The sequence below is a fragment of the Sinocyclocheilus grahami genome, unplaced genomic scaffold (assembly GCF_001515645.1).
Source record: "Sinocyclocheilus grahami isolate Dianchi unplaced genomic scaffold, SAMN03320097.WGS_v1.1 scaffold39.1, whole genome shotgun sequence".
NCBI classification, from domain to species: Eukaryota; Metazoa; Chordata; class Actinopteri; order Cypriniformes; family Cyprinidae; genus Sinocyclocheilus; species Sinocyclocheilus grahami.
The window spans coordinates 960,902-1,032,990 of record NW_015505218.1 but is presented as its reverse complement, the minus strand read 5'-3'; the positions used below and the strand labels follow the sequence as shown (position 1 = coordinate 1,032,990).

The window sequence follows — 72,089 nt, the reverse complement described above, 5'->3', positions numbered from 1 at the left end:
ATATACTTTCAACATATTAACCAAATCTCCAAATCAGATCATCTCAGGCCTCTTTTCCTAGATGCAGCTCAGAGTGTTGCAAAAATACGAATGCATCTCGCTGCTCTCGTTTGCCTTGAGGTTTCCCCTCCATTTCCTTTTTGGTAATTTGACTTTTTCACCACATCCACTTGGGTTTCTCGCTGGTGTCTTGGCTCAGAACGGCCATGGCTTTTTCTGGAACTTTCTACCCCCTACTAAGTCTCTCTTGTGTGGTTTTCCTCCAAAGCACATGGCTTGTGTCCCAGAGGGGGATGGAACAGCTTGTGGATCGGGGCAAACATGGTCAGGCCAGCTAAGGCCTCTCTTGCAAGGACATAAACAAGAGCCCGAGGGACTTTTTCATTGAGCAATTTGTTCTATTTTCAAATCTTTTCCAAGATCTTCGATTTTGGAATGGAAGGAAAAGGAACAAAAAACTGGAAAGACATGTGGCCAAACAGGTCATCCGTCCTTCTTGACACTCTATCCTTCCACTGCGAGTCAAGTACAGGCCAGAACTTTTCCTCTGGCAATAGCTGTGCTTTCAGAGCCAACATGAGAAAAATAAGACCGTAAAACTCAAGTGTGTTAATGAATAATTTCCGCAGTCAAATGTTGTCCCTGTAGATTGTTTTACTTTACATGCCGCAAAATGCTGTCCACAGATCCGGGGTTGGAATCATGATCCAGCAACACAAAAAACCTGAAGTGGAGTTCAGCTGTGAGATTCAGAAATAGATGAGGCATAAAGCGTGGTTTTGCATCAGGGCTAAAATGTACTCTATATTTGGTTAAACGAATATTGGACACAAACCCACTCAAAACCTATGCCTCCTTCAGAAAACATGCTTGCATGCAATATAGGGCATGCAATAGTGTTAAAATTGCTCATGTAAAAAAGTAAATACTGTTAATCTGTAACTACTGTTGGAATATTTTACCTATAGTTCATAGGGGATTATCAAGAATAAATATACCACTTTGCATACTTCTTTAAAAGATATAAAAGTATTCAAAAGATATAAGCTACAATTTTATTCCATGGAATACAAAATATGTTTAGTAGAATGTCCGTGCTGCTCTTTTCCATACAACAAAAGCATTCTGTGATTAAAACAAGGGGCTTGTGAATGTACACAAACTTTATTGTGCAACAAACCATTTGGGAAAACTTACCTAACCCTAAATTTAATGCCCTCAAAGAAGTTTGTGATTATTTAGTAATTGCGTTGATGAAGACTGAGCCAAGACTTTGCTGCACTAATTTCATTAAACAGTGATGGCAGCATTCATCTGGAGTCTGGAGTGTTTTATTGCTACCACAAGAGAAGCCCAAAACATTCGCTATCTTGCTTTAGGTAACACAGTTTACTGCCTTTTAAAGCATCTATTTTCATCCTGGCCCGAACACCTCTGCCCTTCCCTGCCGCCTTACTACCGGGGCTGGAAGGAGCTCATTTAGCAGACAGCGGGACAGCTTGCACTCACAGAGTCTCAATAATGCCTCCACACTGGGCCATGGGCGACGGAGGAGGAGCAGACAGCGTCACTTAGCACTTTATGGATCATACTTCCTTCACACTAATGCTCAGATTTACTGGCCCCGGCTGAGCAGCGCATGAATTCAGGGAGCGCCAGTCTCTGGTGGCGGCTGCCCTCTATGACTTGCTGTCTCTTTATCATACCCCAGCACAAGGAGGTATTATAAAAAAACACAGGAGTGACCCCTGCTCCTAGGAAAGAGGAGGTAAAATTAACATAGGGAAATAATTAACCCAATCCAGGTCCAGGCAGGCTAGTTTACGGTCACCCAGTAAAAGACAGCGGGATGTCTGGTTCTAAAAAGTGTATGGGGTAATGTTGCACTTTTCTGTTTGCTGTTTTTCAAGGGTCAGTATTCATTGCAAAATTGGGTTAGCTACAGACAGCAAAACATGTCAAATAAACTAATTAATCACCACAATAAATCATGATATCAATAAGGCTGTTAATGAATCAAAATATTTAGCAAGTAATTAATTCCATACTTTTTTTTTTTTTTAAAGAAAACTAAATTCTCCTTTGTGTAATTAATTAATAATGATACTCGAGTGAAATTTTATTCAACACTGTTTTATTCAACAATTTATTTGTCTCACACAAACAAGTTTCTGTATTTGATTACAACACAATTTGTAACCAAGGAACTTTATAAAAAGTCCTGCAACAATTCAATAATAAACAAACTCCACACACATTATGGACTTATAATTGCATGTGTAAAAATGGCACTGGTCTGCACATGATGGTGCTTTGTTAGGTTATATTTTGCTTGAGCTTCTGCAGCAATTATCCGGTATAAAAATCATTGCCAAATAAATATGTGGATGATCCACTGTGGTGACTCCTAATGGGAGCAGCCAAAAGTAAGAGAGAGAGAGAGAGAGCTTCAACAACAGTTTAACCACACAAAGAATGCAAATGACTTTACTTTTATTAAATGTTCCATCTGGGTTTGATTTATTAATAAATTATCCATTAAAAGGGTATTTTGGTGCATCACTAGAGACTCTATGTAGCCTATACATTAGACATTTTGAGCTGCGGCTCTTATCGGTTTCAAAAGGTCTGTTCTGTTATCATGTCAAATTAGATAAATGCATTGACAGCATTAGGAGAATAAAAACTCCTATTTAATTAATCACATACATTAACGTTAACAGCCCTAGTTTATTAAATTAAACTCTCACACAATGAAGAAAAGCAAATGATCTGCGAGATTCTGACTTTGCTATCCCATGAGGCCATGGGAGAAGATTTGTGAATAGCAGTGAAGCGATGCAACTGACGCTGATAGCTCACATGGTAATGACAGATATAAGCAGATTACATTCATACTTCATAGAAGATACTTTTTAAACATTCACAAAGTAATTAATTATTCCTCTGATTTTTTGTGGTATGTTGATCAATGATCAATTTAAAGGGATAGTTCACCCAAAAATAAAAATTACCCCATGATTTACTCACCCTCAAGACATCCTAGGTGTTTGTTTTACTTCTGTTAGATCTTACTGCGGCATTTGATACAGTTGATCATAATATTCTTATTGATTGTCTTAGGGACCAGGTTGGCATTCAGGTCTTAGCCCTGAAATGGTTTTCTTCTTATTTAAAAGATAGGACATTTTCAGTCAGTTTAGGGAATTATTCTTCTACTGTTGCCCGTCTTGTGTGTGGGGTTCCTCAGGGTTCTATTTTGGGACAAATTTTATTTTCCCTTTACATGCTCCCTCTAGGTTCTATTTTTGAGAAATTTGGGATTCACTATCATTTGTATGCGGGTAATTCTCAAATTTATTTACCACTGAAACATGGGCATAAATGTGCCATTCAGTCCCTATATGAAATGAATGCTTGACTGAGGTTAAGTGTTGGTTGGCAAATAACTTTCTTCAGTTGAATGAGGATAAGACAGAGATGATTTTATTTGGTAATATTGTGGGGTGTGTAGAGGGTGTTTATGATTGCCTAGGGATGTTTCCTGGGGGAAAAAAAAAATTGTCTAGCGTGAGAAACCTTGGTGTCATTTTTGACTCTGACCTTAAATTTGGCAGATTAATGCTGTTGTTAAGAATAGTTTTTTTCCATCTTAGATCAATATCTAAATTGAAGTCTATACTCTCTTTTGAAGATATGGAGAAGAATGTTCATGCCTTTGTGCCATCCTGTTTGGATTATTGTAATGTGTTGTATCTGGGTGTGAGTCAGGCCTCTCTCTCTCATTTGCAGCTTGTTCAGAATTCAGCTGCCAGACTTTTAACAGGTACTAAGAAGAGAGAGCATATTACTCCTGCATTAATCGAATTGCATTGGTTACCCATACAATACAGAATTCATTACAAAGTGCAGTTGTATGTTTTTAAGGCTCTGCATGGCCTAGCGCCTGAGTAAGTTTCTGACTTAATCAGTGTCTGCCAATCTAGTAGATCTCTGCGCTCAAATGATCAGTTGCTCCTTATGGTTCTGCGTTCTCGTTTAAAATGTAATGGCGATCGGGCATTCTCTGTTGCAGCTCCAAGGCTCTGGAATGACCTCCCTCTGTCTGTTAAATCTTCTCCTGCTTTGGGTGTATTTCAGAGTGTGCTTAAAAAGTATTTGTTTTCATTAGCATTTGAAAATGCTTTGTAAGCTGTGTATTCTTTGTCTCCATTGATTTTATGTTTTCTATTCTTCTTTTATTTTTTTCTCTTTTATCCTTCTCTGTACAGCACTTTGGTTCCACTTGTGGTGTTGAAAGTGCTCTATAAATAAAGTTTGAGTTGAGTAGGTGTATATGACTTTATTCTTTCAGATGACTACAATCAGAGTTACATTAAAAAATGTCCTGGCTCATCCAAGCTTTATAATGGCAGTGAATGGTGGTCGAGATTTTGAAGCCTAAAAAAGCGCATTCATCCATCGTTAAAAAGTACTCCACACAGCTCCAAGTGGTTAATAAAGGCCTTCTGAAGAGAATCAATGCATTTGTGTAAGAATAATATCCATATTTAAAACTTTATAAACAATAACCTCTAGCTTCTGCTGTCTAAAGCGTGTTCACGAGAGAGTGGCGTCCAGCGGATGACGTATGACGTAGGCAAAGTGTAAGCTCCTGTGGGAATATGCTAGTCTCGCGAGAACCAAGTTTTGTTTACAGCAAAGGAAAACCAGTCTCTTCTTGGCTTATATTAAAATCTTCTGATATTTTCCTTTACAAATCCTCGTTTTGTACTTAGAATTCATGACTGGTGTTTTGTTTGGCTCTCTCCTCTACGGCAGAATAAGTACTAATAAACAGCCAATATGTTAATAATAGGCATGCAAATAAGCAATTGTTCACTATACTAAAGTATTACCTCACAAAGTTATTGAATGCATTTAGAAAACACAAGTCAAATACAATTGTATTCTTCGTTTATATATATGTTTTCGTCTCGGTCACTATGACTTCTTGTTGTATAGTTAAAAAAAAAAAAAAAAACGAGGGTGAGATAATATTGACAGAAGTCTCATCATTTGCTCGAACTACTTCTTTAATCACTAGCTGATCTGTGAAAGTGTTGTATTTTTGCCTTTGAGAGTCTGCATCTGACCTTGTTTTGCCATGAACACTCTTTCTGTATCAGCCCCTCATCTCTTGATTGAGTGATGCATCTAGCTATGAAGTAAGAAGATGGAGCAAAAAGACCAGAGAGAACGAAAAGCTTTTGATCCAGGAAATACCCCATCAGCTGGCAAAGTCACGGCTGACCGTACTGCATTTAACTATACAGTTTTCCACTGATTTAAGATCAAACTTTTACTACAGCAGGCTGATGTGAACCACTGAAACACAAATCACACTCCTAGATCAGAGATAGGGAAAGGTTGGGTGAGCAGAAAAGGCTGCATCCTGTGATCTTTCTGGAGTTTTTGTGATTGGTGAACCACATGGCAATGTGATGCAATTAAGTTCCATTCAGAGCAATCCTCCTCTAGCTGCAATTTATTCCACAGAGTTACAAACCTCTGGTGTTTTAATACCTGCTATTTTAAATACTGCTACAATTTGTAATAAAGTACTCATCACTGGAATTGTTTAAATTTAGGAGGTTCCTGCCAAGTAATCTTTTTTTAAGAATTTTGGCAAACAGTTTTGATGCTTTTCAGTCAATTAGTAATCTTAATTAAAGGCACAGTTCACCCAAAAATGAAAATTCCCCCATGATTTACTCACCCTCAAGCCATCCTAGTGTATTTGTCTTTCTTCTTTCAGATGAATACAATCGGAGTTATATTAAAAAGTGCTCTTCCAAGCTTTATATTGGTAGCAAATGGTGGTTGAGATTTTGAAGCCCAATAAAGTGCATCCATCCATCATAAAACATACTCCACATGGCTCCGGGGGGTTAATAAAGGCCTTCTGAAGAGAATCAATGCATTTGTGTAAGAATAATATCCATATTTAAAACTTTATAAACAATAACCTCTAGCTTCTGCTGTCTAAAGCGTGTTCACGAGAGAGTGGCGTCCAGCGGATGACGTATGACGTAGGCAAAGTGTAAGCTCCTGTGGGAATATGCTAGTCTCGCGAGAACCAAGTTTTGTTTACAGCAAAGGAAAACCAGTCTCTTCTTGGCTTATATTAAAATCTTCTGATATTTTCCTTTACAAATCCTCGTTTTGTAATTAGAATTCATGACTGGTGTTTTGTTTGGCTCTCTCCTCTACGTTCGTCACTTCTCACCAGAGCTTACGCTACGCCTACATCATCCGCTGGAACGCCACTCTCTCTTGAATGTGCTTACAACAGTTAGCGGAAGCTAGAGATTACAGTCTATAAAGTTTTAAATATGGATATTTTCTTACACAACTGCATCGCTTCGCTTCAGCCCCTGAAGCCATGTGGAGCACTTTTCATGATGGATGGATGCACTTCTTTGGACTTCAAAACCTCGACCCCCATTTTCTGCCATTATAAAGCTTGGAAGAGCAAGGACATTTTTAAATATAACTCCAATTGTATTCATCTGAAAGTCATATACACCTAGGATGGCTTAATCATGGGGTAATTTTCATTTTTGGGTGAACTATCCCTTTAAGGCGGCTGCTTTAGTTATAGATTTTGGTTTAGATTTAAGTGACTGAGGCATCTGATGGGATGCAAATAGAAGAAAATAAGTACTTTTTAAATATTTTGACCACCCACATGTTAAAAAACCTGCAATCTCTGTTTTTAGGGTTAAGAAAGTGATATTTTCCAAAGCCCCCTCCTGACCCAGCTTGAGTACCTGCTGGTTTATTCCACTGTGGTGAATCTCTCGGAATGAACATGATGATAAAATGACGTCAGGCTGCTGCTTCGACTCTCAGACAGAATTCCTCACTGATGTGCTGTGCCAGGCTTAGAGAGTATAACATTCTTCCTGCAGAATAAATAACGTGTTAGCTGACGAGCGGCGGGAGACAAACGAATGGTTCTCGCCGAAGATGAGGTCAACGTGACGCGCACCACTCCTCCAGAGCTTGGTTCCGTGTGCTCAGCCACGTAGATAAATTATCTGTTTGTTTTTGTTAACTTGACAGCAGGAAAGAGTTGGGATTACCAAGTGCAGGGCTCGAAAGCAGCAAGCCTCAAAATGGTTGTGCAACCAGGCAAGTGCTACGACACACACACACACACACACACACCACTCCCTGAAATGTGACCATGCTGTTGTAGATGTATGGACAACAGTTTATGTAATAGCCCATTTAGCTGTAGCCCAATTGCCTGACCTAAATATTTTAGTTGACAAAGTACAACATATTTGGAATTTCAGTGAGCACATGTGTCTTTTTACAGGATTTAATACCTAGTGGCTTTCAAAAGCATTTTCTCAAGTTGCATTCTGTCATTTGAATAAATATATAACTAAATAAGAGAAAAAAATAAACTCTAATATTTGCATAAATCACCATGTTTTGTGGTAAATCACCACCTTTTGAGGGACGTACCGATTTTGTATATTGCTCAGGTGTAATTTCGGCCCATGACTCCAGGCAGATGCTGTCCAGTTGTTTAGTTTTCTTTGATGATGCTTGAGTACTGCGGTTTTCAAATAGTTCTGCAGATTCTCAGTTGGATCAAGATCTGAGCTTTGACTGGACCAGTGTAGGACACTCAACTTGTTGTTCTTGAACCACTCCAGTGTGTTTGAGATTGTTTTGCTGAAAGATAAACCGTCTCCTTTGAGCAGTTCCAATCTTGCAGCCGTTCCATTCTTCCTTCTGTTTTAACACAATGCTCAGTCCCGGCTGATGAAAAGCAGTCCCACAGCATGACGCTCACATGAACTCACTATAGCTGTTGTTTACTGAGAAGTGAACATTGTTAGATGTTGTATCGACCTTTGTAAATATATATCTTGGTCACATTTGACCACAAAATCTGTCTACATTGTAATCTTGTCTACATTGGGACTGGGTCAACATAACAATTATTCTGAAAGGCAGGCACATTTCCAAATGGTTATTTTAAATAATAGAATAAACTGTGCCACACACCCATATGGGTCATTTTTATGAAGTACTATTGATGTGGTTGACTGGCGCACCCTTAATCTGCAGTCATTTACTGCACTCATTAGCACCTTCAAAGTGATTTTTATTTTTTTTTCTCTTGGGACTTTCCTTTTTGGAAGGAGTACAAAATTAAATTTTCCAAATTTTAACACTTTTTTTTTTTTATATAGCTTTTTCTTTTCTTGTTTTAAGGAAAAACTAACAAAACCCTGATACAGTTTTCAGGAAACAATACTTAATATCAGAAGCAATTTTGCTTCTCAAGTAAATTTCTCTTGGGACTTTCCTTTTTGAAAGGAGTGCAAAATTAAATTTTGTACGCACTAATCCACAAATTACTTAAGTTATTCGGTTTATAAACGTGCCTGACACTCCCTCTGATGCGAAATAAACCAATATCCCGAGTTATTCAGTTACTCCTAACAGTACATTGACTGAACTGCTAAAAGAGAACCGATGATGGGATGTGCACAAGCAGAGCAGCTGGACTGAGTTTCGTCCTGCTGGGAGATGGCATCACAGTATGGTGAGGGGCGTAACATTTCCGTCACACGCTTGAGGTATTTGGCCAATCACAACGCACTGGATAGCTGGCCAATCAGAGCACACCGATGAGCTTTAAAAATCGACACGTTTCAGAAAGGCGGGGCATAGAGGAGAAACAATAATGTACAGTATGTGGAAAATAATGTTTTTTTTTTACCTTAAACCGCATAAACACATTGCATTACACTAAATGCACAACAATGTTCTTTTTAGCAGCATTATATGACCCCTTTAACACTTTTTATAGATTTATTAAAGAAGTTAAAAGGCCAAGAAAAACAAAACAAAAACAAAAACAAGAAAAATAGCTGCCAATGAGGTTAAAATAATAATCATGTTTTCCATTTGAATTAAGATTATGGGTGATATTTTTTTCTTGTTTTAAGGAAAAACTTACAAAATCTTGATGCATTTTTTCAGGAAACAATACTTAATATCATAAGTCATTTTGCTTCTCAAATAAATTTATCTTGATTCAAGAATGTTTATATATTTATACTAGAAAACAACAAAAATACCTAGTAAGAAAGTGATTTTTGCATGTGTGCTTATATTGCCACTGTAAATAATTTGCCTAGTAAAATAAGATGACAGTATTTGTATCCGATAGCAGAGGAACATCTGATCAAATGTTGCAATAGCCTATATCCTGCAGCACACATGCTAACATCTTCACCAGGTATAAGTTCTGCTATTTTATTTGCACTGAGCAGACACACTCAGCCTTGTGCTGAAATGTCCTCCCAGAGATTTATTGACCCAGAGGCCCTGTTCAGCACTAGAGAAACCCGCCAGGCAAGCCAAAGGAGGAGGAGGACACTTACAGTGCGATGAGGAGCACAAGGAACACAGCTGGTCCTGCTCATGAGCGAAGAATTTCCAAGAAGAATTCATTTTTATCAAGCAGGCTCATCCATTAGGATGAAATATTACCAAGCATCACTTCACGCTGAAAGTACGAGTTCATATGTATCAGCTCATAATGGAGAGGCACAGCTAGAAGGTTAAAGATACATGTTAGTGAGTAGCTAAGTAGCTGCCACTGTTCAGTTGTAAACAAAGCGCAGATCTGCCTGGAAACGTCTGGACAAAATCCAGTGAATCACTAACACGTTTCACAAAAGTTCACAGTAAAGGTGCAGTCACATTTACCATTGCTCAGTCATTCTAATAGGAATTTGTGCAATTGGAAGTTTTGCGCCAGGGCAAAAAAAAAAGATCCTCACAGAGATTTCGCTCATGTTTAAGTTGGTCATGCGAATTCGCAAGCTGTTTAGTTTGAAAAGAACTTCAGGGTGAGCAGTGCTTCTATGCTACTGACAATAGTGATGAGTCAATCATGAACGAATCATTCATTTTGAATGAATCCTTTATGTGACTCGGGAGTAACGAGTTGTATCAAGAGGATGATTTGTACATATTTTTATGACCGCACATGCACACCATCCTTTCATTCATGAACAAAATGACTCGGGAGGTGAACTAATCGATTATATTTCCTGTACATATGACTCAACGGTACAAAATTCTGGTACAGGAAACGGAATTGATTAGTTCACCTGGTCCGAGTCATTCATTTTTTCGTCACATGACAGCCAGGGCTCACAAAATTAAAAAATCCCTGGTAGCCACTTCGGGCAGGCATTCTTCAGATTTTGGTAGCCCAAAATTGAATTTAACTAGCCCGAATAAAAGGTATTGTATTTTTCTTCAAATAACAAGTCACGAGAGTAGAGTAGGGGTGCAACGGATCTGAGTCAATCATGAACGAATCATTCATTTTGAATGAATCCTTTATGTGACTCGGGAGTAACGAGTTGTATCAAGAGGATGATTTGTACATATTTTTATGACCGCACATGCACACCATCCTTTCATTCATGAACAAAATGACTCGGGAGGTGAACTAATCGATTATATTTCCTGTACATATGACTCAACGGTACAAAATTCTGGTACAGGAAACGGAATTGATTAGTTCACCTGGTCCGAGTCATTAATTTTTTCGTCACATGACAGCCAGGGCTCACAAAATTAAAAAATCCCTGGTAGCCACTTCGGGCAGGCATTCTTCAGATTTTGGTAGCCCAAAATTGAATTTAACTAGCCCGAATAAAAGGTATTGTATTTTTCTTCAAATAACAAGTCACGAGAGTAGAGTAGGGGTGCAACGGATTACATGATGAGCAAAAAAAGTATGGTTCTTTATTACTTAACACTTATTATTTAAAGAACAATTTACTACTTCGATACCACAGCAAAAACTAGTAGCATATAGGGATGTAACGATTCACTCAACTCACGATGTGAAATGATTCACGATACTGATTTCACAATACAATTTTCTCACAATTTCTTTTTTTAACAAAATGAGATTTAAGACAGATTTTAAAAAAGGTGTCCTTTTGTTATTTCTCAGAGCAAAAGGCTGCACATTACTTTGTGAAATAGAAAATGTCAAACAATATACTAACTTGAAATTTTAAAACAAATCCCAAATCAAAAATACAAATACAAGAAATTTCTCCATGCAAGTAAACTAAGGTTTTGCCTGTGTATTTGAATCACGATCCAAACAAAGATGCTGCACACGTTATTTAGATTGTAAAATTTTGAAACTTGAAACAAAAACAAAATAGTCTGACTTTAGCTTTGTGATACTACATAAAAAATCTGAATGAACAAAAACAGCAGACGGGCTGAATGAGATGCAAATGTCACTCTCTGACAGTAGGTGGCGCTTACACAGCAGGCCCCTTTAAGACCGAATGCACGGATCCAATATAATGGTGCACGTGCAATTTCTTTCTCCACTGTTTACATTCAAGACATGAAAATACTTGCCGAGATAGTTATTTTCAGATAATTTTGCGTGTATGTGTCCGTTCAAGCGAAAGAGGAATCAATTCTGTGTTCGTGCTCTGCCTGAAATGCCGCTCTGTATGTGCGCGCGAGCACCGAACTGAATTCTTCATGCGCATTAATGGTTTTCACCCCTACGAGCGAGTGAACAATGCGAATCAAGGAAGGGATTTTATATCACTATTCAAGATAGCCCGTCGGGCAGGGCAGTGATACATTTTGGTAGCCCGACTGGAAAACACAATAGCCCCCGGAAGTCGGGCTAGCGATTTTGCAAGCCTAGGCTATGTACACAATATAAATGATTAGCAATAATTTCCTGTGCAGTTATATAAGAACAAAGGACTCGGACCGGTGAAACAATCATTTCTTGTGTACAGCAAAATCAAGTACTTGAGTAAAAGTACAGATACCCTAATAAAATATTACTCCCATAAATCTATGAAGTATTCCTTTTGAGTTTTACGCGAGTAAAATCAGTGTACTTAAGTTATTAATGTACTTAAGTATTAAAAGTGAAAATTACTGATCGATAAATATACCTTTATATTTAATAATTTTATATGATCCTACTGCTCAAAATATCTGGGGGAGGGGGGTTTGTCATACAATATCATACACTTTTTTTGCCTCCAATTCATGAATTAATTGTTTAGCGCGATTATGCAAACCGATTTAACAGGTTCATTGAATAGAATCAGCTCGTTCACGAATCGCAGCTCGGAGTGAATGACGATTTCTCCAATTCAAAATAACGAGGAACGACATGTTTTTAAGGAATGTAGTGGAGTGAAAAGTATGATATTATGCTTTGGAATGTAGTGTAAAAGTAAAGGTCTCTCAAAATAAAAATACTCCGACAAAGTACAGATACTTGAAAAGTACACTCCGCCACTGGTTTCCAGTAAAAACAAGATGCCATTTTCTTTTGAAGAGAAATCAGTTTTAACACATTTTGATGGACACGTCTACATTGTTGCTCATGTTGCCAGAAACTGGCATTTTTATTATAACAATAACAACTCTTTTATTGCTACATTGTGTCATTAGCTATGTTTCCATCGTGCGCAAAACTGGATAAAACATTTTTGGTAACATTCCTGCCACAGCCGAACATAACTAAAGACTTCTGTTCACTTTGTCACGGCAAATCGCTTTCAGTGTGAACACCTCATAACGCATTGGAAGGAAGCCGAGGTTTAGTTTACTGGGGTTCCCTGTACAAGGTGCTGATGACCAGTCAAGCAGAAAAGACCCCCCAGTTAAGCTATGAACATACTGTGACCTCTGACCTCCCACCTCTGACCTGATAAAATGGAGTCTTAATGGAGGCCAGACACCAACGCAGGGCGACGGTGTGGCCCATGGGCGTCTTTCGATTTCAATCACCCACTGAAGAGGCCCAATGAAGAGGAGGAGGACAGGAGAGGAAGTTTATACAGCCAAATTTTGGAGGGCCGCAGGAGCGTTGCTATTTATAAAACTAGCAATCCTTTGCTAAAATTAATAAATATGCACAATTGAAGGCATCCTGTTATTTTGTGGCCAGGACTGAGGAAGTTATTTTGTGGTACACTGATAATTTTGGTTAGGACACCAGGCTATAAATACTGTCAGCACCGCTCCCTCCCAAACTCCAAATGAAAATCTGGTGTTTAGGAAAACAACTGCAGGGGGAAAAAAGAGAGAGAAAAAAAGATGGAGGTGGAACATTTTTGAAGCAGGAGATTTGAGGGAAGACTCTTGTGTTTGAGCACAGTTTACAGACTGTCCATAACCCCGTAGTCAGAGTCACAGATGATTGCAAAGGGAATTTTGGAAAACCGATACGGTCACAATGTAAATACTGTGATTGAAATGCTTTCCAACATACACTAACACAGTATTCAAAGCAGCAACAGGAAATTGGTCTGTCCACAGTAAATGTGAAACTGGTGCAGAGCATGACAAGATTCTATCCAGCAAGAGGGTTTTTTTTAAATGCTGTTTAAAAAAAAAATATATATATACTTCTGGTCCTCTGATTGGACAAGCAGCATTCCAAGATGCTGATATATGTGACATGCTTGAATTGTGTTATGTTATATTTGATAAAACAAAGTCTCAGCTTTCAAATTATAAAATTTTCTCATGAAATACAATAAACATTTTAGGAGCCTTGTTGCACATGTTACGTGTACTTATAGTTATAACAATAAATTATGAAAAATTACATGCAACTAACCCTACCCATATAGTAAATGCATGCTGTTAATTAATATTTCTCAGTATGTAATTGTACAACTACATCGTACAACTATCACAAGGACACCTAAAAATAAAGTGTAATCAAACATTTTGACATGAAAACAATGTCAGGGAGTGTGAGCAAAAGTCTCTCTCACTCTCTCTCTTGGATCATATTTACAAAGGGGTATGAATAATGTTAGTTTGAGCACTGAATTTATTTATTTACTGCTAGTTATAGCACAAAAATATCACTAAAACAGCTTGTGAACAACATTTACCTCAGGAGAGTCCTTTAATGTTGGATAGTAAAAAAAAATGTTTAAGGTGAGCCAATAACTAAAATGGTAAATATATGCATATGACCTATATTATAAATGTGGTACATATTTACTTAATCTGTTATAAATGTCTTAATTATTAAATTAATGTTTTAGTAAATCTAAGTTTGTCAGGAAATGATCTTCCCTAGTAAAAGAGTAATATATTTAAAATACATTTACTAAGTATAGTTCAAATCTATTAACATATTTCCTGACATATCGCTTGGGACTTATTGATATAAAATATTATAATTCAACTTTATTTGGAGTACTACTTGTGCACAATGCACATTTCTTAATATTGAGCCTAAAATGTGTTTTAATGTCACTATTGATGAGGATCGTATGTTCTTTGAATAATATCAGCCTTTAGATGCAATATATTCAAAATGTACTTGCAATAATTCCACTTTAGCACATTTAAATACACTTCAGTATATTTTTAGTTAGACTTCAGTACTACTTATGCACAATTAAAGTGCATTAAGTAAAATTAGTTAGTTCTAATTTAGCAGACTTTAAGTATACCAGTTTAGTACACCAAAAGTACAAATGCAGGGTATTTTTATTAAGTACATAAATATGTAAATGTATTTGTAGTATATTTTGCATGAAATAAATGTATTTTAAATACATTTTAGTATATATATTTTCACTACAGGCCATTTTCCCAATAGCAAGTTATTATAACAGCTAACATTTAAATGGATATGTAAATATGGGACCAGCTAAAAGTATAAAACATAATAATTATATCAAGCAGTGATTTTTTTTTTCAGTGCATAAAAAATAAATATGAGATTCTCAGTTTTTGTCTGTCTGTGCTAGGTCATTCCCAACCAAGCAACTGACCAAATGTTTTGGGAGGCTTTGGGCAACTTTGCAAAGAAGCCATGCAAAGCAATACTGCTGCAATGCTGGCCTGCTTTGTTCTGACAGCAGGAGCACAGGAGTGGCTGTTGAAATGAGCTCTTTTTTGCTGGGCTTGTTTGTTATTTGATGTAGCTCAGCCTACAGTCTTGTCAGTTGACCATAACTCAAGTGAACGTTGCTGGGGCACTCCAGTCAATTATATAGAGGCAGCAGACAGGGTTAGTTAGTGTTGGATAGGTGGGAGAAACTTGGGGTCAAGCCCCAATCAACACTTCCCCCCTACTGGTCTGTCAAGTGCCATTTTCTACTGACGCCAATGCCGTAAAACTCAGCCGAAGTTTAGGACACACAAAATGGCTTTTATGACTTAACAGAAATTGTTTTACAATAACACTCAGCACTCAACATAATGACATTCCCAGCTTCTGAGATTTTCAGGGGTGTGTGTGTGTGTGTGTGTGTGTGTGTGTGTGTTCTGGTATTCATATGTTACAGGGACCGAATGTCCCTACAAGAATAGTAATACCAGTAAATTTTGACCTTGTGGGGACATTTTTGTTTTTGGTCCCCACGAGTAAACAAGCTTATAAATAACATAGAATGAAGTTTTTTTTTTTTTTTGATCTAAAGGGGTAGGTTTAGGGTAAGGGGATATAAAATTCAGTTTGTACAGTATAAAAACCATTACACCTTTGAAATGTCCCCATAAAACTGAATGTGTGTGTGTGTGAACTAGGTATTTATGCAGTTCTTGACAAATGAAGATGACGAATAGTGAAAGCAAACAGAGTGAATCCATGACAGTGTTGGTATAAGCCATAAATTCAATTAATACTAAATAATTAATAAAATAATACTACATTTTCAGTTGTTGTGCATTTGTTTTTATATGCATTTTAAGAAATGTTTAGTTGCATGTAAGAAGTTAAAAAGTATGATGCAAGTTGTTTTTTTATGTGGTGCTCACATCTCTCCCAGGATTCGCTAGTCCAGGAACATGTTTATGTGACCGAATGGCCCTCATGTGACAGATAAGGGCAGGCAGGGTAAACAGGAGCTAAGATAGCATGCTGATAGAGTGTTCCTGTACTTCCGGTGCTGCATATTTGCCCTCTGATCAAGTGGGCAGTGAGTTGTATGAGTGTGTGGAACCAAGACTAGCAGACTTGTGTCATCTGTGCGAGGCTTCTCACCTGATAAACCACAGCACAAACACTGTCAGATTCCAGGGCTGTGAACCATACAGAACTGAACTGTTAAATACAAAATTCACTTCCTGAATGATTTCTGTCTTTCCGGTTTAAATTCGAATTCAAAATAGTGTAACTCACGTGGCCAATTTGATTCAAATTCCGTCTTAGAATTTGAAAAACTGCCATTTCCCAAATCCTGAAAAAGAGTCCAACTGCGACATTCCCTTTCCTCTACTCCTAAATGTGTGTTCTGGACAGTAATGTTTCCACATCCAGCTGGGTCATCAATCAAGCTAAAGAACAACAGTGCAAACTGATCTCAGATCTGCTATTTCACCATCAAAAGCTGTAATTATGTGCCTCAGGTTAAACTGTGGACTACAATCCTGACACTCCACCTGAACAAGCAGCAATAAACACCACAGCAACCGGATGTGGACCTTTAGGGCATGGGTGAGGGGAAATAGACGGTGAGAAAGAGCGAGAGAAAGGCGGTGACAAATAGTTGTCACATTCAATAGCCAAACTATTGTAGTAAAAAAAGCAGCAGAGTGACCATACCACTCAAACCTGAGTTCAGTACATCAACTCAAACTTGAAGCAGGACAAAAAAAGAAAATAACAGAAAATCATTTATTTATTTGTTTGTTTGCCCAGCCCGATGTTAAAAAGAAAATTTTATTCAAAATGCAAGTTAACGAGATGGGATGATAACTGGGTGCCACTGCTAAATAAAAGGCATAATGTAAGGTCGTGAAACGTACTATACTACTATTTGAAAATGTGATCATTGCATAATGTGTACCAGTTCAAAAAGTATTTTAAAAAGTTGAAAATCAAACTGCAACATAATGAAAGTATCATACCCAATAAACAATTTCATGACAAAACATTTCCCATGCCCTTCACGTCTGTGTATTGACAGCAAAGGTTTCTCACTGAATGCAATAGAGTACATTGCACACTGAAAAATTATGCTAAAGGGAGTGAGAATGTGTTGTAATTTTTATCCAGTCTGCTACTTCCAAAGAACTGCTGGTTTGACATATTGTTGGCATCGCTTTCAGGTAAAGGGGGTTTAATTTGGCCCTTAAAGGGATCATATGATGTTGCTAAAAAGAACATTATTTTGTGTATTTGGTGTAATAAAATGTGTTTATGCGGTTTAAGGTTCAAAAAACACATTATTTTCCACATACTGTACATTATTGTTTCTCCTCTATGCCCCGCCTTTCTGAAACACGTAGATTTTTTACAAAACTCAGCGGTCTGAAAAAGCGAGGTGTGCTCTGATTGGCCAGCTATCCAGTGCATTGTGATTGGCCGAATACCTCAAGCGTGTGACGGAAATGTTACGTCCCTTACCATACTGTGATGCCCTGTCAAGCCGGAGCGTAACACCATGTCTGCATTTGTGATGCAAATCTTTTCACATAGTGACGTAGACATGTGGGGGCGTGTTAGAACGAGCCGTTTTAGGTAGGCGTGGTTGACTCTTAACTTTTATAAAGAATATCTCTTTGGATTTGAGACTTTAGTCTTTGCAACTTTACAGATCTTCTTTATGCACCAAGAGCTTGTAACACTTCAAAGAGAAAGGAACCATTGAAATCACATCATATGACCCCTTTAAACCTACCAGCACCTCCATCACCAAGGTTCTCCTTTTCTTTTCTTTTCATCCTATCCAGCCTCGGTGGAGTGTGACAGTCAAGGCGTGAAGATGGAGTTCAAAACAACAACATACCTTCAGAGTCAAGAAACAAGAGAGGACACCTTTGTGTCCCACAGCCCTCATAGAGCCGAGCTGAGCTGCCCCTGGGAGTTCACAAAGACTTGTTTACCTTTGGAGAGCAAGTGCAAAGATTATGAAGATCTTAGATATATCTCTGAGGATAATGTGAAATAAAATGATGTAAAAAAGAAAAAAAAAAACCTGACTGTAGTGTTTTACTGTAAAACAAGAATGCTTCCTCTGGTAACATCTTACTGGAATAGTTTTATTCAAGTAAAAAAAAATAAAAAAAGAATATGAATAAATTATCCAACTACATTATACCACCCCAACAACAGTATCAGGAATACCTGCTCCTTAAGGTAACAACTGCACATTTTTATTTTTTTTAATGTAGAAAACTTTATTCGGTTCTGTCAAATGTTGGTTCTGTTGTGATAAATGTGATCTAGTTCTATTTTACTGCGCATTTTTATTGTATGGTCACATGTAAAAGCTGTTTTCTTTTCTTCTTTCTGCAGCATGTTTACGATAGAGCCTTGAGGTCCTGCTAGAAGCACAGCTGAGCCGAATGGAAGGGTGGCGGATCAGTGTGGGAAATTGAGAATGTGCGGTATGCCAGATTAGAGGAAATCTGCTGGTCGTTCTGATGAGCCCTGTTAGAGCTCTGCTTGGAAAGAAACAAGGAACTCTGCATGAGCAACTTTCAACATGCTCGGAAGTTTGTTTTGAGACGGGTAATGCAAAAAATATTGTGCCCCTACTTCACTGATGTGTAGGTTCACCATCTAAAGTAAGATTACAACGCTTTGTGTTGTATGAATGCCTGTGCTGTTGTCCTTAGTACTCAACACACTTCTTGAAAAGCCCTTCTTTTATGTAGTATTGCTGTTAAAATCCACCTCAGACTGTTAATCATCACTATTTTGCTGTGCTGTATTCAGACTCGACTCTAGCATGGCCCATTGCACATGTAAGCCCACTCCACACACACAACACAAAGTCACCAGGAAGTGCCAACAATACAGACAAGGCTGAAGGGGTTAAATGCCTCATTCATTCTTGCTCAAGGAAAAGGAGAGTGAAGAAAAGGAGGGGCGGAGGGAAGGGGGAAAAAAAGAAAAGACAAAGAAGCAGGCACAGCCCAGCCCCCTGCCACATTCCCCGACAAGAATCGAGCCAGCGGAAGGAGCCATTTCTGCAGGAAGCCACGGCGGCTCAGGAGAGCCTCTTAAACCCATTACGGTGGCGAGAGCCAGCACGCTTGACTAGAGGATTTCAAAGCAGGAAGGAGCCACAGCCATGCCCACTCAGTCCAAAGAAAGAGAGGGAGAGAATGTTAGAGAGGGCTGAACTGATTAAAGAATGAGTATAACCACCAGCAGCAGATTTCTTTACACCTGACTCCACCAAGAACGGGTTCCACCAAACAAGCTCAGGTAGTTACTAATGACACAATTCAGCCAATCTTTGAAGGCAACGGCCCCATTTGTCTTCAACGAGAAGCACACCAGAGCTTTTTGAATGTTGTGGCACTCAAAAGAGAACCACAAAAAGATTGCCTGTGTCAACTCAGACCAGTTTCCAAAAACACTCAATGCAGGTGATGGTCATCTCTCAGCAGTTCATCAACCCCATTTTCATAAGGATTGGAATAACTGCTGGAGCATCTGCACTGATTGGGAATCAGGGAACAGGCAAGAATTCAACCACTGCACCCCAATGCTCATCCCCCAACAAAGGTGTCCTCTCGGGGGTGGTACGGACATTGACACGAGCTAGTCTTAATGGACTCTAAGCAGGAGCCATTCTGAGTAGGTGTAAGGGAGAAATAGAGGGAAAGAGAGACTGAGGGCAAGTGGTTAAAATGGAAGGAAAAAAGCACAAGCTGAATGCAAGAATGAGCACTGCAACTGTAAAAGGAATTGGAAGGAGTCCAACTCATGCATTTTTTGTCTATTACTACAGCTGTTACACTCTGTTAACACTGTCAAGTTCAGGAGAAAATGTGTACATCCAACGTGCTGGGGTAATCGTATTTGTATGTCCGACTATTGCCCACGCACTCCAAAGTGTCGAACACGCCAATCTCCACGCTACAATCTCAGGAGTTCACTAGCTGCGCTTGCCAAAAATAGGACAACATAGCTACACACAAAGTCCTCCACCCCCTTTCATGTTTTCTGAGCGGTTACCTTGTGATTGGCCTTTATTTTCAACCATTACAGTCCATTTTAAATTGAGCTTAAAAGCTTAAGAGCATTATTACCGCTCCCATTTACAAACTCTTTTCCCAAATGAAGCATAGGAAGGAAGACCTGCAGGTGTGAACAGTGCAATCAAGTTGGTGCAGCCATAAGCCTTAAGGGCACACCCCTTGACTCAAATACCTTTAAGAAGGTCAAAGGAATAAAAGGCCATCCACGTCACATAGACTCCCAAAACTCAAGACTTCTAGAGCTGATGACATTTTAGCAAGCTGGCTAACTACAATTACCACCACCTCTCTTTCTCACTTCCCCCTTCCTCTCCTCCTCCACTCCCCTGTTCCCCTACTCCGCCTTCAGCACCTGCGTCCCTCCGGAGGGGGAGGTTTTGGAGAGGAAGCCCTGCAGGCGTCTTACAGATGGTTTCCAAATTACCCCTTCATTACCCCCCCCCCACCTCCACTGCTCTCTCCGCATCCCCCCTTCCGTTTCTCAGTACACCCCCACACCACCTCCTCCACCCCAGCCACCACACCTCACGTTAAGGAATAGAGCCATGTCTGCACAGCAATTTACCCTTTAAGTGAAAAAGGGAATGTCTTTGGGCCACCAGGTCAAGTGCTGAGTATTAGTAATTCCTTTCAGTCACTTTTGTCATTATGAATATATCTATAATTTTCCAGACACAAGCTGAGGAAAATTTATTTGCAGCCCTGTTGGCCAAATTCTAAAGTGTCACATATTCTTCATAATAGGAATCAATTGTGAGTTGAGTCTCCATGTGGAGCACTATTTTGGTTGCATATGTTGCTTTGCTTGTTGAATGCAAGTTTGTTCCCTGTGTTAACGTATTTTCTATAGCAGTGGTTCCCAACCATGTTCCTTGAGTACCCCAACTCTGCACATTTTGCATGTCTTCTTTGTTTGACACACTCATTTCAGGTCTTGGAAGTCTCTATGGCCACATTTACATATTTTCAAGTGATCCAATTCCAATTTTTTCCTACCATGTGGCACAGATTGGATATGACCAATGAACGTGTCAACAGGACAAAAGCACATGGATTCCGATATTCTCAGACTGGTTCCAGGCCTCATTCATATGTGAAAATAAATCTGATATGAATCTGATGCGTGTATTTGCATCTGCCATGTAAGCGGACAGATCGGATATTCACCTGTCAATTCGAGTCATACATCATTGAAGAAACGACGGTGGCGACTGACATTGACTCATGTGACGCTTTTCCAAGCAGTGTTGCCAAGTTTGCAGTTTTCCCATGGAGTTAGGCTACTTTTACACTGTTGCCACTAGGGATGCACCGAATATTCGGCAACCGAAATTATTCGTCCGAAAATAGCAAAAAAAAGCTCTTTCGGTGGCCGAATAAGTGAAAAGACCGAATAAATTGTACCGAACAATGATATGAAGCAATCAAATAGCAACCAGGGCAGAGTGAGAGGCGTGCACTCTTTATTATGCAGCACACACGTCAGCAGTTTGGAGGCATTTAAACTGTCGGAGAAAGACGCAAAAATCATTACAAGCACCGACAGTGAGAGACTGTTTAAGACTGAATTGCATGTCTTCAATGAGAAGAGGAAGGGGTGATTGTTGCTGGTTACTGTATGATGATTGAAATCGCGAAATGGCCTTAAACAATTAGTAAATAAACTGCAGAACGTTATGTTTTCTAATACACGCACGCATTGCATGTATTCTGACAGCGCTGCAAGGACTCGCAGCAGATCTGCTTGTTAACAGGTTCAAAGTCCAAAGCTCGAGGAAAATCTGCGCTGATACAGTCGTCAGTTGCTCAGTCAAATTTTTATGAATTTTTACAAGGCATGTGACAATGCGATACGAATGACGTATTCGTAATGAGACTCATTTATAAATCTGTTGTCAACAAAAATAAGCATTGAGGTCTTCCTGCGCGTTTCCGCCAAAATAAAAGTTGAGAAAAAGCAAGAACTCTTTATCAACATTCATAAATGTTAGTATTGTAATTTTACTGTTGTTCTGTAAAATAAAATAAAAAGTAAGACAATAATAATGATAATAATCATTACAACAGCTCTGTTTTAATACATTTATTATAACATTCACACATAAGTGTTCAAATTAGGATCTGTAATATTTTCTAATGTTTTAAAAGAAGTCTCTTCTCAGCAAGGCTGCTTTTAATTGTACAGTAAAAAAAAAAAAATACATGCCTGATTCAAGAAGGGGGTCTGATGCCCAAAAAATATTATTTTACTAACTTATTAATTTTAAGTTAAATTGTGCTTTGTTGGTATAGTGTCTGCTAGAATGTTAAAAATGTTCAGTGTTAAATATTTTAAGATTGTTGTTTTGCAATTGATTTTTTTTTTTTTTGAAAAGCAAGACAAAACAGTAAAAAGCACATTTTGGCTTTTTAATTTATGCAATGGTGAAAAAACAATTGGCAAAATACATGGGGGGAAAAAATTTAAAAACCGTGTTCGGTATTCGGCCTTTGGCCCAATGTTTAATTTTGTTCAGTTTCGGCTTCGGCCAAGAATTTTCATTTCAGTGCATCCCTAGTTGCCTCACATTATTTTTTAGTCTGTGGGTTAAAGCGTTCTCTCCCCAGGAACGCGATTCTGAGGAAGAAGACCCCCCAATGGTGAGTTTTGGGCTAGTTTTGATTAGCAGTTGGGCTAATTTTATTTTGCAGACCTGGAAACCCTGTTTCTAGGTCAGTGTGTCTACCTTGGGTTGTTTTTCCAACTAAATAATGTAAATGCAGATATCGGATATAGGTCACATAAGCTGATCGTCAAAAAAGAAAAAAAAGCAGATATAGTCAAAGACCTGCAGTGTAAATGCAGCCTACTGAGCTGATGAGTTGAATCAGGTGTGTTTGATTAAGGAGACATGGAAAATGTGCAGTGTTGGGGTACTCTAGGAACGAGGTTGGGAACCACTGTTCTATAGTAACAGGAGGTTTATTTATTTTGTCAACTTCTAGGAGTACACTAGAACACTGATGACTGAAAAGATAACAGATATGGAGACACATTCAGACTTCATGTGTTTAAATAGTAATAATTCATTTTTGCCTGATAAAAGTTAAGTGGCTAAGAATATAAGATTACATTCCATTTCATGGTATTTATGTAACCTGTCAGTGCTTTTATGGCACGTGATGCAATGCTGAAACATGACTAGGGTCAGGCTGTAATACCTTTCTCACTCCGCTATCACCTTGGTTAAATGTGCTGCTGTCATAATAACCAGCACGAATGACCTCTTCCTACAATGCATTTTGACAGTTTAAGCTAACAGAGTTACCACATCTATTTTCAGACTTAACCCATTAGGCAGTTATCAGGATCCTTGTGTAATGGTTCATATAACAGGGTTATGTCCCCTACTGAGAACACCGTGCCCTTTGCCTTGAGCTGTCTTGCTAGATTAAGTTAACTACCAAGTCCTACCTGCAACTCTTTTATAAAAGACTTACAAACTTTGCCACTGTTAAAGGGGAATGCAAAACTCCAACAGATTCACAGGGTCGGTCGCTTTGGCCGCTTAGAGGATGATACAGACTCTGGTCAGGATGTCATTACAAAGGAATGCATTCTGCAAGACCAAAAACAAGATCTATAGGTTCCATATGCGATTGCAGCTGGAGGCCAGTTTGCCGTAGAAGAGAGAGAATACTAATGTTAAACTAAAGTAAACAGCCCTCTGTTTTTCCTGTTTGCTGATTAGTTATTCCTGTGCTGGAGTTGATATACTGATATTTAGATGTGTTCTGATATAAAGTTGCTCAATTCATCTTGCATGTTTACGGATCGAGTAGAGGGCAGAGAAATAATTTTAACTTTGTGCAAACAGACGTCATCATTAGTGCCAATTCAAATAAAACGTATGTTTTATTAATTCATTTGCTGTGAACACATTACCATCTCATAAAATAGAAAAATGGTTCTTTTCATATTGTACATTGCCGTTTTTTATGCTGACAAACTTTTGTCCTAGATAATGTGAATAGACAACAATAAGTAAGCACAGAGACTTCCAAAACACCACTTTGTTTATTTGAGCGGTCTATCATGTCAATGAGCATACGTGCTCAGCTAACGATGTGTATTTGTGGTGGGACCACCTTTTGTTTGAGAACAATGAAAAAACATTTGAAATCAAATTCCATTCGGTGCTACTAGTAGTGACCTCCAAGAAAACACTATCTAATATTATGATACATATTGCATTCTGTTCTATAAGGAAATTGAATTTTATTTTCTATGTCTGGGTGTAATATGTTCTAGATGATGCATTGGAGACTCCTGACCACTGTGGAGGCAGGAAGACCCGACCAGAGATGGGTTAGTCAAGCAAGAATAAGTGATTCCATGGAGATCCCACTCCTGGCAGAGAGGGACAGCAACGGGGGAGTGTATGACTCACTGTCCATCCCGAGAAGAGATTCCACGCAACAGCAAACAGTGATGCGGACATGATGAGTTGAGGGATATTAGTGTGACCTTAAAATCCCACTCAAAAGCAGGACACCATTGCATATTGGGCGCCAAAACTGTATTAAATACAATATAAACTGCTTCCTGGAAAAACATGCTTTGGCTACTGAACTAATTTATAATAGCTCACTATAAATAAGCATTTTAAATTGTAGGATGTGATAATTCACTAATAATTATGCCAAATATTTGTGCAGGACAAATCCACCTCAGGTCAGATGCAATCGTAGTCACTGGAGGTTCCTTGAAATTGCTTTGTTTGCTGGGCCGCTCTGCTGTTTTTGAACATTTAATAGCTTTGGAAAGGCAGAGAGGGGCCTCTTCTCCCACCACGAACTCACCCTAATGACAAAAACACATTTTGTTTGGGAGTGCTTTGGGAGGACAGTCAGAAAACACACACCAGTGTGTTTCTGGACGGCTACAAGAGGCAGCAGTAACATTCTAGGTTTACTCATTAGAGATTCCAGCTCAGCATCTATTCTTCCTTCTTTTTCTTTCCAACCATCTTTCTGTTTCTTTGTCTCAGTGGAATGGTATTCTGAAGCATTTAGTTAGATCATTCTGAGGCCATAAGTTGTGCAGGCGGCTAATTATAGGCCACACTGTAGACCTGAGGGCCGGATGTGACAGCATGCAGTGTGTGTGTGTGTGTGTGTGAGGGAGAGAGAAATCATGCATGCGAGTATGTTTAACTGGGTTTGCAGCAGGGGATCCAACCTTAGCCCCTCCCACAGAGTACTGCAGCAGTGACTCATTCAGGATCAAGGCAGAGAGACGGCCAGGGTCTGCACACGCAAACGCATTCCTCCAGCCCAACACACACAATGCAGTCTGTCACACGCACACAACTTCAGTTCTCCAGCATGTACAAATACACACAGTATGAAGTCATTCACAAAAATACTGACAAAATTCAATACATAGCCTTATGTTAGCAACTGTACAACTAGACCGTTCTTGGCAAATAATAAACACTGAGAATAGAATAGAATAGAAACAAGCCAAACAAAAAGATGTCGAACACAACATAAATAGAATCGAATAGAAAAGAAAAAGAAGAGCAGAAAAGACAACAAGTATAGAATAAATCTGTGTAGAACATAATAGAGAATATGAGCAGAATAGAACAAAATACCAATCTGTGTAGAACATGATAGTAGAGCAGAATTTGAGCAAAATAAAAAAGTCATTGAAGTAGGATAGGAATATAACGGAACAGAATAGAGTATAAGCAGAATGGAATAGAAACAGAATACAACTAAATTAGAACAGAATAGGAATGGTATACAGAACAGAGCAAATACAGCCAAATCAGAACAGATTATAATAGAAATATAATAGGATAGAGTGTGAGCAGATTAGAACAGAACACAATAGAGTTTGAACAGAATAGAACAAAAACAGAATACAGCAGGACCAGAATTGAACAATGCAAATGAATTGGAACAGAGTAGAATGGACTAAGAACAGTATAGAACTGAATAGAACAGAATAGATGCATAACTGAACAAGGTACGAGCGGAACAGAACACGAACGCAATACAAAAGGAGCAGAATAGATCACAATAGAAGTAGAAAAAGAAAATAATAGGATGGAAACTCAACTGAATAGAATAGGAGCAAAATAGAACACAATAGAAATAGAACGGAAGAAAACAATAGAAAAAGAACAGACTAGAATGGAATAAGAACAGTACATAAGAGAGCCAAGTAGAATAGGAGCAGGGCAGAACAAAAATATATTTAGCTGTTTAAATCACATCTGACATCACAAATGTACAAGGTTTGTTTCTCATTACACTGTAGACACGGTTCAGTTATGCTTCCGTATACGGTCCACTTAATAGTTGTGTTAATGCAAGTGTCTTTAATTACGATGCAATAATTATGAAACACTAGCTATTACGTTCTCATTGTCTGAAATGAATGATCATGCAGTAGTTAATGATGGATATCCATCAGCACACACACAGAATAAAAACGCCCGCTGTCACCTTTATGCACACACTGCCTACATGTGTGACAAAGAGTGAGATCAGCACGCAAAATCATTTGAGCTCTATTCAGAGCTGCTGCCAAGGAAGCCAGCAGACTTTTTTTCCTCCACTTCCCTTTTTTTTTTCTCTCAATGAACGAGTGACGTGCTTCTGCCTCACTCCACCCAAACCCCCTCCCCACAGGGAACAGAGCGGCCCATTCATACAAGCGCTCAGCCAATTGGCTGCCAGGGCTGAAGCGGGGGTGGTCTGTGACGAATAGGTCACCTGTATTACATCACTGGGCTCCAGGAGCAGCGAGCGAGAAAGAGGAGAAAATCAGAATGAAGAGCGAGCCCTCCCCACTCACTCTTTCTCTCAATTTCTCCAGCATGAGTCAGAGGCAGTCTGATTCCCTTGATGCACTGCGGAAGCGTAGCATGACGTCTCCTTGCTCTTTCTGTCTGTGTGTGTGTGTGTTTGGAGGCCGGATGGTTGAATGAGTCCTCTGCAGCCAATCGCAGCATCCCAGCATTCACTGTCTCTCCTCATTCATAAAAATATGAAATGTGGATGAAGATAGCTGGGTAATATGGCTGGCCAACATTTCAGCATCTCAAAGACTGAGATGCATGATTTACTGCTCCATTCGAACTGATTCCCATGTAGGGGTATCATTTTTCCAATGTTTTGTAAAAGGGATAGCTCACCCAAAAATCATTTGCAAATCTTTTTTCCTTCAAAATTTTCTTTCTTCTGTGGAAAACCAAGTAAAATATGTTCAGATATATCCATACAATAAAAGTCAGTGGGGTCCAATGTTGTTTGGGACCACAATGACTTTAATTGTACGGACAAAACAGTTAAAATATATCCTTGGCTTAAAATATCCTCATGTCCCATAAAATACAAGAAATAAAAAAATTAAATATAGTTTTGTAAGTTTGGCAAGTCTAGGAGAACAATATTAAAATGTATAAATATATAAATTATGGTGAATTTCAGACTTGCTTCTATGGTATTTAAATTCCACAGCATAAATATGTATGTAATTTACAGTTTATTTGTTTTTATCATTAAATTCACTTATAGACAGTTAGATTTGATTAGATTAGATTTGATCATATTCCAATGCTGAATGACAAAATAACCATATAAACTTCATACACTAGACAGTAGAGTACATAGTGTATAGTGTTTACAACATAATTTGGGACACATACAGTATATGGTTATCTTAATAAGAAATTATGTTATATGATTTCCTGTAGAATATAACTCGAAAGTTGCACATTTCTGGTTCAGTGTCGATGAAGAGGTTCTTGAGCTTTATTGATGGGGCCGTGGGGCCTCATAAAACCAAAACGGTTAGGAAACACTGACCTATAGACAGTTTATATGATGGTTACCGATTGCTAGAACAGAATTCAGGTGATACAAGATGAGCAAAAATACAGATATTGTGAATGAACGGCGTTCATAAACAGAGCGATGAGAGAAAGGTGCGGAAAGCAAGCGTGAGCAGAATACAGCAGCCGCCGATGAGTCACCAATCGCTCGGCCGTCACTCCCGGTAACTGGTCCACCCTCGCCACGGTAACCAGTCAGCGAGAGTCCTTGCGCCGTTCGATTGACTTTATCAGCACTGAGGCAGAGACACAGAACATCTATGCCAAATGTGTGTGTGTGGAGGGAGGAGGGGGGAGCTGTATGAGTCATAAGTGACTGAAGCCCCCCGCCCCCACATTTACTAAGTGCTGAGGCGGTACCATGGTACAGCGAACGTATCAGATGGTAATAGCATGGTACTTTGATTCATACCATGGTATTGGGCGATTACCATATGTGACCCTGGACCACAAAACCAGTCATAAGGGTCAATTTTTCGAAATTGAGATTTATATCTCACCTGAAAGCTGAATAAATAAGCTTTCCATTGATGTATGGTTTGTTAGGATAGGATCATATTGAGAAAATCTGGAATCTGAGGGTGCAAAAAAAAATCAAAATATCGAGAAAATCGCCTTTTAAGTTGTCCAAATGAAGTTCTTAGCAATGCATATTACTAATCAAAAATTAAGTCTTAATATATTTACAGCAGGAAATTTACTAAATGTCTTCATGGAACATGATCTTTACTTAATATCCTAATGGTTTTTGGCATAAAAGAAAAATCAATAATTTTGAACCATACAATGTATTGTTGGCTATTGCTACAAATATACCCCAGCGACTTAACACTGCTTTTGTGCTCCAGGGTCACATATTATGTATGCCATTTACTCATGTCCAAAAAAAGGTACTGCCGTGGTGTGTAAAAAAAACAAAAAACAAATAATGATGGTATTGCTATGATACATGTTCTAAAATCCATGTTATCACTTGATGGTATCGCAAGGTAACAGCATGGTATTTATACCATGGTACTGGATGATTACCATATTATCATACTATTTGCATGTCATTTAAAGAATACGTGTAATATGTGTAAAGACTGGTATTACAACAAAACAATGTCCGAAAAACTGCACTGCCATAGAACATATTAAAAATAAAATAAAACCATGGTATTACCATTGCTCATGTGATGGTATCAGATGGTGATAGCATGGATGGTACTAAATGATCACCATATTTACCATAGTATTCAAGGAATGTGTTTTTAAAAAAACAAAACATGTATAACTTTAAATAAATAAAACTGCTTTTTTCCCCCCCTCATCTGTCACAGTCACACTCCACCTCCCTAAAACATTCAAATGGGACTCTGGTCCCCTTCTTGGAAAGCCATCCTGGATATATTTAGGACTCCAGAGCATGAGTGTGTTTGCGTTTGCGGAGATGATTGTCAGTGGTAGGAGAGTGTTAGGTTATTAAATGCTGTGCGCTTCCCCCAGGAAGTCACACCAGGAGGAGGAATGAGAGCTGCTGGTTTCACACCTCAAATGGACGGCACAAACAGGCAATAACAGGAGACAGCCTGTGCCTGCTCCTCAAACCCACACTCTGCACTGCATTCAGGAGCTATTCGATGGGCATCGGCAAATAAATCTTTGTATTCAAAACCAGCTGTTTAATATTCTACATTCCACATGATTCATTACTTTCATTTCGCTGACATGATATATTGCCTGTCAATAGGCTCCGGCCGCAACCACAACAGAATTTTGCCCTTGTTGACATGAATATTTTTCCCTCTACATCCGACCAAGGAAATCAGGTCAGACTGGTTTTATTGGTTCAGCGACTTCAGGAGAGGCTAACAGTTGAAAACAAACCTTCAAAGCTGCTGGTTTCACACCTCAAATGGACGGCACAAACAGGCAATAACAGGAGACAGCCTGTGCCTGCTCCTCAAACCCACACTCTGCACTGCATTCAGGAGCTATTCGATGGGCATCGGCAAATAAATCTTTGTATTCAAAACCAGCTGTTTAATATTCTACATTCCACATGATTCATTACTTTCATTTCGCTGACATGATATATTGCCTGTCAATAGGCTCCGGCCGCAACCACAACAGAATTTTGCCCTTGTTGACATGAATATTTTTCCTCTACATCCGACCAAGGAAATCAGGTCAGACTGGTTTTATTGGTTCAGCGACTTCAGGAGAGGCTAACAGTTGAAAACAAACCTTCAGTAACAGATGATTCTTTCGCAAAGGCTTTTGCTGTTAGAAAACGGTCAATGACAAATAAGAGTGCAAGAAAACTAAATAAAAAATCTAGTTTAAAACCTTTCTTTGTATTCATATTATCCTCATATGGTTTTAAAAGTATTTTAAACCATTCCAAAAAAAATTTAAGTTTAAATTTCATAACTCTACAAAGTAAAGCAAAATTAATCAAATTACTAATCATAAGGCATATACTACTGATAATATTCTTAACTTTAAAAAAAAAAATACCCATTTACATTCATTTACTATACTGTAATTACTTTAAATGTTTTCTCACATTTCTCGTATATACTGCACCCTTACGACAAAGATACACAAAAAACTGTTCCAGTAAACGTTGAACACCAGAGACATTTAATAGCAGTATCTTATTTACAAGCAAATGCATGTGCACAGCCACTGGAATTCAAAGGGCGACCGCAAAGCTGCATGGAAAACTCAACACAAAAGAGGAACTTCCTGTGTCACGGACGAGACCCAAGGTGACAAGAGCAGACAAGCCACAACAAAATCATGCATGATTAGATGGCGAGAGATCAAACGGGCCCCTATCACGGCCACTGCACAAGGTGGGGGAGAGGCATCCGGCTAAATGTATATTCAAAGATGCAGTATCATCAGCCTCATTGTATAAAAGGAGAAACGTTCAACTGCAAATATTAACATTTCCTTCCCTGAAAAAGTTGCAAGTACTCAAACATGAGTGCAAAAGACTAATTTGCTAATGCTAGATGACATTCATGCGCCTTCTAGATCTTTAAAAAAAAATATATTCCATGATCTTAATTTTGCTATAAATAAGCCACTCGAAAAACTACATGGCCAATAAAACATGTCTGAACCACATCAGAAATGATAACTTAAAAACAGCAACTTTAATTTCATGTCATGTAGGGAGCAAGAGAAACAGTAGAAGAGAATAGAAGAAAAGCATCGACTGTTTTAGTTTCAATTCATTTCACACTGCCATTCACAAAGAGAAAAGCTCTTCATGAATGGTGACTAGCAGTGACTGGTTGCCTTCTTGTCAAACGTCACTGAATGAGGGTGGAAGGGTGGGGGCACTGAAATAAAAAAGCAAGACTTCCCCCTACTGGTTAACAGGGTTTATAGTGCATGCCTTTACTATAAACAAGATCTCATACATAAGGCTTTTTATTAATACGTTACAGACTTGAAAAGAGCAAATAGCACTCAACATCAAACCACTAATGAGTTCAGAACAGGTACAGAGCTGTTAGCATCCACTACTTTACATCTAGAAACGTAAAAAGAGTATCTTGCTATCTGACACCCAAACTGCATTTTCAAAAGCAGAGGGTGGGGGAAAAAAATGCTCTTCCTCCATCACTCTGAAATTCCGCGTCTTCCTTTTAGATGAGTAGATAACAGATGGAAGGATTTTTTTTTCTTAAATATGTTTTCACTGCTGGGTCAACGGCTCAATGCAGGCCTGTGAATGTGTTTTCATTTCCAGCAAGTGACTAGAGCAGATTGAGAAAAAAAAATTAAAATAGCATTATTCATGTGTTCACTTTACTGGACTGGACAGTCGTTATTATAAACTCTTCCAGTTCCAAATTGCATGCTTGCTTCTGAACAAATTTTTTTTATGATCATTGCAGTATTTAATCAAAATACTCACTGCAACTTTTGATACTGACCCCCGCTTTGATCAATGCCTCATTATTCCATTTCAGTTCGTCAAATGCCTGTGCAACCTTTTCAGTTTGTCTCAGTTGTTAAACTTTCTATGCTAATACTAATATTTACATGTTAAGAAATACTGCTGGAAATAAAAGCAGTTGAATGCGAGAGGACGTTTCTTTTTTTGGCTGAGTAATCCTGAAAAGAGGGTGTTCATAACAATAGGTTGTGGGAAAAGGGCTTTTAATTTAACCTTGCATAGATTTTTAAATATTAATTTTTTAAAACATAAAAAAAAAAATATAGCTGCCTTTAAATATTAAGAAGGGGGTTGCTCACAAGGGAATCATCATATGATTATAATCATCAATTGAAGGCAAGTCTCGAGACAATTAAGTTTTAGAACTTCATTTAATAAACACAAAACAGCTTTGCCTTCATATAAAAGAGGCTCAGAAATATTAACCTTTAATAGATGAAGAGAACTCTGGTCCGCGGAAGAGTAGAAACGGGGTCTGCCATTTTTCGGATCTTGGCATAGTTAATAAAGCCTCTGAGGAAGAGCAGGATGCCTGTAGGTCATAAAAACTCATTTCAGTGCTCTCGCTTCAAACAGCCTTTTAACCGGACCGACCACATACAATTTTTAAATGCATAAGATGCGCTTAAAATTAAGAATGTCATTACACTAGATAAACATCCACCTATGATTTATAATCTACTTATACTGATCATAAGCCCATTTCACAAGTGAAACATTTCACTTAAGGAACTTACCAAGCACCAGAAACACCCACCATAACCAGTACTGTCCATCAAAGTAACCAGGGAAATAAGCAGAGAACTGAGAATGAAAAGAAAGAGGAAGAGTGAGAAAGAGATGCATGGATAAAGCACTGATCATGTCCAGGCTTGTAATGTCATGAAGAAAACCCATTACAATACATTACAGCGTGTTCAAATCATTTAGTCAGATTTGAGCAGTTGTGGTGATTACTAATGTGGGGTAATGTGCTTCTGGAATGTTCTCACTAACCCAGCCAAGCCAAAATGGTTAACCAATAGATATGCTATCTAAATAAATCATAACGTGCAAAATTTGCTGCGAATGTCTAGGTGGGAGCGTACCCGTACAATGAGAATCCATTTGATGAGGGACAGACCAAATCCAGATATGGCGCCATAACGCCCAGCTGCTGAGGTTGTAAGGCAGAATGATAGAAAGAAGCCAATCCAGTTGAAGAGGAATGCCACTGAGGAAAAAGAAATGTGAAAATTGAAATATCACATTTTCTAAGGAATGTGGAATTGTTTATTCCCATTTTTTAAAAAAAACTAAAACTTAACATGACACTCATCACCATCATTTTCTTTTTTTGTTACTTTTTTATTTGGTTGGTAACTTATGTTTGGAAAGTCCTGCTTGATGGGAAGGAGATAAAGGAACCCCCTATCATTCCTGAAAACACTTACTGAAACATGTCAACATGAAAATGCCATCATTGCCTATCTGCAGCTGGTCAGCATCCTCAAAGTCATCTCTGGCCACAAAGTCATCATCCTGCAGGAAAATATACAGAGACAGAGAGGTCCATCAACTCTAAATGTGTAGCAGAGACAGAAAGAGGAAACCAAGGCTAAAATACAACAATCGTGGGGTCGTTTAAAGGGGTCATGACATGAGAAATCACATTTTTTCATGTGCTTGAGCTACTCCAGTCAAGAGAACTAAAGGAAGTACAGACTTCAGAAGGACCCCAGCATCAGGAACAAGTGGATGGCGTCTGGAGTATTAGATGTTTGTTTGGAGCATTTGACTGCATGTTATGCAAATGAAGCACAGTAATGGAGAGTTTGCAAAGCAACTTTTGTGGAAAGATGAAGAAGCCAACAGTATTGGATCAGTATTGGATCAGTATTGGAACAATTTGACAAACATCGGTTGGTCTGTTAATGGTGGTTTTATATGGATAATGTGTTCATGCTATAGCACGGGACATTGATACTATTTCCTATGCAATGCCGTTAGTCAACCATTACAGTGGCATTTACTGATAAACCCGCTCTTTAAAAACAAATAATGTCAGACAGAGGATCAGAATAAGGGGGTTGAAAATATTTTTTCAATTTGTGCAAAACACTTGATAAACGTTATAAGTGGCCATTAATATATAATTTTAAAAAATTAAATAATGCAATAACCCCTTTAAATGAGAAAAACCAGATAATTAGATAATAGTAGGAGAAGAGTATGACTCGATGCATTGGGCCTCATATAATTCACAGAAACAAACCACAAACACCTAAGTAACAATAAAGCAACACTTGGTAGACATGTAGCTTCATGTTGCTTTCACACTTGGTACGATTTCTTGGTCTGAACTATAGTTGGATTGCTTACCCATCCCCATGCCGTCTATGGATTCTGTTAAATTTTATGGAAAAAAACTTAAGGCCGTTTCACACTGAGCGCGATGCAAAAAAGCGAGGCGAATCACCGACGAACAGTGCTTTGACACCGAGCGCGAAACGATTGTGCGCCGTCTGCTAATTCACGCCTGCACGCTAGGTGGCGCCGACAAACAATGCATTTCTCCTCAGATATGCATCTCATATATGCATTTAACATTGTCCCCTGCTCAATATACAGCATTAAATTAAGATAAACAAAGCTTGGTTCTAAACACAAACTATCTATAATGCTTAGAAGAATGCATCCTAAAATACAACTAGAAGTACAATTAGCACCAAGCTACACTTGAAAATATAATTATTAATGTATTTGCTTACCCACTTTAAACCATCATCGAGTGCTTGTAATAACTTTCGATAGTGATCTGTAGTTGATTTGATTCTATAATAAGCAGACACATGCACTCTTTGTATGTTTAATAACGCTACACTGCTAATATTTGTCATAAACATCCTCTATTGCTATAAAAAAATACCATGAGCTGCATACAAAACATACAGAAAATATATCCTCATAATCATGTCTATTTGCTTTCATATTTCATGTGTAGAAAAACGTTTCACTATTTTTTTTACAGGATATTTTAATTCAGGAGATCAAGACAGTGAACATGCTGAGCCTCATATAACACTCGCGCACGTGGAAGAAAACAGACAGTGCCCTCCAGATCACATGATTCAGTGGAGAATTAATAGAAATTATATTAAGAATGTGAGAATAAATCTGTCCTTGCGGGACACTCTTCTTCAGTGTTTGTTTGTTTACACTGGTTTTCGAAACAGCGCCACCACTCTAGCCTTTTTGTGCAACAGCAGCTGCTCCGGGCACGTGATGTTAGCTCAAATCTGATTGGACGGCCTGTTTAGTCGCGGAGTGACGGGGGGAAAAAAACGACACAGGACTAAAAAAAAAATTCCTAACTTTTGTGCGCCGCGAATGATCGCGCCTGATGTGAATAGCCCCGTAGTGATCTATTGTTTTGATTTAAAAGCGTCATCATGCCAAATTTTGCGTTCAGTGTGAAAAGGCCTTTATGTTGTCCTAAACATGAGAATACTAAATGCATACTAAGTGCTTAAAAAAAAAAGCATATACAGTAGTTTAGTGGGTTGGAATGCCTTTGTCCGTGTTCACTCCGTCTCGAATCGCGCTCACGGAAAGCGCTTCAGAAACAGTGTCTCGGTACACTTTCAAGTGTTTTTTTTTTTGTCGCGCGTAAGAGACTATGACGTTCACGTTACATGATTTGACTGATTTTTACGTAGAAAGTGTACCACATTAAAAGAAATGACATAAGCGGTTTTCATAACCGCTGGCCAAATTCAAAAACTAAACTAAAATTAAATCATCTTTGAGAGCAAGGGGGCCCCCTGGTGTTTCGGGGTCCCTACGCAGCTTGCGAACTTTGTGTATAGGGAGGATCGGCTCTGGCAGCGGTTCAACCAGTTAACATTTTGTTTGCTTTGCTTTCGTTTTTCTTTATCATTTTTAATTCAGTCATTTTAACTTTTACTTTCAAATGGTAAGCAAACATCTTATATTTTAACTCCTTTTTGCACATTGCCTTTCTAAATAAATTCACTATATTTCTTTCTACTGCCTTCAAAATTCTCAAACTAATCAATACTTTAAAGAATAAATATCACTAATGAGGTTACAGTATGTTTTCATATTACAATAAAGTCTCAAAAGAATTGTTTCCTCCACTGCTAGCAGGTTCATGATTCCACTTTCATCAAACATTTTTGAACTTCCTTTAAAAGTTGTTCTGACTGAAAGAACTGCATTTTATATATACACATTTTTTTAAAGATGATTGTGCCAAATTACTAAACATTCCACAGACATAACACATTCAAATAGCAAAATATCTCCAGAACAAAAAAAGTGTTTCGGATACTCTATAGCACATGACTATCATCACGTCTAAAACCTAAGACACCAGGGGCAACATTTCATGGCCTGAAAAGCACCAAATCAGTGCTGCTATCCAAATGCTAATAACTGTATCAAACATGCAATGCTTGCTGTTAATGCTGATATTTTTTCTGTGCAGCAAATTACATTACAAAAATAAATATAGACCTATATTGTAACAAGTTCAAGCCAGAAAAACAGGGCCCTGGGGTCTTCCTAGATTTACATCACCTCCACCACCACACTTTACAGTCTCACACACTCTGTTATTGTACCTCCAGCGCACAGCGAGTTACGTCATCGAATGTGTCCAGACGTTCCCTGTGCTGTACGCAAGCAGTGAGTGGCAGAGAAATAGAGCCGTGAACAGGGGAAACATCACATTAAAACAGCCTTTCCTGTGGTGATGTTCAGGATTTTTTTTGTCCCAGAGCTGGTTGGAATTAGTGGCTAAGATTTGCGGTACTTACTCGGCCTGACACCAGTGGGATAGTAGCCTCTACTTTGGTTCGCTCTGCCTCATCGTAAGATGGTAGAGATGTGGCTACGTTGTAAGATGGGGGCTTGGGAAATGCTGCATCGTCTTTGTAATCAAAATATGCTGAGAAGAGTGAAAAATAAAAATCAATGTTGATTGCTATTTCATAATATGGTTTGAACAAACAAAAAAAAACATGTTGTGCACTATGATTTCCATGATCATTAGACATTCTTTGTGATTATTTAAATTCAATATTAAACCTTTAAAATACAAGCCAGAAGAATTAAAAACACAGCAAAATAAAAAGGATTTTACAGGGCCCTATAAATGTTGTATACCTGCGCTGTCAGCTGCGATACTACTGTAAGGGGGCGGAGGATCACTGGCCACCTGAGCTCCCTCCTCTGGCTCCTCTTCATTGGGCAGCTGGTGACACAAGAGAATTCATTGACTGCATGAAATCTTGAACTTTGCCTCTCAAGTTTGACTGTGACATGGTTGCAACTACAACTCTATCAAAGGCAAGTGGAGATATGAGATGATCTGATACAAGTAAAACCTGATTTTAATGTGTTAAATTGAAATACCAGTGGTGTCAGTGTAAATACTCCGTACAAATGCACACCATGACAGTGTAACTCCATCACAAATGTAACTCTAAGTTTAAACTCACGTGACTTTCCATACACTCACCACATGGCCATGCACTAAACACTCACATCTGTTCCAGAAGTGTTCATCTTCACTATTTCACAAATCAGGAAAAAAGAAAAAAAAAAAAAAGGGCTGCCAAGCTGCCCTTTATTAATGATGACTAGAAGTGTTCACATTACATAAAACAACTTCAATGAAAAGTTTTATTCACTAAATGAAAAAGTAAACAGCCACATAATAGGGATGGAATAGGATTACACCATTTTGTAAATGCAGTATTATTACCGTACTACCCTTAAATATCATTGTATTAAATTTGCCACTTGCATTTCTAATGCCTCTAAATTATCAACATGGTCAAAACTGTACTTCTACTACATCTACTAAATGCCTTCTGCTCTCTGATGGATAGTTTATACTTTTTTAATAAGCAAAATCCCTTTTAGTATAATTCAAAAAAATGTCCACCATCATGGTCTTATTGGTGTGAAATCTTTCATGAATTTTAGTAAACATAAGAATAACTTATATTGTTAGTAATATTTTAAGGTGAACATTTACTGGACTGAAGCAACTGAACATTTTAGATAAGTAGTCTGGTAAAAATCTCACTGATTTACAATATAAGCCATCACAATTTCTTACTTTTCAATCATGTAAATAACAACATCTGCACCAAATTGCATATTAGTCCTCAATTTGGGCCTCTGAAAAAAAACTGAGGTGTATTTTCTCAAAATATAAGCTCCACATTCTCACCATTATTAGTCTATTATTTCAGGTTTTATATCAGGGCCGCTCTTTAGTGTAGATGCATGTTGAGTTTATCAGACGATGCCGCGATTATAAATGAGAGTGACTCCTGGTTAACATGTATTAAAAGGCGTCATGTTTAGTCACTATTTAGTGTGGTATTGTTTGACAATATTCACTCATCATGACAGTAAAATAGAGCATTCTAAGTCAATATACTGCAGTATTTCCTCTCTCCATCAGTAGAAAATATGGTTAACACCCGGTCATGCATGAAAAAAAAAATACCGTCTTGTACCGTGAAACCGGTATAATTTTGAAAAATACCGTGATATACATTTTTGGTCATACCGCCCAGCACTAATCAGGTGCAAAAGAGTTAGTGCACCATGGTTATACACATCAATAACACACATGGTTACATTTTTTTTCCAGATCTTTTAAACATATTTTATGGTTAACCATGTCTCCAGACATTCCCCATCGTAATACCGTGGTTTATGGGACGTTGTATGTCCAGGATCGTGGTTTTATCATTGTTTTACCACGACAGAAGTAGCTTGGACATGCAATTCTATAGTCTATAGATCAAAGTACCATGGTATTACCATCTGATATCAGAACTGTACCATATAAAGGTTAGTGCAAGAACCTTGACCAAACTTAATGTCACCGAGTAGGATGTTTCTTAAAAAAAAAAATATATATATATATATATAATAATAATCAAACATACTTCAGCCAACATGTCTGCTGTAGTGTGTTATTACATTACAATGGCCTCTAACGCAATAACGTTAGGTTAGTGTTCTAACCAGATATTTTTTCAACTTGTCACTTTAATAAACCAGGCCGGTTCTGGCTACATAAACATATGCCAATCTGCAATATCCCTGCATTACTTCCTGTAAAAGAGATACATAATTTATATTGTATGAATGGAAACTTTGACGTAAGCAAGAAACAACTGCATTTATAGCAAGCGTTTTTAAATAACGAACTGGTTAAACGCTATATGTTCACAGACGAGCGCAATTTAAGTGTTATGCCATGCCGCTATCATTTAAATGGACGTGCTATTCATTTCACAACATTGCGGCCCGCATCCTGTCCGAGCCTCGGTGTTTCCCGACAACACTCCCCGCCGTGGAGGCGCCTGCCTCAGGTCTGCTTTACAACAAACCGTGCCGAGTTACAGTGGAGTTCACTCACCTGCTGATATCTCCCACTTGGCTCAGCCATCCTCAGCGAGCTTAGAAGGATAACGAGGATCCCAGTATAGAAACAACTCACACAGCAAACTGTCTAAATAAAATGATATATTATCTAGTTAATGATAAAGCCACAGCCCTCATCAGATCAGATTAGTCTTGGAGCTTCGTGTGATGTTGTCAGTCAGACAGTTGTGAACTTTAGCGCTCTCACAGGACGAAACAAGCACTACATTTACATCAAGCAGGGCTGCGTTCAGCCCCGACAAAACGGTGCAAAACGTGTTTTAAACAGAAACGGTGGTGCGTTGAACACTGTTCTGATGACTCAAGAGTTGCAGCTATGGCGGCTGAGAAGGCCATTCTTTCTGTTCTTTTTGAAGAATTTTCGGAGCCTGGTGAAATCGGTATAAATACGTGTTTAATACTGCAAAATACGCTCGATGTTACAGTCACTGCCCTTGCCCTCCAGAAGAAAAGAGAGCATCCCAATCAAATGAAGGGATTTGTGGAAACTGTGGTTCCTAATTATTGTGATCCAACATTTGCCTCGCATTTCAGGATGAAAAGACTAACATTTCAGGTGAAGGATAATCCACTTCTTACCTCCGAGACTGTGTTATGATCTATATGACCTTATTATTTTTATTGTGAGTATTAGGCTTATCATTACTGCTGATCACTGTTGTTGTGCTATGATATTGTAATATTTACCATTATATAATCAGAGGGATATAGAAAAGTGTATTAACGTGTCACTCCACAATACAATAACAAAATATATAAATATGTATAGTATTTTTAAGTAACATTAATCAGTATTTAGCACACAATAGAAGACACTGCAATTACTAAATTATATTTAGACAGACTTAGTTCCAGATCTACACTTGCGGGTGTTGTTGTTCTGTGTCTGTGATCAGATCAGCGAATTTCTGTAGGAATTCTGTATGCATTTCCTACATTGTAAACACGACATATAATATATACATATTACATATTATATACATTGGCTTAAGAAGCTGCTTTGAAACGTCCGTATATAGCGTTACATAAATAAACGTGACTTGACCTAAGCATTTTCATACTACTGCAAAGGTGCTTAAATGTTTTATATTTATGCTTTAACATTCATTCTTTATTGATTTCAAGCATAATTTTGATTAAGATGTTTTTAAGTAGGCCTAGTTGCTAAAATTATTTTATTAAAGACTCCATCTATATATACACAGACCTACAATGTGCAACTGTTCCGGTGTCAATGGAACTCAAATGCTGTTTATTTACAAGAGAGAATCTATGAAAGAAACAAAGAAGAGAGCAACACTGATGTGTCAGTAACACTTAACAATAAGGTCCCATTAGTTCATGTTAATGTCCACTCCCATTGGCGCTTTTATGGAATTGCAGTCTTACCTGATTTGCCCTATTTAGTAATTCTGGCCCCTAGTCTGTATACATTTAAAAGAAGCATCATGTATCTACAGATCAGGGTAGTTTGGATGTGACAGTACAGACATAGGCTTCCTTCAGGTCTTTATGCCGGCTGCTTTAGAGCCGTAGAAGGAAATGTAGAAAGTCATAGTCTACACTCTGCATACATGACATGTGAGTGATATTAATGCGTGACGTGACAGATATCGGATACAGCTGGAAGATATGTCCTTTCCAGCAAAATCCACGTTTATACTGACCGCCTTTAACAACATGTTTCAAACACACAATCTCTTAAAGAACAGAGCAGCCGAAGAGCTATCACACACTCTAAAAAATGCTGGGTTAAATACAACCCAGTGCTAGGTAAAATAGGGACAAACCCAGCAATTGGGTTGTTTTGACCCAGCGGTTGGGTTACTACCCAGAAGGTTGGGTTGCTACCCAGAAGGTTGGGTTAAACATTTAACAACCGCTGGGTCAAAGCAGCCCAATTGCTGGGTTTGTCCCTATTTTACCCAGCACTGGGTTGTATTTAACCCAGCATTTTTTAGAGTGTAATAAAGCAGTGTTAAAACATTTTTCACCTTAGTTTATTTACTTTATGTAGATTTCTAAGAGGGATCCTGCAGGGCCCTCTGGTGGCAATAGTCATAAAATGTAACATGCAATTGTATGTTATTTTTTCTCCACCAGGGGTCAACGGAGACACTCAATGACTCAATGCATAATCTATTATGATGGTTAAATACTCTGTAAAATAATGTAAAAAACGATATGTTTATGAAAAATCCAAGAACGTAGAAGTAAGCAAATAAATAAATAAAATTGGGAGAGGATGAGGGTTTAAAATTAAGGGTATGCAAATTAAAAAAATATACTAATCTGCTGAAAATGGCTTGTCACATTCAATTACAATTTTTACAATTTATATTATATGAAATATGAGTTTGACAAATGCAGTGTATTTCTTTAAACTCCCTCCTAAAAAACAAAAAAAAGAGGTGGTTTCTAGTTAAACATTAAATATAATGAAATATTTGTAAAAAAGTCAAATACGTAGCTACTTTTGAATAAGCATCAATGGAGAAAGATAGCTGTGGCTCAAATTACACCGCAAAGGTAAGAAAAGGTACTTCTGAAGTGCTTCAGAAATAAACATAAAGATATGTTTATAGAGTAATATGCTAGTATGCGGATCTGAATTCAGCAAGTACACTACATTCTCCACTCTCTTAATTCTTCTATTATCTTAAACACAATCTTATACTGCCATCTAGTGGTCAGTAAACATACTCTAATTCAGTGGTTCCCAACCCTGGTCCTGGAGGCACCTCAACACTGCATGTTTTGCATGTCTCCTTAATCAGACACACCTGATTCAGATCATCAGCTCATTCGTAGAGACTCCAAGACCTGAAATTGGTGTGTCAGAGAAAGGAGACATGCAAAATGTGCAGTGTTGGGGTGCATCAAGGACCAGGGTTGGGAACCACTGCTCTAATTAATATTTCCCAAATTCCTTGCCCTATGGAAGAGTTTGTGTTGGTTCTCTTCTTCCCGAATTTTCATTTGAACTAAAGTGGAATGCAACGCCATTGTTATTAAACTTTTACTAAAAGACATATAATATTTTACAGAGATAATGAATTTAGCAGCATGCTAACACTTACATGGAAACATAAAATGCATGAATTTATGGTTATAACAATTGACAAATGGAAAAAAGAACTACAGTGACTACAAAACAAAAATGAAGAAATTTAAATTGGGCAGTGTAGTTACATTGCCCCAGTCCGTCTGAATGCAGGGTACAAAGGTCTGTTTTGTGCACATTTGTGTATGAATGTCATATTTAGCATAATGTTTGTTTACCATACTAGCTATGTATTTTAGTCAGACTAGATGAAAGATGAAGTTCACCATGATCTTGAACTGTTTAAAGGGCATTAAAGGTTATGTGTGAATCTGTCACTCACAATTTAGGACAGAAACATTATTAGTATAATACATCGGTGACCAGGCTACAATAGTCCAAATATAAGTACTTATTATAAGTGTACCGTAGTGATTCGGAATAAGACAAAAAACGCAGTTTGGAAGATTAATTCATGATGTACTCGCTCATTATATACATACAGAAAAAGTTACATAGTGCTGCTTTAAATAGAATAGACCTAGCACTGTGATTAAATATCAGTGTGCAAATTATCAGGAGAAATATATTGAGGCACACTGAAGGCCAGACTGAGCACGAGTGTGCATTTTGATGATTGGTTAAAAGGTTCAAATGAAAGAAGTAAACAAATGTGTATATATCATCTTTTTAACGTCGCACTAGCATCTGTAACATTATCCGCCCAATTGTTTGGTGTTTCAAGAACAACAGACCGTGTTTACACAAAAACCTTCACAAATCCAACATCCATGCAAGAGCTGAAACTGCTCATCACAGACGCCAGCGCTAAAACGTGAAAAAGATGCTGTAGCTAGTCGCAGTAACAGTTTTCCACACTTTAACACAAGAGAGTCGCAGTTGGAGTGTAGGGAGAGGTTTATTCAGTTCTTTTAAAAGTGCCTTACATTAGGACTTGAGGTAAATCCATATATAATTATGAAGAACATTTCAGGACTGCTTTCAAATATTGACTAATACAATTTCCCTGTGCTTTTAACGTGTTTTTTTTTTTAATGTAATAATCTTTAAAAAACACACACACACACACACTGAAACTTCAGGGAAGATCGAAAACCAACAGAACTTAATGAACTGAGTGGTATTTTGAATCACAGTAGAGGTCCTTTTTGCATCGCTAACAATGTCATCGCTTAATGCTATAGCGCTCTGTCATTTGAAAATCATTCGCATATTAAACAAAAAGAACAAACTTATTGCTTTTTTGCCAAACATTCTATAAAACACTTATTCATGTGCAAACTGTCTTGATAACGACTGTATTAGGCAGGGCACTGTGTGAGTGGGATTTTTTTGGAGGGGCGACTGGAGAACGGGGATTGGGGTTTTAGTACACCCAGGAGATCGGTACCCACTGCGGGGTTGAGGAGGCTCTCTCGATGGCCTCCTCCACACCCTTAACACTCTCATCTACATCGTTGTTGACGAGCATTTCGTCGAAGAAGTGGCGGTATGCACCGAGGATGCTGTCGGATTCTTTCTGGATGTTTTGCACCGCCTCGGACTGAAAAGTAAATTGTAAACATGAAAGGTTGTTGCGTTATAACCTTCAGGTCATAAGCATGAGTAGAAATGAACGAGTTTGAATAAATCAGTTTCTAACCTGATTGGCAGTGTTTGTAGGAGCAACGAACATCACGAGAGGAGCGAGCTCTGCCGTTCGGAGCACTTTCAGCGTCTGGAAAAAACAAAGCGTTCAGAAAGCCATTGATTGTCAAAGCAAGACTTAGTGACACTGGAAAGTTCATTGAATGTATCTCCACAATGCTAGGGATCAAATGCTATGTTAATGACGGTTGACTTGACTGTGTGTCATTACCTGCGGTTCCACATCCAGCACAGCGATTTTCCCTTGTTCGTGAATCTCGTGGACAGTTTCGATCTTAGTCCCGAACATGTGTCCCTGGTGACTGCCGTATTCAAGTAACTTATTCCCGATGATACATTTGGTCATTTCATCATTGGAAATAAAGTAATATTCTTTGCCATTCTCCTCGTCCTTCTTCTGGGGTCTAGTGGTGTCTACAAAGAAAAATTGTATATTTTTATGATTCATTATTTTGTCTTGCCTTTTAGTACATATTCTCAAAATAAGATTTTTGTAACACTTGTTTTCAGAGAATATGTCTTAAATTAAGCTCTAAAAATGATCTATAAATAATAAAAAAAAATAATGATCTCTAAAAGATTTATCTAATAGTCTTAATATATTATGCAGTTTTGTTTAACAAGTACCTGCAACTTGTTTTAAGGATGATAATATAATCTAAGTGGAAAAATGAAAAATAAAAATTGCAATACAAAAAGCTAGTTAATTTGTTTTTTAAAAGTTGAACTAAAAGAAGTCAGTCTAGAACATGTTTACACAGAAAAACAATGGAAAATCAATGGAGTGGAAGGGAAATAAACAAACTGTAACCCCCTTTAAAGCCCCCAATATCCTCACATTGATTTTTTTCTAAGGTTTTCTACTGTAGCTACTTGTTTGCGAACACCGTCTGCACTGCTGGATGTGGCGTTTAGATGAGTACGTTAACTAGTGGTAGCTCAGAGATGTTTCCAAAAGCTGGCAAGCTATAACAAACTCTAAACAAACTTTATGAGATGACGTCACATTTGATCGTTTTTGTAAAAGTACATCTGGGCCTTTATAGTGCACAAACGGCAATTTGCAATGGACTAAAAATGATGCAGCATGTCAACTTGACAAGTTATGAATAATGGCAGAATTTTAATATTTGGGTAAACTATGTACACATAGATTTAAGACAGCATACAATTCAGTTTGGCTGTCACACTCTCAAAAACAGGTGGAAGAGTTCATGGTTAAAGTCCCCATGAAATCAAAATTAAAGTTTTTTGGGTGTATCAATATAAGGTTATCTATAAGGCAGTGTCCTCCAAAACAGTGACAAAATTCGCATTTAGAAGATATAAGCATTCAACGCTTGCAGTTCGTCACTTCCGCCAAAACGGCTCAACAATTTTTTTGACGTCACATCGTACTTCAGCTTCTCATCAAACTTTCTGTCCAATCAAATGCTCTCTAGAATCCGAAGTGCCCGCCCCCTACACTATAAAATAGACGCTGAAGCCGCGGCTGAAATCGGTCACTTGTCCACAGAATTAGTATTTTTTGTACAGTGAATGGCACGTAGTGCACTATATAGGGGACAGGGAACGATTCAAACAGTGTAAATATGTGGAAACAAAGAAGTCTGGTTTGGCGCTGTGTCCCGCTAACCACCGCACCGCACACACACTCTGCTCCGGTCCAGAGACACGATTGCACGGAGCGGATCACATGCGCGAGTCGACGCAGACCACAAAATTCTACACAGAATGCTATATTTTATAGCAATATGGATGAGATTGTGGCTGGCATACCCTGTCAAATGCGGCTTTACGGAGCTCACCGGCTCTTGCCCAAGCTGTGATATAAACGAACGCTATTGGCTATTTTAAAAAGGGGCGGGGCTGCTTGATATGTCCCGCCCTGTCTTCCTGTTTCAGTTAAAATGACGTCAACACAGAGTAACGCTGCATGTTTCTAAGCATTTCAGGGGACCTTTAAGAAATGAATAAGAGAAGGCATGCAGCTGGACGGTACATACGTGGTGCTGGGTAAGCAAACTTCTCAGGATATTTACTCAGCAGTGAATTTTTAATATGGCTCCTTCCAACTCCAGGTGCACCTTTAAATAAATAACACATTTTAGCCTGTACACTTCTAATTAACTGTGCATTTTCAATTATTAAGATCATCGTTGTGGATCTGTGGATCTACATTTTATCAAGGGACTCTTTTTCATATTTCCATTGTGTGCAGAAGCGGAAGTTGTCATAGTTGGGTAAACGCCTGACACAAATGACAACAAATATATATTTTTGCATTCCCATTTGCTCCAATGGAGCCTTTTCACAAATTGTGATGGCACATTTTAATGGTCATCAGCATTGTAAATCCTGCCAAGTACATATATATATGCTGTTATTAATCTATTGCTTTTATCTATTTTTTTCCCCTCTCTTTGAAAGCCATGACCGCCCTGTCTTCCTGTTTCAGTTAAAATGACGTCAACACAGAGTAACGCTGCATGTTTCTAAGCATTTCAGGGGACCTTTAAGAAATGAATAAGAGAAGGCATGCAGCTGGACGGTACATACGTGGTGCTGGGTAAGCAAACTTCTCAGGATATTTACTCAGCAGTGAATTTTTAATATGGCTCCTTCCAACTCCAGGTGCACCTTTAAATAAATAACACATTTTAGCCTGTACACTTCCAATTAACTGTGCATTTTCAATTATTAAGATCATCGTTGTGGATCTGTGTGATCTACATTTTATCAAGGGACTCTTTTTCATATTTCCATTGTGTGCCGAAGCGGAAGTTGTCATAGTTGGGTAAACGTCTGACACAAATGACAACAAATATATATTTTTGCATTCCCATTTGCTCCAATGGAGCCTTTTCACAAATTGTGATGGCACATTTTAATGGTCATCAGCATTGTAAATCCTGCCAAGTTCATATATATATGCTGTTATTAATCTATTGCTTTTATCTATTTTTTTCCCCTCTCTTTGAAAGCCATGAAAACACACATCATGAAGCAATATATATGATGTAGTCTCATGTTCACTGCTTTAGAAGTTTACCCAACTATGATGACTTCTGCTGCTGAGAAACTAGGACATGTGAAAAAGGTCCATAGTAAAAAAAAACAATCCACGATAGTACTTCTATGCCTTTTTAAAAGAAAAACAAATATAGACAGTTGGATTGTGGTTGTCAGAAGAGAGAATTATATGGTCACACCCTCAATTTATTTATTTTTAAATTACAATGTAAAAAACTTTGGCTAGATTTACAATGTTAGTAACTGTGGAAAGACATGATCACAGTCTGTGCTGTCCATAATGATCTGTGCTCTAATAAATCTTCCATTCCCAAAGATTCCCTGCTGGTCTGAGCTATGTCTAAGATAGCTATGGCGATGCTTACCAATGAGAACCAGAGTTTTTCTGTTGAATGCAGGTAGTCTCACTACCTCCTCATAGGATATTACATCAAGCTGGTCAAAGACTAAGGAAGAAACACAAATTCTTTAGTTAATGCATGACAAGGGCACCTGTCTAAGGCCTGCTTCTACAACAGCAGACACATGTTGCACTTTAACACAGACACCGTTTGTGCTTCATACTGGGTTACTACATTGAGTGTTTTGTTTTTTAATTACAGCCATAAACTGGTTATTGGGAGGTGACATTTGAGAATTATTACAACTCATCATTGTGAAATCTAATCTTCACTGGTAGAAGTGTCACCTTTACATCCAAAAAGTAATTAATCTACATGGAACTGAACACAAACCAAAAGTATATGTATGTATGTAAGCCCATTTTTCAAAAGATTGTTATTAGAGGATTTTCTCAAAATAAATATGCACTGCATGTGATATGAAATCACATGCAGGCCTTAGAAATGCTACAGAGGTGAGCTTCACTTACTTGAGCTGTGTTTGGCAAGGTATTTGTCTTTGCATTTCTTCTTCTTGCCAAAAGGACTGCAGGACTGACTGGCTTCCCGTGTTGCTTTGCTTTTGCTTGCTACTCGCCTGAAAAGAAGAAGAAGAAATGTTTAACTTGTGGAAGACAGGGAGATCGTACATGTACATTACTAATCTCTCCATAACTTCAAAGAAAGTCAATCTGTCACCAAATATACAAAAAAAGGACCCACTTTATATTAAGTGGCCTTAACTACTATGTACTTACATTTAAATTAATAATTTGGTACAATGCACTTATTGTGTACATACATGTTTTTACATTGTAAGTATGTTTAAAAAATACCTGCATGTAATTACATCTGTAATTAATTTCTGTAATATATAACTATAATTACACAGTTGACCCATCCCTTACACCTGTCTTTGCATTTCTTCTTCTTGCCAAAAGGACTGCAGGACTGACTGGCTTCCCGTGTTGCTTTGCTTTTGCTTGCTACTCGCCTGAAAAGAAGAAGAAGAAATGTTTAACTTGTGGAAGACAGGGAGATCGTACATGTACATTACTAATCTCTCCATAACTTCAAAGAAAGTCAATCTGTCACCAAATATACAAAAAAAGGACCCACTTTATATTAAGTGGCCTTAACTACTATGTACTTACATTTAAATTAATAATTTGGTACAATGCACTTATTGTGTACATACATGTTTTTACATTGTAATTATGTTTAAAAAATACCTGCATGTAATTACATCTGTAATTCATTTCTGTAATATATAACTATAATTACACAGTTGACCCATCCCTTACACCTACCCATACCAACAAACCTGTCCCTAACCTTACCCATATCCCACCTCAATAGCAGCAAAAGTGTTTTGCAATACAGTATGAACACAATAAGTACATTGTACTTAATTGTTGATGTAAGTACATAGTAGTTAAGGCCACTTAATATAAAGTGGGGCCCCAAAAAAAAAGAATGCATCTCAGAACGTACCATTCCTGAAGCTCTGGGGAAGGGAGGAGTCCTGCGAAGTCTGTGGAGGAGTTGTCCACCTTCCCTTGCCACCAGTTTGGATCCGTCTTATTGATAATTTGAATAATGTCACCCGTTTGGAATTTCAGGCCAGCTTCTTTGCATGGGATAAGTTCATCTTTGGCAGGGTCATAGTCGAATTGTGCTCTCATATACGTCTGCAAAAACATTATTTGAAAAACATTACTCCCTCATAAAACCATTGTATGCACTTCATAATGCACTGTGGCTCAGTGGTAGAGCATTGTGTTAGCAGCGCAAAAGGTTGTGGGTTCAGTTCTCAAGGAACACACATACTGGTAAAAAAAAATGTATAGCCTGAATGCACTGTAAGCATTCAGTGCATTAAATATTTAATATATATTATCTTTCTTACTTACTGTAGAAGCTGTAACTAGCATCTTCAAAAAAAAAATCCCTTCATGTGATAAATTCATTTTTGCTTAAACTACTCTTTAGATAGATAGATAGATAGATAGATAGATAGATAGATAGATTGATTGATTAGTGACAATATCTACAGCTAGAACTAGTTACAGGCTAAAAATGGTAAGAAAAGCTCTAGATGGACCTACATGTTCAAACTTTACAGCAGCACAATGGTTACTTGTACATGGTGAATGAGGACTGCCACTGCTCTACACAACATCAATACGTTTTAATCAACTGTAGTTCAGTTTGATGCTGTGTGACCAGCAGATGGAAGAAGAAAGTTTGTAGTTACTTCATCTAATGAGAAGAGTAAGTGTAGTTATCTGCTATTGATGCTTTAAATAGTCACCTGTGTCTTTCAATCAGTTTCCCATTCCCATGATAAACACCAAACCTTAATTTAACCAAGAATACAGGATAGACAGACAAAGAAAGAAGTGATAACATTTAAGTGTGTATTTACTGATCAAAGGAAAAAGCGGGTTGAGTAGGCTGGGATCAATAATTATAAAAGCAAGAAACTGGTAAGATGTGACACTGGTTTCGCTATTTGTTTATTTTACATTTTTTACTCACCTCACATGCCATGGGGCGACTTTGCTGATTGGGGATGATTTTCAATGTGACAACACCATTTGTGTCTTTCTGTAATGTTGAACAGCATCCAACAACATTCAATCAAAGGCAAGACAACCACAGAAACATCTTGGAGTGCCAGTGCTCAGGGAGCTGCTTTGAAACTATAGCTAATCAAACCTCAAGCTACCCAGAATTTAAAGTTCAGCTTTGAATAAAGTAGTTACACAACAGAAACTTGAACTGAAGCTTCATCTTCATGCCAAATTCGAATTAGCATAACACAGATACAGTATATGCCATTCTCAATAATCTAAGGCAGTCATGAAAATCCTCCGTCATTATCATTATGTATACTTCATTCATGCTTCGTATTAACAAAACAAAATGTTAAATTTAATTTCTTAATTTTTCTTTAGATTTTAGGATGAAATATGACCCAGGCAATTCTCTGTAGTTTTCCTGAGATTCTACCATTTCGTTGTATACTATCACGTATGATACAACACAATGTGACATTAAAACAGTGCATGTAGAATTTTGTCATGCTGTCAAGTGTAAAGACACGTATATTTAAATACATGACACACACACGTTTAAATAGAAATGACATTAAGATTTATTTTAGCCAATTAAAGGGATAGTTCACCCAAAAATGAAAATTAGATGTTTATCTGCTTACCCCCAGGGCATCCAGGATGTAAGTGACTTTGTTTCTTCAGTAGAACACAAACGAAGATTTTTAACTCAAACCGTTGCAGTCTATCAGTCTTATAATGGCAGTCAATGGGTTCCACGGCTTTGAGAGTAAAAAAAACATACTCAGACAAAACCAAATTAAACCCTGCGGCTCGTGACGATACATTGAGGTCTTAACACATGAAACGATCGGTCTGTGCAAGAAACTGAGCAGTATTTATATCATTTTTTACCTCTGATCCACCACAATGTCCAACTGTCCTGAGCGTGTTCACAACATCCGGCGCATGACGTCAAATAAATACGGATAGGCAAAAAATTCCACGTTGTCTGATGATACATCAAAATCGTCTTCCATTGTGATGACCTCTACTTCTAAATATCTTTAGATCATCGCAGTGCCAGTGAACACTTCCGCAATCTCTCTGCACTGTGTAAATAATGAGAGACGTATACGCGCGACAGATCGCTTCCGCACATGCGTCTACTATCATAGATATGTATAGATGCCCTATTTGACTGCTCCAGATACATTGACGCATCCGCCATTTTGGAACGTATCGCGGCCCATAGAAACAGTCACTAATGAGGCATCTACTTATATATATATATCTATGTCTACTATGCCAGAGCACGTACACGCGTCACGCGCCGGATGTTGTGAACACGCTCAGACATTGCGGTGGATCAGAGGTAAACAATTATATAAATACTGTTCAGTTTCTTGCACAGACTGATCGTTTCGTGTCTTAAGACCTCAATGTATTGTCACGAGCCGCAGGGTTTAATTTGGTTTTGTCTGTGTATGTTTTGTTTACTCTCAAAGTCGTGGAGCCCATTGACTGCCATCATAAGACTGATAAGACTGCAACGGTTTGAGTTAAAAATCATTTTTGGGTGAACTATCCCTTTAATGAATGCTTTTCAATGTGTGAATGCTGCCAAGAAAGCAGTCTTACACTAAACTAATTGCATTTAAGATAAGATTTATACATTTTCATTTATTTTTTAAATAACATGCCATTAATTGTCCAAAAATATAAAATTCAGTTCGCATTTAAGTATATTCTTTTAAAGTATATTTTATTAATAATAAAAGCTCTTTTTAAAAGTATGCTAAAATGTACTATTCTCATAAGACACTGCAAAGTGTGTGTCCACAAATGAGAACACAACCCACCAGAATCTTCTGTAGCTGGTCTACACTTTGATTAGCAACACTTTTCCCATTAATCTCTGCGATTTCATCACCTTCATGTAAAGAACCTGTTAAAAAATAAATAAAAGGTTTGTCATTAGCAATTATTCATTGAGCTGTATGGAAACTGATTATTATTCGCAAACCAACCTTGTCTGTGTATCATCCCTCCATGCAATATTCTCGCTACTGTACACCTCTGTCTTTCATTCAGCTTAAGAGTTACACCCTGAACACACAAAACACAAATTTAGACTAGACGTCTTCTTAATACTCATTTGAATGACACAAGTAAATTAGACATCGTTTAAAATGTTTGGATGAATCTTTACTTTCAAATAATTGAATGACTCCAATGAGTTTAATTCTATTGTTCTTTGTATGTTAAAAAAACTCATTTGAATTTGTCATTTTGAAACATTAAATGAAATGCATAAATTACATAAAACGTTTATACCAGTGGCTCAGAGGGGTTCTTCTCAAAGGCCACTTCTCGCATCCTGCCCGTGTCTTTGCCGTTCATATGGCCAGCGCTGCCGTTGGAGAAGACTTCCTGTCCTTTGCAGTCGTAAGTCTGCATAGCAGCCTGGGAATGCAAACATGGAGCACGTTAAGATCTGTATTACAGGAATCCCAATAATTAGTTTTGTATTAGCTGAATTCATATATCTTAGACAAGATATTAGGGAGGAATCATACATGATTTTGTAAACGTGTTATTTTTTGGTTTGTAGGTATAAAATAAAACGGTATGATAAAGGATTAGAATTAAAGAGTCAGTGTGGACATCTGTCCTGGGTTAACGATTAAACGGTTACATCTTAACACTTCATTAAATCCTGCAATGCTGGGAACTGGTTGGCATGGTTATGTTGTCTGATGAGGGGGCTTGATTTCAACTGACATGACTAAACAAACGTCCTCAGAAAGTAGTAATGGTACCTTTTATTTAATAATATGTTAAATTGAGTGGTCCAATGCATAAGTTCTTATGGAGAAAGAGTGTTACAGAAATGGTTTGATTGATACTACCAGTATTGTTTTTTTTTATTTATCCAACTTTTTATTAGTGATTTAAAATCGAATTTCAGTCTGAAATGTATAAAGCGGCTTAATTATTAGTATTTGTTCAATTTTTGTTCATACGTATATGGTCAGATTTAGCACCAACACAAACTTTCTTTTGTCATTTACTAGGCCTAGAAAGCGCAGTGAAAAATCTACAATGAATAGGGTGAATAGTTTTTTGCAGCTGACATTATTACAAACTATTAAACTACTACACTTCTAAATACAATAAGGGATGTAGGACAGCACTTTTAGCTCATCTTGTAGTTATTTTATTTATTTTTTAAGAGTCCACAGAGTGTGAGAACATATGAAGAGTTCATTTGCAAAAACCGATAAACGCCGCTTTTTAAAAAAATGAGCTGATTATCGTGCATTATTCTCCACATATAGCGCGATCTGAACCCTAAACACGTTTTGTCAAAAAAGCTGGTTTTGTCCACTTTCAAGGCATCGCGAGTTCACGTTTTACTGCAGAAGCCGACAAGCGCCCTTGATGTTTTTGAACAGAAGCCGATAAGTCCATTTTAGCGAATCAGCACGCTGTATTCAGGTCAGGTGACAAGGCTACTTTCACTTTGAAAAGACGCTATAGCTGAGAGGAGTTTCGTCAAAGTTGACTAAAAGTGATCCAGAATGGATCATTTCGACGAACTTGATGAACCCGTGATATCTTCTTCAGGGTGAAAAAGGAGAATAAAAGCTGAAACGTTTTCACTGAACCAATGGTGAGGGAAAAGCTCCGTGTATTGTGTGTAATCACATCCATACAGTTTATGATCACAACAACAACAACGTTTGTCAGGTATAGCGCGATCTGAACCCTAAACACGTTTTGTCAAAAAAGCTGGTTTTGTCCACTTTCAAGGCATCGCGAGTTCACGTTTTACTGCAGAAGCCGACAAGCGCCCTTGATGTTTTTGAACAGAAGCCGATAAGTCCATTTTAGCGAATCAGCACGCTGTATTCAGGTCAGGTGACAAGGCTACTTTCACTTTGAAAAGACGCTATAGCTGAGAGGAGTTTCGTCAAAGTTGACTAAAAGTGATCCAGAATGGATCATTTCGACGAACTTGATGAACCTGTGATATCTTCTTCAGGGTGAAAAAGGAGAATAAAAGCTGAAACGTTTTCACTGAATCAATGGTGAGGGAAAAGCTCCGTGTATTGTGTGTAATCACATCCATACAGTTTATGATCACAACAACAACAACGTTTGTCAGGCATCTACATTATCATCTGAGGAGATTACAAAGATTAAACAAGTGTTTGTTTTTTTTACTCTAAAACATGAAATGTGCAGTTATCTGCTTTTGTCAAAAAACGACTGTTGGCGTTATCTGCTTTTGCTATAAAACAAACTTTTAATATGTAAAAAAAAACATACTTTCAATGAACTTTAATTTTGTAAATTACCTGTATTTGTTTAAGTTATTATTACTTAATCAAAACAACCCAACTGCAGTTTGATTGATATTACTTGGAATGCGCAATAAAAAAAAACATGATTTCTGAAAAATAAATGAATACATTTTATCGGTTATTTATCGGTTTTTGCAAATGAACTCTTCATATCTTGTTGGTTGTTACTTTCATGCTATAATTATAGGGTTACCAGGCCAGGGTAAATCTGGTAACTGCAAGCATTATTTATGAGCAAAATATGACAGAGATGCTCGGGTTGTCAATCATCTGCTTTTACAGATACAGCAGTGGGCCTAGAGAGCAGCAGTTAGGGCTGTCGCGATAAACGCAATATCGCAACACCATACATGAAGGTGAGTGAATGTTGATGGGGGTGAGCTGTCCTTTCAAGTTGTCCTCTAAATAAGGAAAAGCACAATAAAAATGCTTAAATGGAATTAGCGAAAGATCTTTTCCTCACTGAGTGACATTACTGAGCAATAAAAAATACAATAAAACAAAATTAGAAGAAAAAAAAATGCAGTCCCACTCCAATGTATATGTTTTACTGCACAATGAATGAATTTGGTAAACTAGCCAGAAAAAGTTTATAATAATTTGAAAACAGTGCTTTTGGATGCAAAGCTTACTATCACTATTATTCGAGCCACTGGCACACTTTACCCCATAGCTATTCCTCATTTAATAATTTTTAGCAAAAATAACAGCATGGTTTTATACTTTGGCAGTTCAACAACATGTATTATAACCGGCCCTTTCCGTTGGACCATGGATCTTAAGTTAAGTTAAGAGGCTTTATTCATATATGAATCGCGATTCTGTCTTCTAACGATTCTAATGGATTCACAAGTTTCAAAATCAGTGTTCAAAAGCAGCAGTTCTTAATACTGTTCCTCGCATCCCCCTGCTCTGCACACACTCTGCATCTCTCTTTCATTCAGCTTAGCTACGACAATGAATTGTTCCAATTATACTCTTATTTTCACATAGCTATGAGCATTAAACATGGACGTGCATGTGGTTGCTGTACTGTATTAAAGCTTTAATCAGGATAAAAGCATATATTAAAAGCTAACATAAGCACAACAGCGTATCTAAAAGTATGAGACAACAACAAACAAAAAACATAGGCCTACCATTAAAAGCCGTGTTTGCACAGGTTCTGCACGATCATCTTCAATAATATCCTCTGCTTCTCAATCGGGCTCAAAATGATAAGCGATATTAACGACGCCTTTGTTTACAATACAACCAGAGCACATGCCGCTGAGGAGAGGAGCGGGACGGTTAGACGCGCACTAGAGGCGGTTTAGCCAATCACAACACACTGGGCTAGCTAACCAATCAGAGCCCATTGCCTATTTCTGAGGGTGGGGCTTCATAAAAACAGGAAAAGATCAGCGCGTTTCTCAGAGAAGGGACAGAGCGGTGTGGAATGAATAAAGGTAAATTATGTGAAAAATAAAGCGTTTTTTTTTTTTTTAAACGAAGCATTAACACATGTTAGACTGCACCCCATAAACACAATCAAGCCTAGAGAAAACCCAGTGAACCACCCCTTTAAAAAAAACAAAACAAAAAAAAACAAGTTTGGTCACCTTCAATGTTCATGACATGGTTACAGCCTTGTAATACTGAAAATTGTGGCATTTGGTTTCTTTTATCATATTACCGCTGTCACAGTTTTAAATATGCCATAGGCCACAACAGTGAACATTACAGTGATTTTACCACCGTTATTTATTTTTAGCTGTTATACTATATAGCAAATCTTGACTGTGTGATCGTTTATAACATCACACAAATGTAAACTGTATTAAATATAATATATTATATCCAACAATTCAATAATTAACAACATACAGAACTACCAAATGTTGCTATAAGTTTGATTGCAACATATAATAATTGCTGTTAATAGTGTTCATCGTCTGTTTGATTACGTCTTTAACTGATTTTTCCGTACATTTCTCCCATATGCACATTAACTGACATAGTCACCACTGAGAAGCTACTACTAAATATATTGTAGAAACTTAATTTTCTGTAAAGCTGCTTTGCAACGATTTGTATCGTGAAAAGCGCTATACAAATAAACTTTAATTGATATATATCTCAGCTGCCTGATTTTTTATTTAGTCATTTTTCATGTAGCTATATTATCACCCAGCTCTCTATAAAGTTGAATAAATAATTATGTCCAACTTTATTCACATACATATACTCGCATATTCACATACATATACTATAATATATACACTATATACCGCTTGATTGCTTGCAGCGTTGCAAAATGCATATGGTGCAATAAACTTTATTATCTCCCATGTACTTACATTTAAATTAATCATTTGATACAATGCACTTATTGTGTACATTCATGTCTTACATTGTACTTATATTAAAAAAAAACATGCATCTGTAATTACATTTATAATTACACTGTTGACCCATTCCTTACACCTTAACCAACCCTTAAACCTACCCATACCACCAAACCAGTCCCTAACCTTACCCGTATCCCACCTCAGTAGCAGCAAAAGTGTTTTGCAATACAATATGAACACAATAAGTACTTATTTTGAAGTGCACAGTAGTTAAGGCCACCGAATATAAAGTGGGACCAATAATATAACCAACAACATTATGATATTCTTTAAAACTTTATTTGCTTGCATGATTTTTGTGATGGTACATTTACATGTGCTACAGTCAATGTGCTTACAATCAGCCATGTGTGTGAACAGGGAACTACATGTCTTGTCCTTTTATCTAAAGCAAACACAATGCAGGGACACTGTGTTATACGCAAGCAGCTCCAAACTGTTCTCCAGACTCTCCCCCTTTATCTGCAGAGAAAATGATGGCTTCTTTTTATAGAAAGCTTGTGCTTTTCAGTCTGACTAGTGAAGCACTCCTGTCAGCAATCTTGAAAACCTTAGTATTCTGCAGGTAGTAGGTCTAGTATTCGAATGAGATGATGGATTAAGTGATTGTCTTCATGATTCTCATTGCTAGTTACAGGCTCAAATCTGAAAATCCCTAGATGTGACCTCAGTGTAATAGGCTTTCCAGTTGACAATACATTAGAGGTCGACCGATAGTGGATTTTGCTGATAACGATAGCTAGGTTGGACCACACTGGCCGATACCGATTAATTAACCGATAGTTTTTAAAATGGATACTGAACAAAAACTAAAATAATGCTTTATTAAAAAAACAGTACTGAACCATACTAGCAGTAGTAGTAGTAGTAATAATAATAATAAAAATGTTTAAATTAACACACTCTAACAAGGAACAATACTTTCATTACACAGCTTTCATTAATCTTAATGTTACAAATGGGCTCTTATTTTAAAGTGTTACCATTTCATGCTTAAAGATGCACATCTTTAAATATATACACAAAGGCTATAGCATTAAAATGATATACATATGGATATTGTATGTATACTTTCACACTTTAACTTCTTCTATTCTTGAACACTTGATGATTATCTTATCAAAATAAAAGCGCAGCGCTGAGTCTAGGAGAACTCGCCAGTATCACACACACTCCGGACGCGTCGCGTTCAATTCGAGCAGCGGTCTAAAACAGTTTATTTAATCACCAAACGGACACAAGTTTACTTCAAGAATGAACGAACAATGAGGCATGGATGAGTTTGAAGTTTGGTGTTTAAAAAACGGAGCAAACGGAAAGAGAAAGCGCGATCTATATTATAGCTCTATAAATGAAGCATTAACAACAATTCGGGACCAATATAATGTAATTTAAAGGAAAACGATGTGAATGGCGCTCTGTTGCGCGGCAGGATTTTCTGTCGGCTGCATTTAAATCCGCGTCTGAAGTTTCCCGCTCTGTTCAGTGTGCATTATCATGTGTCTAAACAAATAGCACGTGCTGTCAGTGATTTCAACCACTAGAGGCCGCTCTCGCACTGTGTAGTGACAGCAGACCCTTGTCAGCCGTTCCAGCAACGGATGCAACCCGGAAAACTATCGGCATGGATTTTTGCCGATAACCGATAGTTCCAGCAAAAAACTATCGGTGCCGATTAATCGGCAAAACCGATACATCGGTCGACCTCTAATATTGACCATAAAGTTATCGGCCAATATTAACACTGGACTGAACTGACTAATAATGGAAGCAGATAAAATCAAGACATTGGAGCTTACACATTGGAACATTAGATTTTAGAATTGATTTATAATATCAACCATCACGTTGGTATTGCATAAAAATATTTATTGGCTATGGTTTCATCAGTATATCTATTTAAAAAAAAAAAAAAAGTATATATGCCTATATATGTTTAGATTTTAAGAGAATTAAAGGAATATGTGCAACATTTTTCAGCTAGAGAGGTCCAGAGACAGTCTTAAACGTCAGAATAATAATAATAATAATAATAATAAGGATTTGTTCACGCTTTTCAATGGTCTCCCTCAAACCATTAGACATCACAATTGACCAAGAAGATTAACTAGAAATGTGACTTCTTATGGCAAACCAGAGTTAACATGTCTATTGTGCCTCCTGCCACTAATCCTATCTTTGCTACAGAATACTATCGCCTCCTCATCAATGTGTTTATCTCAGGAAGCAATCATTAACCTTGTTACTTCACAACTGGAAATGTCTTTACCATGTTTGAACATAATGTCCCGTGTACTGCTGGTAACACAAGGAAAAGGAGTTAACGACATTAACCCATAAAAGCGAATAGAGCAGAGATATTGATAACGATGAGTCAACATGTGAATCTGAAACATTGACTAATTCAATTATCATTATAGTTATACAGGCTTCTAGGCGAACATGATGTGATTCTTATCTCTAACAGCTTATAAGAATGTTAGTTGAGATCTCGTCAATGTCTCAATCGTTTTTCCAAGGAAGGAAAATAATTAAATTGAGAAGTTTCTGGTATTTTGTTTTATTTGCTTAAATTAGTATGTGTGGGATGACAAGCTATTTTAGTATGACATCAGCAAAAAGTAGAATCGGCTTCTATTAAATTATCTTAGAGTAAAATAATATTTTCCAGGCACAGACTGAAAAAAAAATCCCCACCACATTAAATTAAATACTAATAAATATAAATTATATATTTTTTGTTTCAGCGAGAAACCACGCGCACACAGCCGTCATGTAAACGATTCATTTCTCGTCAGTGATTCAGAGTCGGTTCACTAAGCGATTCTCCAGAGGATTTGACTGATAGGACGAAAGTTGCTTTAACAGCAACACACAAAAAGTGACACACATACAACTAACTGGAAATATAGTTATGACTTGATTGTGTATATATTTAGCTATATCTTGTTTAAAAACATTTATGACACAATTGTATTGAAGATTTCCCTCACATGGACTACAAGGACAGTGGAATCACAACAAAACACTAACAAAAGTTAATTGAGGAAAACGGGGTAATAAATAGCAAACGTGCTACAGTTTCATAGTTTTGGTAACACTTTATTTTAAGGTGTCCTTACATGTAATTACTCGTATAATAATAACAACTAATTATGCATAATTACAAGCAAGTAACTCTAATCCTAACCCTAACCATAGAGTAGTACATGTAGTTAATTAATATTACTCAGTACCTAAATGTATAATTACACTGCAACAAGGACACCTTAAAATAAAGTGTAACCATAGTTTTTTTTTTTTAGAATAGATCTCATAAAAGGCACCATTTGATAAAAGAATCACTGAATCATTATCCTGTTCGAAAGAACCGTTTTCCCCACTACCATGACGTCACGACGATTCGTCGTGCCAAAATAATATTCGATAATCTATTCGACGCCTTTATATGCGAGTGAAATTAATTCTAGTTACGTTGCAAACTATTTGACCTAAAACCGTCAAAATATCTAATGGTATGCCGAGGAAAGTTGTTCTGGGCGGCAGTGTGATGCTGATCTCAAACCGGGCTGCACCAGTCTGGACCAGAACATCTTTATCGTCCATGAGAAGCTCTATCGGTGACCCTGATCAAAAACTATCGACACACACTGTCAACATCCGACTGTCAAATGTAAATGCTGAAATAAGGAAACGTGAGTAATCGTGAGATCAGTGGGTTCAGCGAATCCTCTTACCTTGTCTGACTTGGGTTTATTCTGCAGCAGCTGTTCCAGATAGAGATCTGAGAGAGCCGTTCGCGCGCTGTTCACACGCTCCAGAATGACAGCAGGTTCGTTTTTATTAGAATTTAATGTCATGTTTCACAGTTAGAGAGGGAGGGGGTAGAAAAAAGAACAAAAAATGAGTTAGGTCTGCTCAAGGTCCGATAGGGGTTGGCCCGAAGAGCGACACGACGTGATAAGAAAGCTCGAGATAGTTGAAGATAAAGGTTGAGGGATTCGGGCTCGAAGTCCAGAGTTTGCGCAAGAGACAAGACACAGCTGTCAAAGCTCATAAACATGAGTGTGAGGAGGGGGCTGGCACACTGCAGCTTCCCTTTAGAGTGCGCACTTACGTAGTTAGTATCTCTGACAAAACGTAAAGCGGACCCGCTAGCGATTTCTACTATGGCGAAGACTCAGCTCATGAATATTAATGAAGTAGCAGTAGTCCAAATTGATTGGCTGAAAGTCAGACGATAGTAGGCGGGCGCTAGTCATCTATATTTACGTTTAGTCATTTAGCGGACGCTTTTATCCAAAGCGACTTACAAATGTACGGTGGCAGAGAAGTGCTAAACAAATCACAATTCTGAAAACAAAATAACAAATTACAAACGCAAATGCAAGTCTAAAAAACAAAGTAATAATTCAGAAAACAAAATAACCAAGTCAGAAAACACGATGACAAATCCGAAAACAAATTAACAACTCAGACAAACCGGAAGAGGTAGGTATAGTTTGAGACAGCGTCATTGGTTTGGGATTACTCACCGCTGACTGGACGAGACATCTGTCAATCAACGTATACAGAGAAGAACCAGCCGAAGAACAGCAGAGTCGTGGTAGAAAGTTCGGAGATGGTATTAAAGTAGCTCAGTTTAAATGTATTGTATGAATTGCCCTTACTATGGAATAAAAGATACGGAGTGTATATTTACATTTAGTTAAAAGTGGCTGTAAAACGTCAGCTCCAGTGGCGCAGATGGATAAGCGCGCGTTGTTGGCTTTTTGACGCGACCGACCCGGGTTCGAGCCCACCTTTTGCCAAACTTTTTTTTTCTCCCTTTTGTCTGTCTCAAACTATACCTACCTCTTCCGGTTTGTCTGATTTGTCGTTGTGTTTTCTGACTTTGTTATTTTGTTTTCGAATTTGTCATTGTGTTTTCTGACTTGTTATAATGTTTTCTGAATTGTTATTTTGTTTTTTAGACTTGCATTTGCGTTTGTAATTTGTTATTTTGTTTTCAGAATTGTGATTTGTTTTGCACTTCTCGGCCACCATACAAATGAGGACAAATAGAAAACAAATAGACAGAATACAAAAAGATTTTTTGAAAGAAAACAAGCGAAATTTAGCGAATTAAAGGAATGCTGCTATTGAAGGCGTGGTTCATGAATATTAATCCTGTAATGTGACCGTATTCTCCAGGAAGGTTTGTTAAATATTAATGAGCAAAGCCTTCATCATAGTAGGGTTTTAAAATTAACAAATGTTTTGTCGAATTACAGTTGTGTTAACCACTTGCTGATTGAAGTTGTTTCATTTCCCTGTGAAACTGAAAATGTCATAAACAAGATGCCGAATAGCGGTTTTGTGCTCTTTTCAGCTGATTGTTCAATTTTGCTTTCATAGTTAGGCCTATATATATGAATAGCCTAATAAAGAAAGAAATAAAAATAAAAATAAACAATGTACAAGAAAAGTTCATTAATCCTCCTGTATATTATTGTAATTGAAATGAAAACGAACTTTTTCTGTGCAAATTAGTGAATGTGCGTTCATGTCAATGAATCAATATAAGACAAGCTTGAGTAAATATCAAATTGAAGAGCATGTATTGCATCCCGCACACAAAGATTTTTTTTTTATCAGTAATGAAAGTACAGTTAGAGTGTTCTAGTATGAAAGGCGTCCTCTAGAACATATTCAGGAGGTATTTATTTATTTAATTTAATAACATCAATTAATTAATTTCACTGACTCTGGCTGTGTCCAAAATCCCTCCCTTTACCCTTTTGTAGTGCGCTCTTTAAGGGGACATTGATTTTGTAGTGGTATCCAAAAGCTTAGTAGATATGATGTGCACTCATTCAATCCTATAATGCACTGCAATAATAACAAGGTAATATATGTTCATTTATAGCACTACACTCTAAAAAATGCTGGGTTAAAAAGGGACAAACCCAGCTATTGGGATGTTTTAACCCAGCATATTTTTCTAAGAGTGTAATATGCATCTTTTAGGGCTAAATAAGGTACAAAAGTGTAGTACTTTTAAACAGGCTACCGACCCAGTGATTTTTATTTTAATTTTTATTTATTTTTTTGAGATAGTGAGAGAGAGAGAGAGAGAGAGAGAGAGAGAGTGGGTGGGGGGATACCTTTAAAGCACTATCCAGCACTCTGTGTCTAAATTTGCTTACTCATTTTCATTCTTTCCTTATAGTGGACTATATCAGTGGACTAATTAAGGGAATAGAGAAAAAGTGTAGGTAAAATGGGATAAGATGACCAACACAAAATCTCATCTTAACACTTAATGAATGGCTATGCTCTTCTTGTGTGTGTGTGTGTGTGTGTGTGTGTGTGCGCGCGCGTGTTTTTGTGACAAATGAGGACATAAATTTGTATAATGACAAAGGTATGACAGGTATTACAAGGAGAAGGTGACTTTTCAGGACATTACCCCATGTCCCCACTTTTCAAAACGCTTATAAATCACACAGAATGGAGTGTATTGAAAATCTGAAATAGCACAAAGTCTCCTGTGAGGGGTAGGTTTAGGGGTAGGGGTGGTGTAGGTCAATAGAATATACGGTCTGTACAGTATAAAAACCATTACGCCTATGGGATGTCCACACTTTTCACAAAAACAAACCTGTGTGTGTGTTTGTGTGTTTTTATCTGAATATCGACATATGTGAGATTTAGTCAGACCAAACAGTTCTGAGGTTAAGTGATCTATTTTTGTGTCTCGGGAAAATAATGATATGATGATTGTATTATGGTGAATATCAAACGTTTTCATGTCTATTTTAGACACAGCAATTGACATTTCAGACATCTTCAGACATCATCATGTTGAATTAAAACCTTATTGGCTGAGTGAAATCATTCAGTTTGAATACTATTGCTATTATATAGGCCTACATTTTAAAATATGGGCAATTAAATATGTATATGTTCATATGTATATCATTAATAAAATAAATATACCTTTAAGATTAATCTTTTTTAGGATTCTGCTTTAATGTTCAATGTTCACTTTATTTATAGAGCACATATTAATGCAACAAATGTTGACCACAGTGCTGTACATGAGACAATGCAGAATAACAATAAAAAACACTTTCAAGTACTATATCATAACAACACGCAAACACAAATAAAACCTCAGGCTCAATGGGACAATTGGTAAAAACCAGTTTCACCACTAACACCGCACTCATGTATGCTCAAACGCCACAGTAAAAAAATAAAATTTTAAATGTCGCTTAAACTCTCTAAGAGTGGAGCACTGCCGGATATAATGAGGTAAACCATTCCACAGCCTAGCAGTGGCCGCAAAGGAGTGATCTCCACTCGTTTTCCCATACGTCCGCGGGACCACTAAAAGATTCAATCACTCAGAACGTAACATTCTCTTTGGTTTCTTCACCTGGGACAGATCAGCTATATATGATGGAGCTGTGTAAGGCTTTAAAAACAAATAATAATATCTTTATATCAATCCTATAAGAAACCGGCAGCCAGTGTAGTACTCTTAATACAGGAGTCATATGCTCATTTTTCCGAGTACCTGTCAAACGTCTTGCGGCCGCTTTTTGGACCAGCTGTAGTCTGCCCAAACTTTTATATTGAACACCATAGTACAGTGAGTTACAGTAGTCTAATCTCGAAAAAATAAAAGCATGGATAACCTTTTCCAGGTCCTTCCGAGATAAAAAAAAAGGCTTCATTTTAGAGATTAATCTCAATTGAAAAAAACTAATTTTGACAACTTCATTTATTTGTTTATCAAATTTCAAGTCAAGTCAAGTCTGCTTTATTGTCCATTCTTCCACATGTACAGCACATACACACAGAGAATTGAAATTGCGTTAATCTCAGTCCCTTGGGTGCATACAGATAACATAAATACAGATTAAATACAAAATACAACTATACAAATAAGGTAAAATGTAAAAATATATATATAAAGCACAAGGCATATTTCAGTGCACTATAACAAACTATACCTAAGTTTTTTAATTGATGTGTCCGAAAAGGGGATATTACACCCAAATTTTGGATGTATCAACAGACTCAGAAGGGCTGAATAAAATCAATTCGGTTTTTGATTCATTTAAACAGCAAGTTGCAGACATCCACACCTTAATCTCACCAAGACATTCCACACCAACCTTTCTACAGCGATAGAGGCAGTTGGCTTCAGAGGTAGATACAACTGGGTGTCGTCTGCGTAACAGTGAAATGACACACCATATTTACTCAAGATCTGACCTAACGGGAGCATATAAAGTGAAAAAAAGACTGGTGCTAGAATGGATCCTTGTGGAATACCACAAGATAAAGGCGCTGAGGTCGACATACCTTCACCCATCTGAACAGAGAAACTTCTGTCTTGAAAATAAGACTTAATGCAATTCAAGGCATTACCTCGAATACCTACACAAGTTTCTAAACGTGAGATCAAAATCTGGTGGTTGATTGTATCAAATGCCACTGTAAGATCTAAAAGCAAAAGTAGAGTCATGTCACTAGTCAGTTGCCATAAAAATATTGTTAAAAACTCTCAATAATGCAGATTCTGTACTATGATGTTTTTTAAATCCCGACTGAAAGACTTCACCGATAGCATTATCAGTACGGAAGGACTCAAGTTGATTAAAGACAGTTTTCTCCAAAATCTTTGCTAAAAAAAGGAAGGTTTGAAATTGGTCTATAATTGCACAACACACTCTTATCCAGGTTAGATTTCTTCAATAAAGGCTGCGCTATGGCATGTTTACAATAAGTTGGAACAATTCCAGAAAGTAAACTCTTAATTTACTACTGGGCACCTTTACATTTTGTGCTGTTATTAGCAAATAAGCAGATGTAAATAAGCAAATTACTATATTAGCAAAATGTTTATTTATTTCCCTTAATAACACTTGGCTGATGCATCATCATCATACACTTATGTCTAAATATGTTACAATTTAACAAGAGAGTTCACAAGGCTCCATAGTGGATTTGTACCTTTTAGCTACCACCTTTCAGATTTTTACAAGAAGACTATACCACTCTTATGTATATTAATAACAAAGCATTACAAATATTACAAGGGCAGATGCAGGCTTTATGTTTGTTTTGCTTCCTCTTCCATCTCATTTGATGTTGCTGATTCAGGTCGAAACAAAGTGATTCATCCAGATGAAATGAATTGTAAGCTTTCATTTGTCTCCCCCTAAATGTTCTAACATCAGACGCACACACAAAAAGGAGAAAACAACAGGAACAGAGTAAGACTATTTTGTTTGCTGACCTGCTGCTTGTTATCAAAGGAGACTTGTCTCTTGATTTTAATTATTTTAAGTATTTGAATAATTGAAATATTTTATTGTAATGTACTGACAATTTCCTGACTAAATACAAAATGTAACTATTTTTAACGGATGTTTGTTCTTTTTACTCGTTGTGTTTTTGTATTATTTTCCTCAGGCCTAGTAAAAGAAATGATCTGCACATGAAACACCATCCAAGAAACATCTGTAGATGTAACAAACAAAAACAGGTCACAGGTTCTACACAGGTTCTACTTCAGCATATTTATTTTAAACTGAATAAATAACACATATTCAATAAATCTAATGGTTTGTTGTACTGTATGTGGATATTTGGGTTTTCTAAGTGTGAAATCCCTATGTTTTACATAACACTTCATTTGATGTGTGTTACCAGAATGTCTTTGCTGCTAGTTCTCAGCAGTGTCGTAAGTGAAACTGGGGAGTTTGGTAGCGTGGGCTGGAAAGGTTTCGGTGACCTGTTCATCATTATAGCAGTGAGCTGCAGATTTAAGAGTGACAAAGTTCAAAGATTATTATGGCTGCATTTGTGGTTTGGCTGGCATGCAAAACATGAGTTTTGAAACCAGCTCTTGTCACGTCCTGTGGGGGCAATGGTAACAGTCATGGGCTTGAGCAGCCTTGCAGTAAATGTTTGAGAAGTAATTCTGGTTTAAGTTGTTTCAAATGATTGGTAAAGCTTTTGTAGTTTCCATGTTAATGAATAAATTAAATGTTTGTACAGGAAATTGGTTTAAATCAGGTCAGTTCTTTTAATAATACTGTTTAATATAAATCCTACAACATACTGTAAATAAGAAATAAAAATCTTTAATTGTTTCAGCCTGTTCTCTTTATTGGATGTATATTGGAAGCGTAGTTTAAAGTGCATAAACTTGTGCATTTATTTGGAAGTCATTATTTTCACCTTCCATGAAAAATAAAAACATATTCCCATTGTAGGTGCATACTGATTTTTCATGCAGCAAGTTGTCGATTTTATGTCTGGAAGAGGTGAAAAGCTGGATGGTTCACAATTTGGTTCAGTTAAGTCAAAGTAAAACAGAGATTATGATTTTTGCCCCACCAGAGGATGCTCAGACATTAACACTTATTTAGGTCCTTGGTCAGCCTATTGTCATGGCTCTTAAACACAGATGAATGCTGTGTTTAAGAGTTTTCTTCTTTTTTTTCCGGATTAGGTCTCTTACTCGAAAATCTATTTTGTCAAGGAAAGATTTAGAAAAGGTTATTAATGCCTTTATTTTGTCTTTTCTGGACTATTGTAATGTTTTTTTTTTTAATGTGGGGTCTTGTCAGACCGTTATTTCACACTTACAATTAGTTCAAAATGCGGCAGCTTGTCTGCTTGTGCTTGCTGAGAAGAGTCAACATATCTCTTCTGTTTTGGCCTCTTGTTACATGTCTGCGGTTTTCTGTGTTGACTTTCCTTTGACCTACTTTCCCTAGTTGTCCTAATTACGTTACTCTGTTAATCTGTTTTGCATTCATTAAGTCATTAGTCCCTAAATTGCTTTTGTTTTTATACATTTATATCCATTCATTAAAGCCCTATTCACATGGGATTAGTATTACCTGTGGACTGTAGCATGAAGCGAGATGCACAAACTCAGAGTTGCAGAGTAAGTTTTGAGTTGACAAAACCCGATAAAGCCAAACTGGTTTAGATCAGGTTCACCGGCCTCACAAAACTCGATATAACCATTCTCTGTCAACTCAGAGTTTGGACCAGAGTTTGTGATTAACTCTGGAGTGTGTGCACCTGAAAGTGTGACACATCCAGCAAACAGCCAATCCCACAGAACGTGAAGAGCATCAGCTGGATTCACTTCTCGCAAGAGTCAGCAATTCACTTTTCTGCTGAAGATTAAGAGGTCAATATTAAAAAAATTATAATTTTAAATTCATTTACAAGGAAGGAATAAACGCTTCTGCTGCAGCAAAAGTTTGGCAGCAGAAAGAAAATATATGACTATGCAAAGGAATCAACTGAATTTAATTATTTACATAGTTTCACACAGAGTTCAAAGGAAAACATAAGTTTAGTCATTTTAAAAGTTGGATATATTAAAGCTTATCTATCTATCTATCTATCTATCTAGACCAGCACACACCACCTCCTCTGCCCCCTGGCTGTCTGATGTTCTCCGGGAACATCGCTCTAGACTCAGGGCTGCAGAGAGGAAGTGGCGCAAATCAAGAAACTCTACTGACCTTAGTGTATATCAGTCACTCCTCTCCTCCTTCTTTGCAAGTGTCTCCACTGCTAAAACAACATACTACCACAACAAAAGAATTAACAACTGTTCTGACTCTTGCACGCTTTTCAAAACCTTTTCTTCTCTTCTTTGTCCTCCTCCACCCCCTCCTTCATCAACTCATACTGCTGATGACTTTGCAATATTCTTCATAAATAAATCAAGAACCATTAGCGACCAATTCTCCACACCACAAACTGACAAAAACTTCGTAACCATAAATACTCATTCTCTCTCCACCTTCTCTCCACTCTCAGAGGCAGAATTTTCTAAACTTATTCTTTCCAATCATCCTACTATATGTCCGCTTGATCCTATCCCCACTCACCTCCTTCAGGCCATTTCTTCTATTAACACCTCTCTTCACTCTGGTACATTTACCACAGCATTCAAGCAGGCTGCATAAACTTGTGCATTTATTTGGAAGTCATTATTTTCACCTTCCATGAAAAATAAAAACATATTCCCATTGTAGGTGCATACTGATTTTTCATGCAGCAAGTTGTCGATTTTATGTCTGGAAGAGGTGAAAAGCTGGATGGTTCACAATTTGGTTCAGTTAAGTCAAAGTAAAACAGAGATTATGATTTTTGCCCCACCAGAGGATGCTCAGACATTAACACTTATTTAGGTCCTTGGTCAGCCTATTGTCATGGCTCTTAAACACAGATGAATGCTGTGTTTAAGAGTTTTCTTCTTTTTTTTCCGGATTAGGTCTCTTACTCGAAAATCTATTTTGTCAAGGAAAGATTTAGAAAAGGTTATTAATGCCTTTATTTTGTCTTTTCTGGACTATTGTAATGTTTTTTTTTTTAATGTGGGGTCTTGTCAGACCGTTATTTCACACTTACAATTAGTTCAAAATGCGGCAGCTTGTCTGCTTGTGCTTGCTGAGAAGAGTCAACATATCTCTTCTGTTTTGGCCTCTTGTTACATGTCTGCGGTTTTCTGTGTTGACTTTCCTTTGACCTACTTTCCCTAGTTGTCCTAATTACGTTACTCTGTTAATCTGTTTTGCATTCATTAAGTCATTAGTCCCTAAATTGCTTTTGTTTTTATACATTTATATCCATTCATTAAAGCCCTATTCACATGGGATTAGTATTACCTGTGGACTGTAGCATGAAGCGAGATGCACAAACTCAGAGTTGCAGAGTAAGTTTTGAGTTGACAAAACCCGATAAAGCCAAACTGGTTTAGATCAGGTTCACCGGCCTCACAAAACTCGATATAACCATTCTCTGTCAACTCAGAGTTTGGACCAGAGTTTGTGATTAACTCTGGAGTGTGTGCACCTGAAAGTGTGACACATCCAGCAAACAGCCAATCCCACAGAACGTGAAGAGCATCAGCTGGATTCACTTCTCGCAAGAGTCAGCAATTCACTTTTCTGCTGAAGATTAAGAGGTCAATATTAAAAAAATTATAATTTTAAATTCATTTACAAGGAAGGAATAAACGCTTCTGCTGCAGCAAAAGTTTGGCAGCAGAAAGAAAATATATGACTATGCAAAGGAATCAACTGAATTTAATTATTTACATAGTTTCACACAGAGTTCAAAGGAAAACATAAGTTTAGTCATTTTAAAAGTTGGATATATTAAAGCTTATCTATCTATCTATCTATCTATCTAGACCAGCACACACCACCTCCTCTGCCCCCTGGCTGTCTGATGTTCTCCGGGAACATCGCTCTAGACTCAGGGCTGCAGAGAGGAAGTGGCGCAAATCAAGAAACTCTACTGACCTTAGTGTATATCAGTCACTCCTCTCCTCCTTCTTTGCAAGTGTCTCCACTGCTAAAACAACATACTACCACAACAAAAGAATTAACAACTGTTCTGACTCTTGCACGCTTTTCAAAACCTTTTCTTCTCTTCTTTGTCCTCCTCCACCCCCTCCTTCATCAACTCATACTGCTGATGACTTTGCAATATTCTTCATAAATAAATCAAGAACCATTAGCGACCAATTCTCCACACCACAAACTGACAAAAACTTCGTAACCATAAATACTCATTCTCTCTCCACCTTCTCTCCACTCTCAGAGGCAGAATTTTCTAAACTTATTCTTTCCAATCATCCTACTATATGTCCGCTTGATCCTATCCCCACTCACCTCCTTCAGGCCATTTCTTCTATTAACACCTCTCTTCACTCTGGTACATTTACCACAGCATTCAAGCAGGCTCGGGTAACCCTACTGCTTAAGAAACTTTCTCTAAATCCAGCACTTTTAGAAAACTACAGACCGGTATCCCTTCTTCCGTTCATTGCAAAGACACTTGAGCGAGTTGTGTTCAACCAACTCTCTATGTTTCTTGCACAGAACAACCTCATGGACAGCAACCAATCTGGCTTCAAAAGCGGCCACTCAACTGAGACTGCACTGCTCTTGGTTACTGAAGCCCTGAGACTGGCAAGAGTGGCTTCTAAATCCTCAGTACTCATCTTGCTGGATCTGTTTGCTGCTTTTAACACAGTTAACCACCAGATCCTCCTGTCCACCCTCAAGGTGGGCATCTCAGGAACCGCACTCCAGTAGTTCAAGTCTTACCTCTCTGGTAGGCCCTTCAGGCTGTCTTAGAGGGGTAAGGTTTCTAAGTCACAACTTCTTTCTACTGGGGTACCTCAAGGCTCAGTTCTTGGACCACATATTTTCTCCATCTACATGTCATCTTTAGGATCTGTCATTCAGAAGCATGGCTTTTCCTATCATTGCTATGCTGATGACACTCAACTCTACTTCTCATTCCAACCAGATGATCCAATAGTAGCTGTTCACATTGCAGCCTGTCTGACAGATATTTCTGGCTGGATGAAGGATCATCACCTTCAACTAAACCTTGCTAAGACAGAACTGCTTGTGGTCTCAGCCAACCCAGCACTTCATCACAACCTCTCTATACAGCTAGGTTTGTCAACCATAACTCTAAACTTGTGCATTTATTTGGAAGTCATTATTTTCACCTTCCATGAAAAATAAAAACATATTCCCATTGTAGGTGCATACTGATTTTTCATGCAGCAAGTTGTCGATTTTATGTCTGGAAGAGGTGAAAAGCTGGATGGTTCACAATTTGGTTCAGTTAAGTCAAAGTAAAACAGAGATTATGATTTTTGCCCCACCAGAGGATGCTCAGACATTAACACTTATTTAGGTCCTTGGTCAGCCTATTGTCATGGCTCTTAAACACAGATGAATGCTGTGTTTAAGAGTTTTCTTCTTTTTTTTCCGGATTAGGTCTCTTACTCGAAAATCTATTTTGTCAAGGAAAGATTTAGAAAAGGTTATTAATGCCTTTATTTTGTCTTTTCTGGACTATTGTAATGTTTTTTTTTTTAATGTGGGGTCTTGTCAGACCGTTATTTCACACTTACAATTAGTTCAAAATGCGGCAGCTTGTCTGCTTGTGCTTGCTGAGAAGAGTCAACATATCTCTTCTGTTTTGGCCTCTTGTTACATGTCTGCGGTTTTCTGTGTTGACTTTCCTTTGACCTACTTTCCCTAGTTGTCCTAATTACGTTACTCTGTTAATCTGTTTTGCATTCATTAAGTCATTAGTCCCTAAATTGCTTTTGTTTTTATACATTTATATCCATTCATTAAAGCCCTATTCACATGGGATTAGTATTACCTGTGGACTGTAGCATGAAGCGAGATGCA

General features: G+C 37.6%; 2 protein-coding genes across 4 annotated transcripts; both read right to left on the bottom strand.

Annotated features, from left to right (window-relative positions):
* Positions 1–30,557: 30,557 nt before the first annotated feature.
* LOC107581899 (NEDD4 family-interacting protein 1-like) lies at positions 30,558–39,561 on the bottom strand. 2 transcript variants are annotated; one of them, XM_016267577.1, is made up of 9 exons: positions 39,362–39,561; positions 37,081–37,168; positions 36,732–36,862; positions 36,537–36,587; positions 33,345–33,432; positions 33,000–33,124; positions 32,649–32,715; positions 32,338–32,443; positions 30,558–31,708 (listed from the first exon to the last, which is right to left on the bottom strand). In XM_016267577.1, the coding sequence occupies exons 1-8, from the start codon at positions 39,389–39,391 to the stop codon at positions 32,340–32,342; spliced, it is 684 nt and encodes a 227-aa protein (XP_016123063.1). In that variant the 5' UTR covers positions 39,392–39,561; the 3' UTR covers positions 30,558–31,708; positions 32,338–32,339. The 2 variants fall into 2 exon arrangements, with proteins under 2 accessions (XP_016123063.1, XP_016123064.1); XM_016267578.1 differs by lacking the exon at positions 36,537–36,587.
* A 3,390-nt stretch (positions 39,562–42,951) lies between these two features.
* Positions 42,952–61,075, bottom strand: LOC107581898 (55 kDa erythrocyte membrane protein-like). 2 transcript variants are annotated; one of them, XM_016267575.1, is made up of 13 exons: positions 60,567–61,075; positions 52,407–52,535; positions 52,100–52,178; positions 51,932–52,017; positions 50,053–50,121; positions 49,006–49,202; positions 48,434–48,505; positions 48,003–48,037; positions 47,497–47,577; positions 46,658–46,738; positions 44,310–44,512; positions 44,094–44,168; positions 42,952–43,994 (listed from the first exon to the last, which is right to left on the bottom strand). In XM_016267575.1, exons 1-13 carry the CDS (start codon positions 60,687–60,689, stop codon positions 43,818–43,820), a joined length of 1,407 nt encoding a protein of 468 aa, XP_016123061.1. In that variant the 5' UTR covers positions 60,690–61,075; the 3' UTR covers positions 42,952–43,817. The 2 variants fall into 2 exon arrangements, with proteins under 2 accessions (XP_016123061.1, XP_016123062.1); XM_016267576.1 differs by lacking the exon at positions 48,434–48,505 and having other exon boundaries at positions 42,953–43,994; positions 48,003–48,109.
* Positions 61,076–72,089: the final 11,014 nt, after the last annotated feature.

What these genes read in the sequence shown, in the direction of transcription:
- LOC107581899 (XM_016267577.1), bottom strand. Translation starts at nt 39,391, where the DNA reads ATGGCTGAGCCAAGTGGGAGATATCAGCAG. An exon ending in TAACTCGCTGTGCGCTGGAG is followed by an intron (nt 33,433 to 36,536) that starts GTACAATAACAG and finishes ATTTTCCTGCAG; the next exon opens with GATGATGACTTTGTGGCCAG. An exon ending in TTTCATGTTGACATGTTTCA is followed by an intron (nt 33,125 to 33,344) that starts GTAAGTGTTTTC and finishes CTTTTTCCTCAG; the next exon opens with TGGCATTCCTCTTCAACTGG.
- LOC107581898 (XM_016267575.1), bottom strand. Translation starts at nt 60,689, where the DNA reads ATGACATTAAATTCTAATAAAAACGAACCTGCTGTCATTCTGGAGCGT. An exon ending in AGGGATGATACACAGACAAG is followed by an intron (nt 52,018 to 52,099) that starts GTTGGTTTGCGA and finishes ATTTTTTAACAG; the next exon opens with GTTCTTTACATGAAGGTGAT. An exon ending in ACCAGCTACAGAAGATTCTG is followed by an intron (nt 50,122 to 51,931) that starts GTGGGTTGTGTT and finishes TCAACATTACAG; the next exon opens with AAAGACACAAATGGTGTTGT.